The 72089-nt window shown below is 40.6% G+C and overlaps 3 protein-coding genes across 4 annotated transcripts; 2 read left to right on the top strand and 1 right to left on the bottom strand.

The window, feature by feature from the left end:
• Positions 1-9639: 9639 nt before the first annotated feature.
• Positions 9640-10973, top strand: rgs16 (regulator of G protein signaling 16). The gene is made up of 5 exons (XM_071512945.1): positions 9640-9683; positions 9977-10060; positions 10184-10245; positions 10456-10622; positions 10770-10973. Exons 1-5 carry the CDS (start codon positions 9640-9642, stop codon positions 10971-10973), a joined length of 561 nt encoding a protein of 186 aa, XP_071369046.1.
• An 18060-nt stretch (positions 10974-29033) lies between these two features.
• Positions 29034-38876, top strand: rgs5a (regulator of G protein signaling 5a). Of its 2 annotated transcripts, none has more exons than XM_071512941.1 (5): positions 29034-29161; positions 30714-30827; positions 32120-32181; positions 35207-35373; positions 36895-38876. In XM_071512941.1, exons 1-5 carry the CDS (start codon positions 29118-29120, stop codon positions 37057-37059), a joined length of 552 nt encoding a protein of 183 aa, XP_071369042.1. In that variant the 5' UTR covers positions 29034-29117; the 3' UTR covers positions 37060-38876. The 2 variants fall into 2 exon arrangements, with proteins under 2 accessions (XP_071369042.1, XP_071369043.1); XM_071512942.1 differs by having other exon boundaries at positions 35207-35385.
• Positions 38877-49590: 10714 nt separating this feature from the next.
• Positions 49591-57195, bottom strand: rgs4 (regulator of G protein signaling 4). The gene is made up of 5 exons (XM_071512946.1): positions 57067-57195; positions 56594-56698; positions 55032-55096; positions 52830-52993; positions 49591-51839 (listed from the first exon to the last, which is right to left on the bottom strand). The coding sequence occupies exons 1-5, from the start codon at positions 57108-57110 to the stop codon at positions 51597-51599; spliced, it is 621 nt and encodes a 206-aa protein (XP_071369047.1). The 5' UTR covers positions 57111-57195; the 3' UTR covers positions 49591-51596.
• Positions 57196-72089: the final 14894 nt, after the last annotated feature.

Raw genomic sequence — 72089 nt, 5'->3', positions numbered from 1 at the left:
ACTGCGGGTAATGGTTTTGTTGGAGTGAGCCTCACAAGGGGCGCAGTGATCAATGAATTGGCCTCTTAGTGAAGCTCCAGTTGTATTTTATTCGGTTTTAGCACAGTTCAATAGCCCCCCTGCCTCCCTCCTATCACAATCACTTCACACACACACACACACACACTCTCTTTAAATGCTTTGTTTTAATCCACTCAATTATATTAGAATCTCCATACTGTGGGAGTCAAACTTTAAAGAGCTTCGAGAATGCTTATACAAAAAAGCAGGCACGTGCAAGCACAGGCAGGCACGTGCGCACACGTGCAAACACATCAGTGCAACACATCGATGCACACGCAAACACGTCAACACTAATTAAGTCAGAACTGATGCAGTGACAATAGAGTGTGGCATCATTAGGTCTCCCAACATATTCTTAAATAATTAAAAATACTGAAGAGTGTATTTCAAAATCAGAAATAGTGAGAAGTGACTATTATTATGTTGCTAGTTGTGTACACACCAACATTCACACACAGGGCACATACTGTAGTAACAGAAGCAACAAAAAGGTCAGGGCCAAGGTGAGGCAGCACAGGTGAAAAATGCAACTTTGGCTGGATTGGTCAACTTTATGTAGATAGATAATATTCTATTTTGCTTAACTACTGTAGTTTCATAAAATAGTTCTATGTTTTTATACCAGCTGTGTACACTAAGCACAAAATTAGCTAAAAAAAAACGTTAATGGCTATTTTCTCAACATGACATTTTCACGCTTTTCTCACACGTGAACTAATAACATGCAACATTTTCATATAAATACATGTCTATGTTGCTGATTGATATACCGTATATCGTGATTCAACCTACAGTACTGTGCAAAAGTCTTAGGCACCGTAGATTTTTTATATAAATTTCTTAGAAGTCTTAGATGTTTATTTGTTTTCTGCATTAGTGTGTCAGTAAACTGCTGTTTATTGTAAATTTTTGATATTCAGAAACTTTTCATTTCATTAGTTTTGACAGCATCTTCGCTTTATGGATTTCTTTGACATATGCCTAAGACTTTTGCACAGTACTGTGTTTCATGAACTGTATCCAGTTCATGAAAGCTTTTACATTTGCTGTTCTAAACACCTGGTGCCTGGTAGCTCTTTCACGGGAAAATTTTCTGGATCGCACACATAGTGATGCGTTCTTTCGTTTCCGGTTTGTTCAGAATAACTAGAAGAAGAACTGCAGTAGTTCGCATGAGCTGCGATAGCCAGCATGGCTGAACTGACAAAGAGAAGAGCGGCAACTATAGAAACACTGTAGATGTTTGATTGACGCTGTTTGTCTGACAGGTGATCTCTGGGAAGCGCTGTGCTGAAACGAGCGCGCCGAGCACCAAGGATTTCACGGATTACCACTTTAAATCTCAGGACACTTTGCATATTGCGGGCTCGCCTGACCTCTGTGCGAGCGGCCCCCCGGGGGAGAGGATGTGGTACATTGTGTTGCCCAGGGGGGACACACTCCAGTGGTTATTGTTTAACAGCCACGGCGAGCAGCTGGCCGGGCCCAAGGCAGGCTGCTCCTCTCCTCCCCGGAGGACCATCAGACAGATGAGCAACCTGAGGCTCTCGCATCCACACTGCCAGACACACTCCCCCAGAGAGCAAATGGGTCCACTTGACACATGTTGAGGGGTTCATATGAAAAGAACATGACTTTTTTTTTTTTCAAGCACAAATCCCTGCACTTTGTTTGAATTATTCTTAAAGTGTGATGTTGGAATACACACACACAGAATAATCACACCAAATGAAGCGTCTTCACAGGAGCCTGTATAGTCTAACATAAGACTGATGCCATTCAGTAATCAAGGAGGATTATCAACCTGTTTGATACTTTTAGAGTAGGAAGGCAGATTATATTTAGGTATCATATTAACATATACACTACTTGATAATACCCATCAACAAACAAATAAAAACGTCACTATCAAGAGAAGCTAAATCAATCATTCGTCCCTTTTTGTTCGGTTTAATATTTGAAACATTCAAGTCTTATCTAAGCCAGATCCAATGAAAAAGAATCTCACAGTAATGTTTTCATTCATTCACTTAACCGGGCTTTCAGCTGTTCCTTCCCGCTACTGAGTCACCGCTCGGAGGGACCTTCAGAAATAAACAAACAAACAGAGGAGGAGTTGCGATGCCGGGAAACATTACAGACACTTCCTGTGGCATTGACCTGAGACTGAAATGTTTTTTTGGATTTAATTTTCTGTTTTCTTCCTCGTACACATGCACAAACAGACGGACAGATAGGCAGGCAGGCGGGCACAAACACCGGTTACAGCATTGTTTCTCAAATATGATTCATTTCACCATATCGTCATCCCATCTTTGGCTATTCACAACAAGACTGCAGGAAAGCATGTCCATATTTATCATGTAGTTGTATTTACTGCGCGATAATCGATAATCACGTTGCACACATCAAGGCCTATTCCTGACTCCGATTCTGACTCTGATTACTCTGAGCTTCCGGTCGGCTACACCGGATGCGTTTCTGTTCCGTCCGTGTGTGTAAAGAAGGGTCAGGTCAGATACGCAGACATTTACTTTAGCCTGCTGCCGGATCTGCTGCCGGAGCCGGACAGGAGCTGCAACTATAGTCATTCATCACCGTGTCAGTTAACAAAACAGAGGATACATAAACCACTGTCACTGGAATAAATGTTGGAGATGAAGTTATCTATGGATAGCCACTGAGAAGCCTCCTATTTGGCTACAGTACACCTACACTCTCAAAAAGGGACATAAGTACCCTACATGGTATATTAATGGTACAACTTGACTTGTTTATGGAAAAATAAGCAAAACTAGATAATTGTGTTACACTTACACATAGGTAAAATGTAGAAAGGTGGAACCGCAGGCGGAACAAGAACTGACCTGGTGTAGCAGCTTAACTGGGCCACAAGAAGTTTGGATACGCAAATGTTACTCATGCTGTGTAGTTTAGGCAGTAGGGTCTGCACTGTTCAACCAGTTTTCTAATGTGGCTCCACTGGAGCAGGTCACATCTTGAGTGCCTTGCTCAAGGGCGCCTTATTTGCTTGGCGGATTACTTCCCTCACACAGAGATTGGATTGTAATTGCACAAGGGTACTACATTATAATCCTGGTTCTTAAATTGCTTACTGTATCTGATTATGTGGTGCAGCTTTCCTTCACTCCTTGCCCTACTTATTATGCTAATTGAAGCTCTTGACCTAGGAGGAACTGATGGCCGAATAATAAGTTGCCAGCAGGGTCTAATTTACTATCAAATAATCCACTGTTAACACCTGCCGGTGGTGTCATTGTCCCCGGCTGCTCTCCTGTTTCCCAGTGTGGGGTGAGAGTAAAGTATCCAGGACCTGATCTCATTTGTCATTATCTCTTTGGCGACAATATGTCAAGGAGGGCGGCATAGCAGCATCCTCCGAGGAGAGGCTGAATCCGTCACCTCAGTCCCTTCATCTCTTCTTCTTTGTGAAAGTCGCACACTGAGCTGAAGATGAGCTTTCTCTCTATCAGCTGAGACGAAATGGAACTGGGCTCTGAAAGGTCTTCATGGAGCTTCATCAAAAGGACTTCCAATTTCAGGTAGCGTAAGGTAAAAGGGCTTAGTCCAACTGCAAATGATGCGGATAGTATTGTAGGTGCCTTGTGCAGGCTAAGGTAAAGCAAGGCCCAGAGACGTGGCTGTCCTAAACTGGCCTCAGCCCTGATTCTGTCCCAGAGGTGAGATATGACCTTTTATTTGAAACGCACTCGTACAGGTAAATGTCACTTCTGGTTTATCAGGATTCCTCGCCGGTGCATTTCTTCTGCTGTTGTTCAATATCCTAACATGAAACATTCAAGATAAAATTGTGTTCAGGTTTCTCAGGGACATTGGGAAGAAAGAGAGCAAACAGCAAACTGGTTAATTGATTGATTTTAAGAAAAATACGTCAAAATTCTCTGATTCCAGCTTCTTAAATGTGAATATTTTCTGGTTTCTTTACTCCTCTATGACAGTAAACTGAATATCTTTGGGTTGTGAACAAAACAAGACATTTGAGGACGTCATCTTGGACTCTGGGAAACACTGATCGACATTTTTCACCATTTTCTGACATTTTATAGACCAAACAACTAATCGATTAATCGAGAAAATAATCTACAGATTAATCGACAATGAAAATAATCGTTAGTTGCAGCCCTAATTAAATGTAATCTTTTTTTTAACAAGCCATTAATTTAACTCAAATTATTAACAAAGTAACAACTATGAAGCATTACGTTAACGCAAGTTATATTGTTCATTATGCAATAAAACACTCCCTTATCTTAAAGCTGCTACCAGTTAGAAATTTGATGGCTTAGGCAACCCCTTGAGTCCCTTAGCGGTAGTGTTTTACATCACTGTCACAAAGACGACTCGTAGCCAGCTAGCTAGCTAGTTGTAACTGAAATATTTCAACAAATATGTCAACAAATATTTCAGTTACAACAAGCTAGCAAAGCAGTTTTGCGCAACAGGTGTGGAATTTATTAAGTTTGGGCAATTACGACATAGCGCTCTCACCTGGGATCGAGTGATGCCTGCTCATGCATTGTTACAGTCTTGCAGTGGGTGTCTGGTCACGCTAATCTATGCGTGACAAAAAAATATTATACTTGCAACGTTGTACGATTAGTTTTGCATAAAAGGTGTGGAATTTATTACATTTTGGGCAATGCTAACAACATATTTTGGCTAACAGGCTACTAGCTAACCTACCGGAGCGTAGCTGTATAGTAGAGTGGATGTATTCTTCTTGACAATACATTGGTGAATGATGCGGTTATCCTGATTATTTCAGCACTGTAGTAACTTCAACTACAGCAACGGTTGATGCTGCACAGCTAGCTAGGCGCTGTGGGACTGTAAACACCCAGAAAGCAACACATAGCGTTTCAGTTTTCTACAGCCATTATGCTATGCTGTCGAAATTAATTTGAGAATGATATATCAAAGCAAATATTCTACACATAGGGGCTTTAAGATGAGCTACATAAACTACTCAGTAAGGACATGGTTCCTAGAGGGGTGAAGTACAACTGAAAAACATGCTCAACCAGTAAACCAGTTGAGAGCTTGTCACAGTTCATTCGACAGGGAGTTTATTACAAATAAGCGTTTCTTTAAAGGTCTTACAGAATACGATCCCCAGGAGACGCCGTGGGGGAAATTACGGCAGATAGGAAGTGATATGCGTGACAGTCGATTCAGAATAGCGCCGTTTGTTCGAGCAAGGCAGCAGTTGGCATCGCTTTGTGTGTGTGCGGTCTGTCTGGTCTGGGAGGGAGAGCGGATCGCACAGAGCGGGTCTCTGTGACTCAGACCTCAGATAAGGATTCAGATTCGATTCAGCCACCGTTTGTGAGACGCGTGATTTCTTGGAAGTCAAACCTGAAATCAGAATCTCACCTCTTCATCTCACTCGAGTTATAGCTCTGTGTTTTTGTAACGCTGGCCTCAAAGCGATTCTAGGAAATTCACTCATGACCCAGTCACAGCTCTCTTTTAAATACGTTCCTGTCTGGTGTGATAAATACAATTTATTTGATCATTTCTGGATCTTGAAACACTTGAGAATTGTACAAAAGCAGGAAAATATGCATATATTTCTTATTGTAAACCCATTGTCCTTTTACAGACTGCGAAGAAGAAGTGTGACAAGACCTACCTGTCAGCCATTATATAGTGCATCATTTTCATCATCAGTGGTTTCTAGTGTTTTCTGTGTGTGTGTGTGTGTGGGTGGGTGGGTGTGTGTGTGTTCTTTACATCAGCCAGCCCCAAGGACAGTGATTCCCCAGCTTCCGGAAACCTTTTGCTTTCATCGCGCGCATTATACAACGGAAGTTCAGTTCTTTTTCATTCAGTCTTTTATTCTCCGCTGCCTTTTGTCATGTGGATCGATAGACGCGTGAATGTGTGCTGACATCACAGAAATGAGTGTTTGAGCGTATTAGCAGGTGAGTGGGCGGCTGGGTTCCCCCCCCAAGGCCTCTCAGGCCGCCACAAGCCTTTTTATTTCCTGATAATAGAAGGTACAATTAAATCTCTTGAGTACTGTGATCGTGGACAGGTTAGGTAAGCCTCAGGTAGTTGTCTTTTCCCTCCGTCTGAGCCATACACTACCACGCATTAGCTGACTCAACCTAATCAGCGCTGCCAGGTCTCGGTACACAGAGTACTTGCTGAGTGTTTGTGTATCACAGATGCCGTTAGATGTCCAAGTAGACAAATTTAATATCAGTATGAGTTTATCATTAGCTACAAATGAGTAGCTGCTGTTAGTCCAAGGTTATCCCTAGGTCTGGACTGAACTGTCTCAAGGGTAATTATTTTGTCCCCTTTCCCACTGCTAGATTTACAGTATTTGATATAAATTGCTTATGATCTTATAATTATAATAGCGCTTTATTTCAAGATTACTTTAAATTAATAATCCACAACTTTTTCATATAAATAAAAGTCTGGTTTGCTACTCTATATCACCAATTGATACCATACAATGGTGATTCAACCCAAGGGAGTCACTTTGGATGGAAAAGTGCTGGGAACATAATAATAATAATAATAATAATAATAAACTTTATTTATAGCACCTTTCCAAAACAGGGCTTACAAAGTGTACACGGTAAAAGCAAACAACAGGAATCATGAGGTGTTAATCATAAAAACACTAAGAACAATAACACAATAATAAAACAATATAAGCAAAAAAACATAAAACAACAATCACAGTAATAAAACATAACAATAAAAAATAAGATAAAACAATACAATCAAAAGGTGTGGAAAAGGTAAGACGGGATCACAGGAAAGCTAGCCTAAAAGTGCGTTTTAAGTTTTAAGACTTAAATGAAAAGATAGATAGCATAAACAAAGCACAGTATAATATAAGGTAGCTGATAATTATAAGCTTAATAATTAGCAAGATGTCAAAGAGAAAAGGAGATGATATCAGATATTTAACAAGTAGAAGCGCAAAGTAAGTCATTTTAATGCCTCAGTCTGTCAGTGTTCCAGAAGTGAGCGCCTATGTCTAATAAAGACATAACATAAGAACGGCATGGTCAAAAAAACATTTCTTCAATAAATTGATGTTGTGCCATTTGTGCAACTATGGAATCGACAACCCATGAAATAAGCAGAAAAGAAAATCCTACCTAACAACAGCGGTTTGTTTGGAATAAATATAAGAAGGTAGAAGAAATATATGAAGCTGAGTGTCTTTATTATTACAGTGTGTTGGGCCAGTGCCTAAAACACCACAGCAATGGCCACAATCAAGAAAAACAAGCATCTGGGATTGTCTGTGTCATAGTGTATATAATGTGTTGCTCTGAGCTACAGCGGCCAGCGCAAGGGAGCTCAGATTGAATTATGGGATGACCCATACATGACCCCAACAGAAAGATTTCTTGACATACAGTAAAGCCGTTACAGATTTTTTTTTTCCTACAGTCTCTTACTGAGTATTATGAACAATCCATCTTTGTTCATCAAAATGACTCAAAACCTTCCTTGATCAATGTGATCACTGTGAAATCACTTAGGGGACTGACTGAATGAAACCACTGAAATTTAAAAATCAAACTTTAACATTCATGTGAGGGGAGTGTTAAGCTGTCATTAACATTGCTGATTGCTAAGTTCAGCGTAGCCCTACAGGACTGTGATAGATCCAAACTGGACCTGCATCATAGCACCTTGAAATGCTCATGGCTATATACTTATGTAACCTAATGTGTACAATACAGCGTTCCCTCTGTCATTTTTTCAAAGTAGTAGTTGGAAGACATTTCAAGCTTCAGCTCCTGCGTTGGTTCCGGTCTTCTTCGGTCCCGGTTATTATTGTAGCATCTAACCTGTTCTTGTCTGGACACACTAATTCTAAACATGGAGCTTGGTATAAAGATTTTGAATGTGGTTGTTGGTGTGGAAGATGCACTTTATGGTGGACTCACTTCTTTACTTTTTGTTACTTTACTTCAACTGAGATTTCACTTTCCGGCCAGTAAAAAAAAAAAAAAAAAGACAGTAGAAAGTATAAAGCAGTGTTATTATTCACTCATTCTTTATTTATTTACACTCATTCTTTATTCAGTTATATTTAGATTACGATAAAGATTGATGCGGAAAACGGGGGGGAAAGGAGAAAGGGAAGTTGACACACAGGGAGGGGAGTTAAGGATGTGGGTGTGTGTGTGTTTGAGTGTGGATGTATGTGTGTATATGTGTATGGGTGTGTATATGTATATATATATAGATATATATGAATGTATTTCATTTTATATTATCACTACTATTATTATATATGTATGTTTTTTTATATATATATGCATGTATGTATGTATGTATATGTGCGTATATATGTTTGTATGTGTGTGCATATATGTATATTATTATTATTACTGTTATTATTGTTATTCTAATTTATTTTTATTGGGGGTTTTTTTGGAATAATTAATGTCAATGTCAAGGTATCTGCATCCCTCACATTGGGAAAAATAAAAAAAAACTTGCAGTGTTATTATTCCAGTAATTTGCATGGTGATATATCACCTCTTCACTAGATGTTCCTGTTCTAATAAGCTAGCTTACTCCTCTCTATTTTGAAAATCGGACTTGTTTTTATGTCAAATACAGGCCACCAAGGTCGGTAAAAGTCAGAGACTACTTACAGTAATGCCCCTTTAATATGAGTGCTATGACTAACAACTCACAGACAGGCAACGGTTGCAGCAGAGCAGTTCACCTGCAGTTGGCCATATGGGAAGCAGTCACGCTCTGACTTTATTGTCTCTCGTAAGTGGCCGCGCATCCAATCTGGTTAATATAATTAAGCACAGTGGATCCCGCGCTTCCTTCCCCGAATCATTCCCCCGGAACGAATGCCTTTATCAGGCCGATAAAGAGGTGGAGAGCAATTGTGTTTACCACCTGAGAGCCGCTTTATCGCCCTGCTTATTTCCCCAATTATCTCCTCTTTGTGTGTCCAAAGCCGGATCATGAACTGTAGACAAAGGGGCCCGTCATCAAGGGGGTTTTTACAACGCAGGATGTTGTTGGTGTATTGGTTTGTTGACAGTCGTCCGGTCATACTGTGCACACACATGAGCCCAACACACACATACACACACACAGACTGGATGGAGATGTATGTTATTATGTTTTTCATGTGTGAATAATGTGTTTTATGGGAAGAGGCTGGAGCCAAAACAGCCTAAAAGATTTGTTTTGGAGTGATTTCAGGGACGCTCAGAAAGGACACACTGTAGAATATCAGCGGCTTTTATCATTTGACAGTAATTTCCCAGCCTTGTCCTTGCCCGTCCTCCCCCCTTTTTCCGACTTCATCATCTCTCTCTCACTATCTCTCTCTCTCTCTCTCTCTCTCTCTCTCCCCCTGGAGTGTGATTGGCTGAGAGGGCCGGTGATGCGTCGGAGGTAGGGCTATATAGCCTCTGTTCTGCCTCACTGCAGACACACCGCTGATCTCTCTCCAGACTGAGCTTTGCCAAACGGATATATATATATATAACCCAACCGCCCACCCACCTACCAGCTGCTGCTATGTGCAAAGGACTAGCATCTCTGCCTACCTCCTGCTTGGAAAGGTACATGAAGCTCCACGCATTTCCACCACGCATGTGTTTTGGCATGGGATTTGGATTACAATTATATGGAGGCACTGCTTTTTTTTTTTTTTATATATATCTTTGGGTATACTTTGTTTTTGAGAAACTGAAAGAGAATGTCAGTTTTAGGTTACGCTAAATTTAGACTGTGCAGACGATGCATGTTAATTCTAGCTGGCAGTAAAAGGGTTTTTTTTTTTTCACTGAGTAGCGATTCAAGGTCCTGTGCCACATTTATCTGACCTGTTGTCTGTTTTTTGTTTTTTTCCTAGGGCGAAGGAACTGAAAGCAAGGCTGGGAAGCATTTTGCAGAAACCTGATTGGAGTTTATCTTGCTGCAAAATAGGCAAAAATAGGTAAGTCTTACCAGCCTTATGCATAAATATGTATTAAATAAAGAAACGACTATGCTGTACATGTATTGACATTTTTCATTGAAATGCAAGGTTAAATCTAATGGCACTGTGTCTTTTTTCCAGAGCCACTCCAGAGGAATGCCTGCGATGGAAAGAATCCTTCGAAAAACTCCTGACAAGCAAATGTAAGAAACCATTTTTAGACTTTCCTATTTTTATCTTAACGCATAAGCAAACGCGCACGAACAAACACACACACATAAATACCGAATACAAAGACATACTGCACACACACACACACGCGGACAGACACATGCAGTCCCTGCGGGCACTTTGTTTGCCTTAATTAATCCCTCTCTCTCTCTCTCTCTCTCTCTCCCTCTCTCTCTCCTCAGACGGACTGTGCGCCTTCACAGCTTTCCTGGTGTCCGAGTTCAGCGAGGAGAACATCGCCTTCTACTTCGCCTGCGAGGACTACAGGGGCACCAAGTCCGCCGCCAAGCTGCCCGCCAAAGCCCAGAAGATCTACGACGAGTTCATCGGCAGCGAGGCGCCCCGCGAGGTAAAGGAGACGCCTGAACTTAGATCTGGAACCCCTGGAATTTGGAGAACACGCCCCGTCGAACTAGACAGCGTTGATTTCCCGCTTGATGTGCAAGAAACCTCGAGGCTAATCTGGTTTTCTCTCTCTCTTTGCCGCTCTCTCCAGGTCAACATCGACCACGAGACCCGTGACATCACCAAAGCCAACATGCAGACCCCCTCGCCCGCCTGCTTCGACCAGGCCCAGCACAAGATCTACATGCTGATGGCCAAAGACTGCTACCCCCGCTTCCTCCGCTCCCCGGCCTACAGGGATCTAGTCCGCCACGCCGGCGCCAAGCAGCCCCGGCAGGAGGAGAAGAAGGCGTGAAAAGCGGCTTCCAACGAGAAGACGGGAGGATTGTGTGGGTTTTTTTTGGGGGGGGAGGGGGGCCGATCGCCTTAAGGCGTCGAGAAGGCGCTGCGTCGCGAAAAGCCGGACGCGGTAGGGGGGGGGGGGCGCGAGGCGGAGGACCCCCTGACCCCCCCAACCCCCCCCCCCATCGAGGCGGCGGGTCGAGAGGATTGTTCGGAGGCTGTCTCCTCTGAGAGACGAGAGAAGGAGAAGCAGAGGTTTAAAGAAAGAGAGAGAGAGAGGGAGAGAGGTGCCTTAAGTGGACTGTTGCTGGCGGGGCTTTGATAGAAATGTCAAGAGAGGAAAGTCCTTTTGTGTGACCCAGGAACAGAGCGAGTGACAATCAAACAAGATGGAGGAGGAGGAGAAGAGGACGTTTCTTTGCTATGAAGCAAACTCTTGTGCTTGTGATGCGCAATGTCCCTCCATCAAAGTCTTACACTGTTGCACAGGCATGTAGGGTACTGTCTGAATATTTATGGTATTTATTTGTTCATGTCTGCACTGTATGTGTATATATATGTTGTATGTATTTTTTTACAAAACCAATGTGCAATATATGATCGTATTTATATCGCTGTTGTTCTTTTTTACGTGACTAAATAAACTAAATTATTTGAAAAACGTTTTGCCCTCACTTTATTGAACAAAAATACTTTGCTATATTCACATCCACACATCAGATGCTGAGCAAAGCCACATACTTGCATTCCAATAGCACTGCTAATCAATATCATTAATGCATTCTAAGCCACGGGGTTTTCTAAGGATTTCCTATACAGTTGGGGACTAAAAACCTCTAATTTTAAAACACACAATCAAACGACATTTGCTTACCGTGCAAACACCCAAAGTGTCTGCATGTTTGATTATTCACAATTTCCTGATAGAGAGGACGACGGGAGAGAGTGTGTTTGCTCATTAATATGAGGCGTTCGGGCAGCGGGTCTAGTGCGGCACTGTTAGTCCCGTCGCCTGGGCAACGGCTCCGCGCTGTGTCATAAAGCGGCGGTAGGTGCCGGCTCGGCGCTTTTGTCCCACACGTCGGCCGAGAACGGTTTCCTGGTGGCTGTGAATGGGACGGCGCTTTCTTGGAAACGGGAAGCAACGGGAGAGCGTCAACGTAACACGGACAGCCATAAAGCTTTGTTCTTATATCATAGCCTCATATGTGTTTGCACAAGCCATCGGCCTTGGGCAATAAATGACAATAAAGCTGACTGCAAGCCTTATGTAAAACCTCCAAAGCCTCCATTTAGATAATGCCGTAATCCATATCAACGCTGATTACCATATCTTTAAAATGTGAAGCATTGCAATTACGAGTGCGTTTCACCGGCGGGGAAAACAAAACGTGGCTGGATGTCTCGTTTGTGTATTCAAATGTCATCAGGGGAGAGTGGAGCCGGTGTGAGGCGGGAAAAGCAGCTGGTCCACAGAACCTGCTGCATATTAACATCCCATAATGCCGCGTCCCTCTCCATAGCAACCCACGGGCGCCTTTATCCGATGGATCTGGCGGGCGCGGCGGTTATGTCGGTTTTGGAAGCGAGAAAATGCTGCGAGAAATGCTGCAGGGGAGGTTCAAGGCGCAAGATTTCTAAAAATGAATATGGAAAGAAGGGGCTGCTGCTATTTCCATGATGACACAGGGGCATAGCTAGGAATTGTGGGTCCTATGCACAGGGGGTGACTCCGGGCCCCCCTCCACTTTCCTCTCAAAGACACCTCCACACCTTTGTTTACTGATCAATTTTTTGGGGGTCATAACCAAACTTTCACCAGTAGTCCACTGCTTGTTCCAGTTTGTCTCAGACTGCTGTATCATATTTGCTGTATCATATTTTTAAGAAAGTTTTATTTGTTCGCAGTTTTGTAGATTTCAACCACACCCTGTTTCAAAACACAAAACGGCATAAAATATTTATGCACTTGAGGACCACAGAAGGCATTGCAGTCCAAACACTTTAGGGGCCCTCCCTCAGCTTGGGGCCCTCGGTAGTCAGTATCCCTATTCCCCCCCCACTACAGCGCCAACGGCTGCACTGATAATATAGTTGATCTTGCTTTCATAACTAATAAAGTGTTCCGAGAGTAAAATAGGATCCAGAATTCTGTTTGAAGATAGAAAGGAGATGTTATGCCTCTTCTGACTTTTGGTTCTCTTTGTTTCAAAAGATTGTCGTCTGGATATGTAATGAGTTTTGAAATCAGTTCTAGGCATCATCAAATTAATATATTAGTCAAATTTCTTAATGAAGCTACACAGAGCCGCTTCGAAGATACAGTCTTAAATGAATGGGACCATGTAAATTTTCATCATTTGCTTAATCAATCAGTGTCTCCATTCTCCATTTTTTTTTTTTTTACGTTAGAACACAAGTGATTTTAAACACACATGAATGCTCAGGATTCACATTAAATGGTTTGACATGGCAAGGGCCAGGGGTTTGTTTCCCACTGGGGCCACCGGTGCTGAAATATATGCATACTGGTACTGTATGGTCCTGTGGGTGGAACTGTCACCATATGGCATAGGGGAGAACAGGCTAAGTTGAGCGTTCGGGTAAGATGAGCCACCCGTTGTTTCTAAGCAACCATGCACAAAATTAATCATGTGATCATCGATTTAGGAAGAGTAATTCATTTTCCTGAATCTGTGATGGCAGAGAGCACATGGAGAAAGTGGTGAGACAGCCAGGTCAAAATACATGATTTCTGCTACGTTATGTGATTTCATCATGTTAAAGGTGTCATCATTTTGTATCCAAATGGTAATAGATATGTTTGAGGCTTTATTATATATTAGTGGCTGTATAAGACATAATATGAGGTCATAAACTTTGTACCTGAGCTGCTGTGTGAAGCAGTTTTGTCAAAATGGCGTTTGTGGGGTAAAATATGTCACTAGCCCAGGGGCTTACCCCCATCTAATTACTTTTACATACTTCAAACACACGTGTGTGCTCAAGTGGTATTTCCTAAGATTGCATAGCAGATATCATTATGCCACTGGAACTGTCTGCCCCTGCATGGTGGTGAGGCCCTAGTGAAAGGACTGACAAGGACAATGTAAGTGTAAATTGTGCCAAAAGACCAACTTTTAAATGGGTTGTACTTCTAAAACTGTATTAGCTACAGAAAATGTTTGTTGGATACCAACAACCTACCTAATATAGCAATTACTGTTTGAAATAAATACAGATTTATTTTGAAAAAATGGCTATTACCCCATTCACCCCAATACTACATGCTATATAACATCAAAACCAATGCTTCTCAAAATGTAGTGTGGATGGCCAACACAATCACTGAATTGCTGGAAATGAAGTACTAAAGAATTAAAGTTTGACCTTTCTTTGGAAGTAGCCACATTGAACTACTGTATCTGGGATGGACCAGTGTTTAAGGTACAATGTTTAACACTACACTGACATCTAGTGGAGACATTTGACATAACATAACATAATAATAATTATACTGGCCCAACTTTCCCCTGGGGATGGAAGAAAGGATGGAAGTATGCAAGCGATGTCCAGGCAACCCAAATGCTCAAATGGCAGATAATTGAATTTTAAAATCTTGTACCTTTGACTTTTGACCTATTTTTGAAAAGGATTACTTGCCTTTTTACTATTTATATGTGGTAGTTGCTTGGACCAATCAAGTGTGTAGAACCACATAATGTAGAATCCAAGCCATGGAGATGTCTGCTTTACTAAATAAATGATAAATAAGTCTACTGGCATCACTCTAATGGGGATCCTCTACTCTGCACGTCTTTCTCCACCAATTTTCACTGTGGTAAACACCAAAAATTTAGACTGATTTTGTCTCAGTCAGGTGTTTTTGAGTACCCATAATCCCATAATAATAAGTGTGTTTGTGCCCATAATTCCTTTTAAATTACTTGTTAGGGCATCACATCATCTCATAGTGGAAAAAAACATTGAATCCTCCTCTTTACATCAGCATTCAAATGTTAAATTACTAACTCAAGCATGACAGCACCCAAATAGAAACAATAAAATACACAATGAACACAATTGCATTTTAGTGACAAATATCATGATTCAATTAAGAGAAATCAACAGTGCAAATTTTAATAAATAAAGTCTAGGAAACGTCTAATGTCAAAGCTGTTTGTAAAGTTTAAAGAGTATATGTATATACACTCACTGACCACTTTATTAGGTACACCTATCTACCCCTCTAGAACAGCCTGAATTCTTCGCGGCATGGATTCAGCAAGGTGCTGGAAACATTCCCTAGGGATTATGCTCCATGGTGACTCAACAGCATCACACGATTTGCGATTTTTCAGCCGCAAATTCATGCTGTGAACCTCCTGAATGTAGGTTTGTTTCAGAACACCAGGGGGCACCGAAGGCCTGTGCGTAAAACTGAACATTAGAATCCTCCCTGTTCTCTCTGTGCTGACATCTGACCTTTAAGGACAGCTCGAACACGATCATATAGGTCACATCTTAACACTATCGAGCAGAATGTTCTAAAAGAGGAAATATATGGAGCATAATTTAAACCCACCCTTTAAACCCACATTTCATTGCGAATGGCTGGACTGAACTCTGAGATGTAGACCTACAGTATTAGCCAGGTGCTGGCAACACATGCTGTACTGTATATTTCCTAAAAATAAGGCCAGATCCCCTTGGCGACCATCAACACAAGCGGACATCTACAGCAGATGACCCAATGTGCACATTCCTCTGCATCTCCCACAGGAGTGAGCATCATCTCCCCAAGCCAGACGCACCTCAGCACGGCCTGGACCTCCTCGAACTAACGGACTAATCCCCTAAGGGCGTCCTTCTCCTCCCATGGTATCTCCGTCTACCCCCCCCCCCCCGGCAAAACACTCAACAGCATTTGACATACTTTACGCTATCGTAATAGAGGAGGAAACAAGGAAGGAGAGGAGAAACGAGGGGAGGGTTCATGATGAGCGTACAATATCGGACGAGTGGGCGAGAGACGGAGACAGAGAGGGAGACAGGAGCGGGGAGAGCGAGGCAACAACATGTTACACTCCAAGCGTGGGAAATCGCCTGTAGTCGGTCCCTAGTGAAAAGGGAAAACTGTGCTATCTAATGACCCTGGGTTCCTTGGGGTTCAGATGCTCTATCCTCTCAGGATCACACTCAGGCCCGAGGCAGCAGCTTTAGATACCAAGCGCCTGTTGCGTCAGTCATTTTCCTAATCATAAGATCATATGAAGTTCAGCTATTTTACAGTGCGATATGTATTTCCAGTGTCGGACATCTGCATGAAGCGCGTAGCTATTTCAGCTGGATGTGATTGACGTAGTACTGACAGCTATATTCATGCACTTAAGGCTTTGGGTCACGTGTAATACGGAGCCCCTAAAGTCCTGAAAAGTGATATTTTTTTTATCTTGTGTGCACAAGGTGATATTTTTTAATCTTGTGCGCACAAGATAAAAAAAATATAACTTTTCGGGACTTTAGGGGCTCCGTACATGTATTTTTTTAGTGTAAGTCTTTCACTTGCAGTCAAGCAAGCAATCAATCAATCATTCAATCAAACTTCATAGGACATTTTGTACACAACGCAGCAACGCAATGTGCTTCATGGAGAGAAAGCAATTTAAAACAAATAGATTGAAAAGAAGAAAAGAACAAATAGTGCAAATATGTAAGCAATAGAAAAAAGAAAGAACAAGGAAAAAAGATCAAAGAGGGAACAGGAATGCATCTAGGTAAAAGCAAGAGTAAAAAGTTTGTTCTTGAGCTTTTGTTTAAAAATGTCAACAGATGCAGTCCACTTAATCACCATCAACTGATTGAGCTGACCCTGGATGGGAATTCAGCAAAGTGTTCCTGCATATAAATACCCCTCCACTCTCAGCACATTCAGGTTGAGATGTTTATTTCACGTTGGCTGTTGTATTTGTATGGGGTTTTTTTTCACCCTGTACGTGCTTAACACTTTTGTTCCTGCCTCCCCAGAGGACATTCTGTTCTGAAAAGGTTTTCCATGTATTTCACCAGGAATGTTACATTGAATCTATCTTTCATTATCTTTTTTTTTTTTTAACTGTTTGTCCCTTTGAACTCCTGCACGGTTTTGAAAGCACATCTGCCAGATCGAATCGCGTGCGTTTTAACACAATGGCAACGTTTACATATTTCTGTTGTAGACGCTTCAATAATTAAGACCAGATGCTTGAACAATAACAAAGCCTGTCTTCCAAAAAATCTCTGTAATATCAGATTATGTTTCAGATCAAAAGAAAACTGTTGTTACTGAGGGGTAAGGGGTTGGTCATATTTTCAATATCAGATATTTTGTATCTCATTCATCTGTTAGGTGTAGGTCAATTACATTAACCTTAGTGAGCTAAAAGAGGTCTGACACTCTTTTATGTGTGAGTTTTCAAAGCAACATGACACAACTAACATAGTTCCAAAGAGGCCAAATAATCAGTGATGAATTGCAATGATATTCATCTTTTATTAGTCACAAAAATGACAATATGCCAAACACAGACAAAGAGGAACAGTGGTTGCAAGTTGAAGCTCACTGACAGACAGACGGACACTTAACAGGATAGATGATAAACACCACAAAAATACAGACTCAAAAATGATCACAGAATTGAGTCACACCTCTGTCACACAGTCTCAACAGAAACTGTACATCATGAGCTTCACAAAGCTGCTATTTATGGCAGGGCTGCCATTGAGAAATTGCTTGTATGCAAGGCCAACACACAAAGACTCATAACCCGGTGCAAGGAGCTCAAAACCTGAAGTCTTGAGCAATGGAAGAAAGTAATCTGGTCTGATGAGTCATCTTCCAGCCTTTTTCCTCTAGATTCCCGACAGCCACATGTCTGTTGCCAACTGTTAGACATGGTGGGGTGTTGTGCTCTGATGCACCTCATCGAGAGAGGTTCCAGTACTGCTAAATTTGGCCTTCCACCATAGACCTGCCACAATAGGTTGCTGGGAGATCCATAGTTGATAGGAGACACAGCAAATATGTTTGTGTCCACTGAGGACGTCTGCCACTGCTGCTTTGCCTTGTTGGTTGTTGTTTTTGTTTTTTTCATCAATTATCTTAAATATTCATGCCTGTAAAGCATGCGATCACAACGGTTTCAGAGTGATCCCTCTGCTCTGATTTCCTATCTGTTAACAGTTGTAAGTGGTTGTTGTTTTTTTTAGTGAGTGGTTGCGGCCGTACTCGCTCTGGGCTGGTGTTTCATATAGCGACTCCCTCCTTATTGCATACTTTCCTGTAGTGTTAATTGATCACTTCTTTTCTTTTGTGTATGTGTGGTGTTTCCAACACGAGTGGTGTTAGCCAGAGTGCCATTAAATGCCCGCCAAGTCCCCCCACTGCAGTCGGCCTGCAGCCCTCCATTGGCCCAATTGGATTGTAAATTGTTTGGTAACCGTGGAAGTTATTTCAAGCATAATTGTTTTAAGAGAACTAGTATATGTAATTATGTGCTGCTACCTTTAATTGTGGTTGATGGATGAAAACAGATTCTACGTTTTATTGTAAAACACATATCTCTGTCTCAGTTCTGCAGAATTAACCTGTATGTGGAAACCCTCTATGTTTTATTGTAAAACACACATCTGTGTCTCAATTCTGCAGAATTAACCTGTATGTGGAAACCCTCTTTTGTTGGTTACAAGTTCAACCAGCTAGTTCTTTGGGTGAAAGTCCCAAGGTGGCATAGTCTATCTGGTCTATAGCTAAGATCTAGTTCAGCCGTTCACATATGTATCTACAATATTAAATTATTTTATAATGGTATTTATGAAACAGTGCAAATTTTAGAGCAATTGACCTTTTACATAGGGTGGGAAACCTGGAAGAGCAAGTCCAGCTGCTCTACACTTTGTATTTTACAGATTCACACATATCGGAAACAAATGTATCTCAGGAATCAGAGGGATATCAGTTCACATTTTAATGTATTTGGCTTGTTATCTCTACCAGAGTCTAGTCTAGGCAGCTAGCTAGTAGCTAACTAACTAATAAGCTAACTAGCTAACTTCCTGCTAAATTCAGGCAGTTGTTGTAAATGTTGCTAGTTAATCTGGTAACTGTTCGTCTATCTGAAGTCCTCACTTATGTAATGCTAGATTTATGCCAATCTTCCAGGTAGAATTTCCCAACCCGAGGGTTCAAAATGGCCACCGTGAATAAGGTCAATTCAGCTCTGTTAGCAATAACCTGCAGAAATCATTTTCTAGTCATATTTTTCAAAACAATCCAGTACAGAAGCACAGTGTAGAGATATTCTCTATCTGAGACCTGTGAAGGGCAAATAATGTTCTTTAGCCAGGGAAAATTTGCCCTTTCACTGTCTGAGACTAAATCAGTGTTTGAGTTCCCATGTTGGAGGCCATTGGCCAGCACATAATCCACACAGTATAGGCCTACACAGCAAATTAAACATCATATTACACAGAGAGCTGAGAACGTGACCAGATCAAATCTCCATTAAATGTGTTCCTTAGTGCATTAACCCCAGTTCCAAACGCTATACATGAGGTCCATAAGCAACAAGCTATTAATACTCTCCACTATGGGACTATGTTGCACAATCAGCTAAACAGCCCTCTGTCCACTGGCCACATCCAGAGTCGCACGAGCCAAGCAGTCACCTCAAACTGTTGCTATTTTCCATAGTGGCTTAGCTTCAGTGTCAAGTTTGGTTTGGCTAGCGGTTATCACATCAGTTTAGAGGCCATTTGGTCTGATTTGTCTCCAAATCTCTGAGAAACCCAAACACACTTAGACTACAGGCCGAAATTAAATGGCTTGTGATAATCATTGTTATGAAGCTGAGGTTTATCTCGTTCATCAGATATTGATGTGGAAGTTTCTTAACTGTCAAAATACACAGGCGTAGCTTTTGCGGTCGATCGCCGTGTTTCTCATAGGCTCCTATCCAGCGAATGTACTTTTCCCATGTGTTTTATGTTAAGGTAATCCCTGAAAATACTCTAAATTGCCATTGAATTTGTCAGCAACACTGATGGAATTAAAGCCATACTGTAAATTCATGAAAAAGTGAAGCACAAGTCGACCACAAGAGATGTCTGGTCTGTGTTTAATATGATAAATTACACTGTAGATTCATTTCGTTGGTATGATCTGTGTTACATAAAAAGCAAGCACTGTCCAGCAATAGATCCATTGTTAACATTTTATGCTGACCCGCTCAATGGAAAATCCATTTTCTCTCTGAATGAAGAATGCAATTTATTTCTCTAAGGCAGGAATGATAACGAATACATCATTATTTATCCTCTGATTTTCTCCCCCCCCCCCCCCCCCCCACTTCGATGTTCAGGCCACAAGTTGCATAACAGACAACGGCGTGGTAACTCAAAAGAAAACAGTTTTCGTAGCTCTGCTCTGTCCCCCCTCTAAGCACCGGGTTCACCAGGAAAGCCTCGGCAAATAAACGTCTTCACGAAAACAATTAATGGTGCTGTGGGAAAAGCATTTTTAATTTCCTCTCGCGGGCCTCCGGACTGGAGCGCTGAGAAACGGGACACCTTCTCGACCGTCCGGCCCCATGCCTGAGGTTCAGCCCAGTCAGCTTAGGGGACAAAATGAGGCTCTTTAGCGGCTCTTTTTTTTTACTTGACTCTCAGTCGGGATTCAACCGCGCACCAACAAAGTGACAAATCTCAGGGTGAGACGAAAGATGTAGACATGGGAGGTGTCCGCTCGATAGCCCCAGTGACCCCCCCCATCCCTCACCGTTGAAGCATGTCGGCTACATAAACACCTACTAGAGTTTACAGCACATACGTTATGTCACATCCTGCGCATCGGGAAAATGAACTCAAGCACTCCATGTTCTTTTTTTTTTTTTTTATCATGTATGAGAGACAAACTGTATTCATCCGCTATAATCTGCTGATATTGTTCTGCACAGCTGTGTTTAGACAGCGGGGTTCGATGGTTGTCTCTTGCGATGTGACAGCCCATTAAGACCCTGCCAGCAAGACAAAAGTGATCATGTCAACCAAGGTGAAAGCAGCGATCCCTTGATAATTTAAGTGGGGGGATGTAGATGAAGAGAAGATATCATTGCCTCCGTTCCCTTCTTTAAAGGCTCTACAAGCATTTTTGCCACATTCATTTTGAGACGTTACTGTATAATTCTAATTATCATAAACAAACAAGACCATCAGTGAGAAGATTGGCAGCCTCTACCGGCCTCTACACTGTATTTTATGTTGTGCCACCAGATCGGATTTGTCCCTGCGGTTTACCACCAACTTCTGTTTGGCTCTTGGCCTCATAACATTGAACTGTCCCCAGTAGTGGACAAAGTACTCAGATCTTTTACTTAAGTAAAAGTAGAAATACCACAGTATAAAAATACTCTGTTACAACTAAAAGTCCTGCATTCAAAATGTTACTTAAGTAAAAGTACAAAAGTATTAGCATCAAAATGTACTTAAGGCAACAAAAGTAAAAGTACTCATTATGCAGAATGGCCCATTTCAGAATAATACAGTATATATAATATTATTGAATTATAATTATTGATGCATTAATGTGTAAGCATCACTTTAATGTTGCAGCTGGAAAAGGTGGGGCTGATTTCCACTACTTTATATACTGCTGGGTAGTTTACAGTAATCTGTAATAATACATCACAATTTATTAGTTGATTATATTTTGTATTAATAATCTGAATCTGCAAAGTAACTTAAGTTATCAAATAAAGGTAGTGGAGTAAAAAGTACAATATTTCCCTCTGAAATGTAGTGGAGTAGCAGTATAAAGTAGCATAAAATGGTAATACTCAAGTAAAGTACAAGTACCTCAAAATTGTATTTAAGTACAGTATTCGAGTAAATGTACTTAGTTACTTTCCACCTCTGACTGTCCCCTACATTCGGCAATGGTTCTCTTAGTACCAGAGCAACACGCTAACCACATGTGCTCATGCCATGCACTATTGATTCACGAGGACAACGGCCAGTATATCTTGCTGACAGGAGCTGTGAGAGCGACGTTGCCTACTTAGCATGCTGCCCAGCTCTTCTAGACCGACGCATTAGGCACTATGTGTCAGGGCTGATCTGGGTTCAGCAAGATAATGGCGACATTGACATCGGAGCCCTATTCTGTATATATATCACAGGGCCCCTGCTGCTGACCTCCTGACATCACTGTGGGTTTTACTCGCTGCTTTCCTCCCAAACATACACACACACACACATGCACCCATTCTCTCTTACAGCACCCTGCGTTTTATCTCAGAGCTCCCACTGTTGACCTTTAGCCAGAGGGAAGTGAGCGAAACGTCAGCGGGAACCGTCTGAGATCTCCACAAGCCCGGGCCGAGGAGGAGTCATAACAAAGCTCAGAGATTAGCCCAGGATCGGCGGTGGCGCTCGCTGGTATTTCTGGAATAATGTCAGGCAAGAGATTACACTCGCCTTCCTGTTTGGCAAAAAGCATCTGGCGACCGAGAAGCAGTTTGCTTTATTTGCTCCCCTGAGAGAGAGAGAGAGCGATTGAGGCAAATACCACGGTTTATATTTATTTCTGACGGTAAAGCGACAGCGGCGTAATGGGAACGTAATGGCCGTGATGCCAAAACAGTAAATACTCCCATTTTTGGATGTGGAGGGATAAGCGGGCCGCTCATCGGAGTTCAAAAGGCTAGTTGATGCTTTTTAATAGTTAATGCGCTGTAAACATAAAAGCAGGTGTCGTTCTTTATCGTGCGATCGGGACAACGCGGCAAACACCGCTGATAAGACCCAGCAGCCCGACTTCACCATAAGTGTAATCAATAAAACTCACGCTGCATACCATCTGCCATGACTTCATTAGCATGCTAGAGCACTTGGAGCATTTATATGTAATCAAGTAAAGCTCTTCAATATGCACTTTCATCAGTAAAATGAGATCAAGTCCCACAGTTACAACGTTCAGATGCGGAACATACAATAGGGAGATGTCAAGAATTGCAAATCCATTTTCTAAGTCAACATCAGCTAAAGTCCACATCAACAGCCTTTACATATAAATCCATACTGTGTGTGCAGTTTAGAGACCATTGAGTTGGAGTGGCAGTGTTTTATGGTGTCGCCTGTGCTTTCAGCTGCTAATTACAGCCCCTAAACCGAGTACAGGGCACATGTCAGCGCGGTAAACAAAGCGGCCCCCGGCTGCCAACCGGCTCCAGTTTATTTGAACAGCGTCTCCAGCTGTTGCCGTTGGCCTAAGCACACACCCCGCTCAAAGGACTTTCCCTCGCTGAACTTCCAGTAAATTCTGCGATGAAAGCAAACTCCCGCGAGGCTATTGTAGGCGCGCACTCTTGCTTTTTATGAACAAATAACACAGTCATTTTTTTTTTTTTTTCCTTTCTTCCATATTGTCCAGGGTCACTTCACTGTGGACTCTGACGCAGGATCAAAAAACCTAAAAAGCAGCATCCAGAGATGTTGAGATGAAGTGGGTAAGAGTCTAAAAACCACACATCGTTGCTGTTGTATATGAAAAGCTTGCAGCTCTTTTTTTTTGTATTAGAAAATTGGTTTTGAAGCCAGTTTCGTTGCCTTTGGAGTAACGAACTTCACACGGAGGCAAATGAAAGGATGACCTAAATTTTCAAGCAAGAATAACAAAAGCGGAGTCAACTTGAAAAATGAATGGCGAATGACTATCCAAGTTGAAAGAAAAAACCTCGCTACAGAAGACATTTTCATTTTTCATCACAAGTTGCGGTGAACCTTGTTTAAAAAAAAAAATAATGAAGGCAAAAAACAAAGAAAAGAAAAAAAGATGTGCTGGTCTTTGTTATTGGCCTTGGAATAAAAACATGGCTATTGAGAAAGTCGATTTAAAGAAGTCTCTCTATTGTCTAGGCTCCAACATGGGCAGAAATCTATGTCTGTGTGTGCTTTCTAAATACATTGCCTTGCCAAAAAAAAAATCCCTATTGCATACTGGCTGCAAAACATGGCTCACTTTCTGGTAGGGAAGATGTTCTTTGGAACGAGGATGGGACTGTTTATTTACTTGTTTGTAGTCGTCGAAATTGCGTGAAATTGAAATTTTCCAGGCTTTCCAGGCTCGGTCATGTTCTGTGTTTGTTCTGGCTCATGTTGTCTGGATACTGATCTCATGGGGTTCCTCAGTAGCGGAGCTTGAGGATTGTTTACTTTCGATGTCCTGTACCCTCTTTTTGCACACTAAGCACAAATGAATCACGCTTTTATCCCGATTTGCATGATGGTCTTGAATGAGCAGTGTGTGTCAAGGTGTAGATGATCTTTTAGACGCTGCCATTTAAAGCGGTGATGCATCATGTCTGAGTGAGATGCTGTATATACTGTGTGTTTATGTACAGTATGGAGTAGAGGTGTACAGGGACGTCATTATCTGTATCTGTATCTGTTCAACCAATGAAATGATCTGTCTCTGTATCTGTATTCGGATAGAAGACCGGAAGTGGGCGTGGTTTATACCGGAAGTCACGTTAAAGCGGGCAAATGTTGCATTTTCTAACCTAATATTCATTGGCAATGCAATTTTTGTGCCTTCAAAGCATCAAATTGATTTAATATTGGCATATAATTAATTATGAAATATATTTCCACATCCTCATACTGTACTTTTCATCTCTCGCTCTCTCTTTTTTCTTTATTTTTAACTAAACTAGGACACTAAACTAAGACATTGAACAATCAGAAACTGAAAAAAATGTTTTATAAATCGAAAGATTCTGTTTTGCATTGGAAATAGAAACTATTTACAAGTAAAGATATATAGAAAAATATCCTTGTGTAGTGTGTAGTGTATATGTGTGGTTTTATGTGTATATGTGTGGTTTTATGTGTGTATATATATGTGTGGTGTTATGTGTATATGTGTGGTTTTATGTGTATATGTGTGGTTTTATGTGTATATGTGTGGTTTTATGTGTATATGTGTGGTTTTATCTTTACAAGGACAGATACGACCACAGTGGCATATTGCCAGCAACTGTTGCGTTATATCACAGTATTTCACAACTAGATTTCAACACCAGCCTTGAAGCAAGTTAGTACACATATACTGTATACTGTAATGTGGGTTAGTGGAACTTAAGGTTGCAAACCCACCACCTCCATAACCGGCTTGCCGCCCTACATATCAACACACTGACACCTTAGCGGAGTCTTTTGTCCGAAAGCAGTATTAAATTCAGAGCCGAGCCATTTTTTTAATAAATACATGCACAAAAGATTTATGGGGCGAGGGCTCGATAAAGCTAATGAAATGGCTTTGTCATACCAGAATTCAATAGATTTTCAAATGAGATACCTCAGAAGCGCCCTCTCATAATTTCTGCTCCAGATAAGAGGTTGACCACTAGAAATTTAAAAAAAAAAAACGTCACATTCTCAGACTCATAAGCATTTTTGCCGCGTTCCCACAGTTATCTTTGTTATGCGTTTACTGTGTAATCATAGTTATCGCAACGTAAGAACAGAGACGTTCTCACATGAAGAAATTTCCGTTTTGTGTTCTGCTTGTTTCACCTGACGACCTCTCACAGTCGGACATGATATGGGATGTTGCATTAACATTGGTATATTTAACAATTACAGTTTCTGGATCAGCACATTCACTGTTCATTCTGAACGGTGTACATCGGAGCCGCAGCTCTGCAGAGAGTTGGACGTGCCAAAGAAAGCGGGCCAGGGCCAGCTTGGCTCCGCGCTCGCTGTCTCCTGCAAGTATAACTTCATAAATCACAGGGAAAACATCCAACTCCGGCGTAACAAATAATCGCTCCTTGTCATCCACTTAAGGGTTTTCAGGATAACTTACAGTAGATCCCTCCCACCATGTGTCTCCTCTCTGATTGGGATCTGAATGAACGAGAAGGATCGCGGTGCCAGGTCGGCTACTGCGACCTAATAAGGAGTTCAAACCCGCCGAAAGGAAAAAGCCACCGAAAACCTTGCAGAAAAACCACTTCACTGCATGTTTTTTCCTTTTCTCTTACTTGAATTTAAAGTTTGCTTTTTTGTGTTATCTGTTATCTGTTAAAGCAGTGGTTCTCAACGTGGGGTCGGGGACCACCAGGGGTCCTTGAGGGCATTCCAGGGGGTCCCCAGCAAACTGAAGAATTGTTAAACTTAATGATTTTGTCATTTTAGAATGACTATTTTGATCATAGTTTCACTGTTATCTCTCTACCGTACAGATAGTCATGGAATTCTGGACAAAATCATATCTGACAATTAAAGTATTCTCAGATTTGGGTCCGAGAGACAAAATCTCATCAAATGGGGGTCTGTGGCTCTAATGTGGACTAAATTAGGGGTCCTTGATATGAAAAAGGTTGAGAAGCAATGTGTTAAAGAGCCAGTTTTATCATTTCAGACAAGAGTGTCTATGGGAAAATAAGCATTCTCGCTTCCTCCTTGAAACTTACTTTGAGCAGATATGTATTTTGTTTTGTTTTTTTCAATTGCAGTATGTTATGCTTATGATCTTGGACAGTTCAATCAACATTGAGCTTCAAACAGCCCTCTGCCCAATACAATCCATAGAACAAAGACTCTAATATGCCATATACTGTATTTAAGGGACGCCCTCTGAAATGTATGTATGAGTGCATTGAGATTAGAATACTTGTTTGAGTGTTCACACCCAAAAGAGCTTTACTTCCACTTCAATTTGGCTAACTAACTAATATCAACATATGCAAATGAATGACAAAAGGCCACTAAATCTGCATATCTCTTATCTTGTTGGCATGATTACTTGCTTTGGGTCATGTTACAGTATTTGAAGATTCATAATGTATTAGGAACTGTAAAGTGAAGATGTGTCAGGAAAAAATATATCTGAAAATTGTCAGTAAGTGGTCATGAAAGCTATGGTATTAGGAGATGTTGGAACATTTCAAAACCACAAAAACATCTGATAGCTGCATATTCACATGAATGGGGTTCAGGTGTTTGCAGACTGTGTGCCATTTTGCCGTCCCAGACACTTTTTTGCCATCTTGGAAAAATCTTTCCTTTTCAAAGCAGTCTCTGTTTCTGTGGGACAAGGTCAAGGACAGCCGATCCATGGAACGGCCTCAATATAGCCTACAGTATGACAGGCTGACAGTCAAGACTTTACCTCTCTCCAATTGCCCAGTCTGACATAAACTGAACGCAAAAAACATGTTTCTAATTTGTTTTAAAAGGCCATTAAACAGGGTTGTGTTAAACAGAGGGTGAATCCTGTCACCATTTTAGAATATCTCTGGCAAAACAAAACTAGAGTGGGAGGCAACACCTGGCCGGAGATGTGATCTCTTCACATTCAATTCAGGTAGAATGAAACTACTTTTGATACGATTGCAGCTGCAATAATTGTGGCCTTACGCTTAGTTGTGCGACACACCTTTTCAAAAAGTTTTAACTTAATTGTAACCTCACCCTTAAAGGACTACTTCACCCAAAAATGAAAATTTCTGAAAATCTACTCACCCATTTGTCGGTTGAAACACTGGTGAAGTTTTATGTCAATATAGCACACAGTAAGTTAGCTATAACGCAGCTCATTAGCAGCTTTATCCAAAACAACTGGAGTGAATGGAATAAAAAAAAAATATCATAAAATTATTCCAAACAGAATAATCCAAACCAAATGATTGCACTGTGGGTCCAAAAGTCCAATATTTACCTCATTATCTCCTTGATTTTTCATGGAGCTCTGATCGTCCTATAGCGCTCTGGTGGAAGAATCTTGCTGCTTTCCTGTGCTCCTCGTCAGCTTGTACTTCCGAGTTTATTAAAAACATGTTTTATTGTCATTTTTGCCTATTTTGGAACTCTAAAGAAACATCTCCGTCACTCCAGTTGTTTTGGAGAAGGCTGAAATGAAGCTGTGCCAGCTAGCTCGCCGTGTGTTATACTGACATACAAACTTTACTAGTGTTTTAACTGGCATGAGGGTGAGTAGATAAAGACCACATTTTCATTTTTGGGTGGATTATTCCTTTAACAAAAATCACTAAATACCTTTTTAAACTGTTTCCTTTGCTATTCCACTTCTTGCCAAAACTTAACATGACACTTATGAGTTGACATTTTATTTGCCTAAACTTTGCTGCCAAACTAACCGCCAACCGCTTCAACTTGCATATCGCTGTTGTCATGTTCCTGAAAATGTTGACTTTTCAGGAACTAAGAAAAACCTCTGTGTTATTAGTTTGACCATCATGCATTTTTGAGGTTATCCAACGGGTTTTGAAAGGGTTTCATAAGAACCAAGGGTCATAAACTTTATCGCTTTCATCCCTCAACTGAATTTAAAACATCAGCGTCATCAAAAATGATTCACCCAACAACAACGACATGATCTTCACTGAGTGTGTCCCAGTAGAGTTTGGATTACACTGAAATGTGGATGTCATCAGCTGAATGCACAGGCCTTCACCTAAAACAGACATTCATTATGGGCAGCAGTGTAATAGCAGGCTTCCTTCCAAAAATGCTTATAAAATGATTGGATTGGATTCCATTGAACTCGATTAGATTAGATGGAACTGGGGATGAAACAGCAATTCCAACAGTCATTAAGACATATCAATTAGAAATGTATGCATGAAAAGTACAGATTCAGTCATAAACAGGATATGCAACAGGATGTCATTAATAGCGCAAAATGCTTAGACACTGGATCTTTCTGATTTTAGAGATTAGTTGAAAAATGAACTTTAGGTAACAGAACATTATAAACCCTCCGATCCCAAATCAGTGACCTCTCCTGACCGCAATCCCACGGTCCCGACAGAGTCCATGCCGCACACTGATCCCAGATCTGCTGTTTAATTTAACCCCCCCACCCCCCACAGCCCCTTCACATATGAAGCCCCACACTTCCTAAGCCAGGCTCCTCAGCTGTGGAGATCCCGGTCTGATTGGCTTAGCTGGTTGGCCCGCAGCCCAATCCTTGTCTGTATAAAACTCCCCATGTGCTGAAAGCCACAGTCAGAAAGCAAAAGGCACTCAGAGACTCACAGTAGGTTAACTAGGAGATTGGATTCACTTTAAACACCGGGACTGCGAGCTTTGGAAAATGTGTAAAGGATTAGCCGCCTTACCCCAAACCTGCCTGGAAAGGTGAGATCTGCGTCGTCACTTGTCACTTTTACTGCTATCTCTCATTTTGATGATTCTGGAAAAAAAAAAAAAAAAAACCAGGAGGATGGATATATTCCTGTCATGTGGTATGGATCTCATCATGTTTGAAGTTTTTAAAATCGAAGAAAACTTGATTAGATTTGTATTTGCTTAAAAAAACGCTCATTTTAATGAAATTGGGTTTTTTTTGTGAGATTTCAACACCGCAGTTTATGTTTTAAGTTCTTATCAAGTAAAGTTTAGAAACATGGGAATACAATGATTATTATTTTCAGATTCAAAGTTTCTTGAACATGTATAATGTTCTGTCATAATTCATTAGAATCATCCCACTGAATTAAACCTAGACTGAATCCATGCTGCTATCATTCTCAGGTCAACTGCTTCCACCTGCAAGAACTTAAAGGCTGGATTCAAACTGCCAGTTTAAATCTCTTTATCAACTTCGTTAACTTTTTCATTTCTGAACTGAATTTCTGATTCGTGGAAATAGAGCATGGAATTAGTTTTTCTCTTTTATTTAGACTTTATAAACCAGACAGTGGTACTTCATCTATTTGATATATCACCAGCTTATTGAACAAAATAATGAAAACACAAACTAGGATTTTTTTTTTTAGCTTATGCAGTTTACAAACAGGTTTACAAACAGGTTTCTAGACCCACAGAGTTGAACAAAAACAATTTTGAACAAATCTTCAATGTTAAATACTTGTATAGCCTTAATTAGCTCCCTACTTTCTAAAGCTTAAATTGGCCAAAACATAATCAAACTTTTTAGCCATTAGTCGTGATATTAATGCAAAGCTATGATGTACAGATTTTGCTCTCACAGTGCAGACACATAAACAGATTTTGCTCTCACAGTGCAGACACATAACCGTTTAGGACGCACAAGCACCTTTACTGCCGCCACAAAACAGCCTTAACGGATGAATGAATGGCGGCGGTGTGTGTGACACTGGTTATGAGAAATTCTAGGTCTAACGCTTGGCGGTCCTACCGGATCAATAAAAGTAACACAGAGGGCACAGCTATAAACACACCTCCATCACAGTTTATTGATCATCTTGTTTTGTTTTGCTTTCCAAGGAGGAGAAAAAAAAAGATGTTTTCTTGCCTTTACTGCGACTTTTTCCCCTTTGACAACATCAAACCTTTAATTCTTTTGCATAGAATTCAGAGGGTATTTGTAGTTTTGATCGTAAATTTGGGCTTAAAATAATTCAAAATAGGTTTGTAAATGATATATAAACATCCTGTATAAATAGAATATATCAGCATTGATCAATACACAGGATATGATGTTACTATCCCTTGTATTATCCAAGGTGAGCATTCATGTAGAGGCCCGTTGAATGATATACTACCATGCAGATGAGTACCATAGGAAACATCAGGCTATACCATCATCAATCTGAGGATTATTGCTTATATGCTCCTTTACTGTAACTGATTAAATGGCACGAGGAGTCAAAACAAGGCCTGCGTCATACACAAGCCGTCATGGCCTCTGCTTTCTGTCTCCCAGGGCTAAGGAGATCAAGTCTAAATTGGGAGTTTTGCTGCAGAAGCCGGACAATGCCATCGACCTGATCATCCCCTACCCGGAAAAAACCGAGAAGAAGCCGGAGAAGCTGCAGAAGTGAGTAGAAGAGAGATGTATGTCTGTGGAGACGAGTGACGCTCGCCTACCTGATGGGAAACGTCTCCATCCCACTCAACGTTCACCGACTGGACTAAGCTATCAGTGTTTTATGGTGCAAGGCTTAGCTACTGTATTTTATTACCTTGCATTACCTTGTACCGTGGAGAGATTGGGCTGGAAATGGATTAGAAATAATGTACTTTACAGCAGTGGTTCTCAACGTAGGGTCCGGGGACCACCAGGGGTCCTTGAGGGTGTTCCAGGGGGTCCCCAGCAAATTGATCAATTGTCAAACTTCAGCATTATTTTGTTTACAAGAAGTTAACACAATTAGAGAATGCAGAATAATTACTATTTTGATCATAGTTTCACTGTTATCTCTCTAGATAGTCATGGACAATAAAAATATCATATTTGGGTTTGAGAGACAAAATCTCATCAATTGAGGGTCCATGGCCCTAATGTGGACTAAATAAGCGGTCCTTGATAAGAAAAAGGTTGAGAATCACTGCTTTACAGTACACTATACACTACTGTGTATATATAAGAGAAAGTGTGCGATCCCTATACATTTTTGTCCTGTTTTGAATTGAAACACTATCTGACCATGATATAATTTTGAATATGGACAAAGGATGTTGTAAAGAAATATCAGTATTGCAACAGAAATGATCAAATATTAAGTATTGTGGAAAAATGAAGTGAAGCCTTGGTCAGTTGGTGAAATGGCGATGGGACACTCTCCTGTGCTGCAGCCCCACTTTGGGCTTTAGGCTGATGAGACAGGTGTATTTTGACATACAAGTCTTAGCCTAGTGCAGTTTTAAGGGATGTTATGTTTTTAGCTGAGAATTGATTTAGTTGCATGGTATTCTGGTTGGGTGGTGGGTCCATTTTGGTCCATTGTGGTTAAATTTACGTGACGTGAATGTTCATTTTCTCATAAAATTGAATAGAAAGATTACATTGTAAAAACACTACTACTCTTATCCATGTACAGTGACATTTTTCTCTCTAGCTAGCTTGGCATTGTTGACTTTCCTCTACCTGCAAGCTAGCTATTAGTTTGCATCTAGCGGTAACCACTGACTTTAAGTATGCTAACTACGCCAACAAACCATTTTTAGGCTAGCTAAAGGACAAATATACAAACTTTTCCCCACAATGTGACAAGGGCACGGTAAAGAAAGATGACTGACTACAATTCAAATGTTAACTGTATCCCTTAGCTAAATGGTAAGATGCTTTTGTCCAGTGTTGCTTACTGAACTGAGGCTTTTTGTGTCCAGGCCGACTGCTGACGAGGCTTCTCAGTGGCGCGAGTCTCTGGACCGAGTCCTGACCAACAACTGTACGTCTCTCTCTCTCTCACACACACACACACACTCACACACACTCACACACACACACACACACAGAGGGAGGCAAGCACATATTATATTCCATTTCTTTCAAGACTTGTTAATTAGAGAGAAAGCTAGAGAGGTTCACGTTGAATATGGTTTTATATTATTTTCCATCATGTGAAATGAGTGATGGTAAGCAACAATATTAAAGGGATACCTTAACATTTTCACATGTTCAGTGTTATATTCTCTTCATCAAACACTTGTCATATTACACTGAAAAGCTTCTGAGCTGGCTCTTCAATTAAACATAAATGGCTTGGGAGTATTGCTAGAATTCCTCATTGTAAACAATACTAGTATAGTATAGTACTGAAAGCCGCAATGTTGGTTGTTAGCTTGTAGCTTGTTAGCACGTAACTAGCAATACTTTTTAGTTTTTAATGATGAATTCTAACCATGCAGACCAACTGTTTTTCACGTAACTGAAGAATGCTAAATTATTTCCCAACAATGAGAGAAGTCCTCCTTGAAAAAACGAAAAACAACAGAACATTTAAAAATGTATCGCTTTAACAGTGTCCACCTTTGCTGCCTCCCTCACTACCAAACACAGAGAGCCGTAACAAACAGAGTCTTATAATGTAATATTATCTAAATCATTATGTAATACCTGGCACCTGGGTTTAACTTAAACCACTCCCAAACGGAGAAGCATGCCTTCCTTGGTCTGGTGTCCGTCTACCAGACTGTTTAAACAGCTACACCTAGCTTGACGTGGTTTTATCGGCCCATATACTAGCCTATGAGGCACCAAGTTCATTAGCATAAGTTAAATCTAAATCACAGAAAAGAATGTTCTCTCTGGTATCACAGTGGTTCTCAACATGGGGTCCGGGGACCGCCAGGGGTCATTGAGGGGGTTCCAGGGGGGCCCCAGCAAATTGATGAATTGTTAAACTTCCCCATTACTTCATTTACAAGAAATTAACACAATTAGAGAATGTAGAAAAATGACGATTTTGATCATAGTTTCACTGTTCTCTCTCTAACTACAATATAGATAGTCATGGAATTCTGGACAAAATCATATCTATAGCAATATTCTCAGATTTGGGTCCGAGATGCCAAATCTCATTAAATTGGGGTCCGTGGCCCTAATGTGGACTAAATTAGGGATCCTTAATATGAAAAAGGTTGAGAATCGCTGACATAGCCTGTAGACCTATGGGTTTGGGAGAGATATAAGCATTGCCTGTAAGGAGAAACATATTTAGGAGGGAAAAAAAAAAAGTCATTATACATGCCAGAGACCAACCACTGGCTCTGCTGTTTACACCTGTGTCAGAAAGCGCACAGAAAGACCCCGAGCAAGCAAGAGCGATCATTAACTCTTCTTCGCGGTATGTGTAAACTCCCCGCTTAAAAACTCACTTAAATCGCCCGTGTGCCCATGTTTTACTGACCAGCTGATACATACAAGGGCACGGGCTCTTCTCCTTAGGCCCGACTTGTCAGTGTGCCTGCTCAGCTTCAGAGTAAAACTGGGTTTTCTGCATGGGTGGCAAAAGAAAGCGGGAAGAGATGCATGTTTCTTTAGCGTGCGCATGCCTTCTGTGTGCGTATCGGTCCACAGAGGTTCCGTGTGTGTTATGGTAACGTCTCAAGGGAGAGGTCTAAATGATTCCACCAGCGTTGATTCATTACCCGGTAGCGGCAAACTGCTGCGCCGCGATTATTTATCCACATGAGGTTTTACATTAACATTCTTCTATATGGGTTTGTCCCCCCCGTCAATTCGCGTGGGATTCCCAGTGAGTTATTGCCTCTCGAACGTGCAAATCTTTCCCCCCAAGAAGTTAACGGTTACATAATGCAGTGCAATAACATGCATGTGTGTTACGCAATAGCCTATATATTGCATATGAACGCGTATCTAGAAAAGTTCATCTCATTTTCAGGTTGATATCTGTGTGTGTGTTTATTTTTAATAATACAGCGAGTTTGACATTGTTTTATTATGTCCTAGGGCTGTACAGCTTTGTCAGTCTATGAAGGACAGTGTACTTAATTTAAATTTAGTTTCAGTTAAAAACATGAAAATCAATTCAATTGCATTTAGGTGGCAGAATGTTTTTTTTTTCTTGTTTTGCAGAATTCAGGTGCAAACACAATACAGTATATTTTCTGCTGATTGTTCTGGTTCTTTTTTTATGCTTGTTTTAAATGCTTGTTTATGAGTGTGTGTGTGTGTGTGTGTCCTTGCAGGACGTTTCGAAAAGCTGCAGCTTGATTGCTACTCAGCGCTATTTTGTACCAAACTAGCCGTTTAGATGGCAGATAAAAGCCTGAGGCAATGGCAGAGTGCTTATCATCTGCAGCACATGCTTTTTCAGACAATGGGACATTTTGCAGGCACTGTGTTGTATTACAATGGTCTTCATAATAGAGCAAATGACCGAAATGAGTGGATGTTTTATCAAGCCTTATTTCGGGGCCTAATTTTGGAATAAGCACTGCGCTTTCATACTCTTCCAAACTACAAGCTTTGTACCTACTTTCCCCCCCTTCTTGTTTCAGTCTTTCAAGTATTATACTTGTGAAGTTTTAGTACAATCTCTCAACATTGTATTCGCTTCATGTCACATCCATCCACTTTCATCCTATGTCTCTGTTGTGTCTGTAGTGTCTTGATTTGCTGCATTAAGACATTTCTCAGAAACTGTGATCATGGGAAATTTTGACTTATTCTCTTTTTCTGAAGCAAGAACAAAAAACAACCAGACATAAATTTAGGGGAATTCTACATACTTTGTTGTCTCATCACATTTTCATCAATGAAAACACCAAATCACTGTAGTATAGTCATTATTATATTATGTTAACCCTGGATGGTTTGATTAATTAATAAGCATTTTGTCAGAATGAACACTGTGTTGGTGCTTTTTTTAACAACATCCCCTTATCTTTGTATGTCTATATCTCTTCATCTCTTTCTGTCTATGTCTCTCTCTCCTCTTCACCTCTCAGATGGTCTGACTACCTTCCGCAGCTTCCTGCAGTCCGAGTTCAGCGACGAGAACATTGAGTTCTGGGTGGCCTGCGAGGACTTCAAGAAGATCAAGAACCCCGTGAAGATGGCCACCAAGGCCAAGAAGATCTATGAAGACTACATCCAGACTGAGGGGCCCAGAGAGGTCAGAGACTCTGTCACTTCCCCTTTTTATGAGCTGAAACAAGAGATAGTGGCATGAACTCCAAATGGAATAGAAGAAGCTAATATTGATTGTGTAGTTTACATGATGTGTAGCAATCAACTATGGAGAAACGCCTCACTTTCATATGAAATCCAAATCAGTGAAAGTGGTTTTCCCATTAATTTTCACTGTGTATACAAAATCTCAGACATTTAGGACCATACAATACTGCATATAGGCCACTAATCTAAGAGATACATTTTTTTCAGATATAATTTATGTGCCAAATCTTGTGTGAAGTTATTTTGTCAACCAGCTACAATGACTAGTGGATTCTGAATTTTACCAGAAAATGCCATTACTTAAAAACCCAATGATTCGTTAGCCTTTTTGTAGCCAGTGAATTTGGATAGGCTCTTCACAGGGCTGCACAGAGTGAAAAACATACAGGAGCAACTAAACACACATGCACACACACAGGTCTTTCCTGGGAAAAATCCAGCACACAGTTTATGTTTCTGGTTTGTGTGGAATAAACAGAAGAAGTGGGTAGTTAGCAAGAGCAGTGATAGCCACCATGGCTGAACAGACAAAGAAAAGAGAAACTCAAACTGCATCAACAGAGAATCCAAGGAAAAAGACAAAGTCACAGTACTGGACACTGTCTGATTGACAGCTGATCTCTGGGAAGTGCAGCGCAGAAACACCACAGCAATGAGCGCTTAGCAGCAAAATAAAAAAATCTTGGAGTGAAGTTTGTGCAACAATTTGCATTTGACCAATTTTCAGTATCACAGTAAACAATCCACTCACCTTAACTAAGACATAGCACTCTGAAACTGTTAGAGGGAAGGAGGGAGTTAGGCTAGGAGGATAGGACTGTGAGGAAGATCTGTTGACTTTCTAAATGTAATGTTGACCGACCTTTTAAAATACATTTGCTTCAGAAAAGCTGCATCTCTGAGTTTTATTTGTTTTAGATTTATTTGATAAGATGCTGGCATTGATGAGAGTGATGTTGATGATGATAATGATGAAGATGATAATGGATCCCCCTGCCTCCTCTTCTGCCTCCACATCACCATCACCATTATAACCATAATGTATTGTTCAAATCATCATCATCATCATTGTCATTTGTAGTTGTCATCATCACCATCATCATCATCATCATCATCATCATCATCACTACTATTTCTGCATCTATGTATATTTATCAATATCTATATTTAAAGAGTAACTAAACCCCAAACCCAAATCTGTGTAAAGCCTGACATCCAAAGGTTAAAAAGTAGGGTACTGAACTGGCCATCTGCTATTGGCTGATCTTTGGTGCCAAGTGATGTCACCACCTGTTGGCACCAAAGATCAGCCAATAGCAGAAGGCCGGTTCAGAACTCTACCTTTCACGATGTCAGGCTTAACACAGATTTGGGTTTGGGGTTTAGTCTACCTCCCCTTTTTTCTTCATCTTCCTCCTCCTCATTATCATCCTCCTCTCTCTTCTTCCCAACACTGCAGGTGAACATTGACCACTTCACCAAGGACGTGACCCTGAGGAACCTGGTGGATCTTTCCCCTGCAACCTTTGACCTGGCCCAAAAGAGGATCTTCGCCCTGATGGAGAAAGACTCCTTCGGTCGCTTCCTCCGATCAGAGCAATACCAGGAGCTCCTGGTCAACTAAGTCTGCCTGGGAGTCTGGGGGGTGGGGGGGGGGGTCGGATTTCAACAAGCAGTTAGTCAGATAACTAAAAAATATCAGGAAATAATTTAAAATCAAGCATAAACTTTTAATGAGAAATGTTTGCCCTTAAGGATAAATTGCCAATGTGTGTGCTCACTTAAAGACCTAGTTTAGGAATCAAAATAAAAGTTTTATTTTAGAAATGATCCAAAATATCAAGGGCAACAGAATTATATTTCAAATACAGCTAAAGAAAACTGCTTCTTGAAATACACTCTCCCACCCCCCACACACTCACACACCCATACACACAATCTACAAAAACAGAACACAAATGTCTAGACCATAGAACACAACACATACCAATGTGTTTCTTCAGTTCCACACCATGTGGATATAAATGCAAATTTGCATTCATGAAATTTTGTCTATTGAGATTAATGTGAAATTGGTGTTAAATGAGGCAGTGAGGCTTTGATTTTTCTTTTTTTTTCTAAAAGGGGTCACATTGTAAACCAAATTAAAATGCCATTCACCAAAAGTAAAAATATTTCTGTAAGAATTACTGTAAGAAAAGCATTTTGCAGTTTGTCATACAAACGGCTTGACCCCTAAAAAGAGTCACCTTGGACATTTTTGAGCATTTTTAATCTATTAATAACAGCATAATCCAAAGTTTTTGACTTTTTAATGCTTAACTTGATGAAGCATTGACAAAAAAAGCTTTCACTCTACCGTAGACATTAAAGTCTTATTCAGACAGACATCACATGACTTTTAAGTGCTTTGTGGTTTTTCCCAAGAAGAAACACAAGAGATAAGTGCCATTTGGAGTTTGTGGAGAGGGCAGTCTGACCTTCCATGGGACTTAACTTAGTGACACATCGAGGCACCATCCAAGTCTAGGGGGAGACAACCGGTGGGAAATTCATTGGAATCAGCAGATTCACACAGTCAACTGTTTTAAACAATGGATAGGGAAGTAATGGATGCCTTGAGCCTTTTCCAGTAAGGACCAAAAATGTTGTTATCTTAAGAACTGCATGCATTACACAGTGGACCTAGTATACTGTCATCAGTGCATGACTAAGGATGCTCAGAGAACTGTCTTTCTTTCTCTCTCTCACACACACACAAACACACATACACAGTAAGTTTGGATTTCCACCAAGCCCCCCCCCCCATGGTTCTGATATATCCTGCGAGAGCCATCCTTGGGAACAGTGCTGGGTAGTTGGCTCAGTGGTGAGGCTCCTTGGCTCCCACTACACTGCAAGTTGCTTAGATTGGAAAACTAAGTAGGAGGGAATCTCAGAATAAGAAGTGAGCAAAGTAGAGGTTTTTACAGAGAAAGATCTTATTTTCCCATGTGACATTACCGAAGTTGAATGTCTTTCCATGCGTACCGAGTCACTCAATAGGTCCAGACCTGGTTTTGGTGGAAATTCACCAGTGGAAGGGCAAAACTTGCAGATTTGGGGCATTAGACCAGCAGTGTTATTTAGCTGCCATCTCCAAACCATTAGATCCTATTCAAATGCTGGCTATTGAGAACAGTATATTGCTATGGGCTACAGGCCCTGTAATCTTTCCATCCTCAGTAATACATATTTGAGGAGTCACGCCATGAAGGAAGTCTAAGGAAATAAGGGTGTTATACCATTAATAATCACATTAAAATATAACAATACTCACACTGTATGAATATGAATCTGAATTTATATCTACTTTGTCACATTGTTTTCCAGGGTAACACTGCTATTCAGCTACAAGTTATTATTCACAAATACATGCTGTAACAAATCACTACTACTCACCTAATTTACAGTGAGCTGAGACAAAGATGGATTTGAGGGTGGATTCGGTGGTTGTGTGCAATGTTAAAGAATTCCAAATATATACTTACAGTTGCATGTAGCAATCGTAAAGTGTGATTATATCTACTCTTGTATGCTTTTTTTTTTTATATTTAACAAAAGCGTCTGTCATATCCATCACAAGAATATTATTATCCAGATATTCAGCATTTTTTCAAGTCCTTGTTGTTCCCCTGATTACAAATAACCCACATACTGAAATGCTACAGGCCAGGTACAGAAAATGTTGGCATAATCACAATTTTTCAACTTATTCAGTGTATCACTCAGAGGATAAAAAATTAACAGCCTATCACCTGAATGACCTACAAATTTCCCTAAAATTGGCTGAAAGAGTAGACTTTTATTTTGAAATGGCATTGATATGGGTTTTCCATGGCACAGATTGGCCAGTCTAGTGTCATAACCTGAATGTCATGCAAGTCATCAATCAACAACAGAAAAAAAAATCAAGAAGGACTCAATCAATGCTGGATACTCATTATTTGATATAGTCTTGCATGTACGTTTTGTAGTCAACCACATAAAAGACATAAATGCATACAAGTCCTGAAGATGTATTTATTTTTTATATGTAAATATCTACCATTTACAAATATGTGTGTCTAAGTTATTCTTAAATACCACACTGGCATCAGTGACTCTCTGCAGCGGAGAGCTGGCGAGGGCTATTCCCACAGAACCTGTCTTTTCACTGTTATAAAAGAGGAAACATCTGACTTTCAATTGTCACTTTGTTTTTCTTCATAGAAACCTCTCCGTACTGTGTGTGTACCACAGAACTTGAATGGATAGAACAGTCATTCCCGTTCAAATCAACGTTCCTGGTCGGGGCGGCGGCCATTTTTATGTGTATCGTTGGCTATAGCTTCTGTATAAACTGACGTAGGCCTACAGCAAGTCGCTGAGGCGAGAGGTTTTGCAGCAAGGATCGAGGAGCTTCCCTGTCTCCTTGCTGCCATGGATTGCTAACATGCTAATCTTGACTAGAAGAGCTAGAGAGAGAAGTATAGTCTTTGATAAAGCTACGTTATCCTCGTCGCTAACGTTAGCTTTCAGTTGAGTTTTGCACAGTTCCCAAGCAGGTGTGACACACCTTACGGCCTTAATGCCCAGACTTACGTTGTCACCATAACAGCTAACCCTTAAAATTCTACAATGGCATTGTATGCTGCTGTACTAGCCAAATTACCATGGCAAACAGTGGAAGGACCGTTGTATCCATTCAAGTTCTGTGGTGTGTACACGTGAAGCACACCATGACTGACTCTTTCAGACCACACAACACAAAGCAAAATGTAATCTCCCTCAAACTTTAGATGGAAAATATCTATCGGGAAACAGATTATTTGTCTACAACTGGGAAAAGAAAACACAAGTTTCTAAGGCTGGTCATCCTTTTTTCCACCTCCTCACGTAATTCCTCAGAACAAAGCACGAGATGTGAGGAGCGCACCAGCGTTGTGAGTGAAAAACAGAGCGGAAACAGATGCGGCTGTGGGAGCAGCTGCCAACACAAACACTGTCAGAGGCTAGCATGGACGCATCCGTTACTACCAAGGTTCCTAGAAATAGCTGGAAGGGGTCACATGCTTTAGGTCCCCAAAGAGGGGGAGAGTGACATCTCTAACAAATGTCTCGATGGGTTTAACTCATGGCTTTTACATATGTCTTTCCCGGTAGTTTCTCGGAAGTCAGGAAAACCGAGCTGACGGATTGCTATTAGCATCACAAGTCTCTGTGGATGTGATTTACTATATACTGAGTTCTCTAAACATATCATGAAGTACGGTTTGTATGGTTTCCAAATCAAGAAAACTAAAGAAAACAATAATTACCTATCATTAATCTCAAAAACCATACATCAGCATCACTGATAGAGGTTAGGGCAAAGAAAGCCCACAAACAAGAGATAAGAGTGTGATTATATTGAGGCATTATATTCAATATCTTTGGCAAGCTGCTGAGAGGCTGATGCAAGATCTTTTCACCTGATTTCACCTGAGACGTGACCTCCATTCCTCCAACTGTGCCAGGAGGAGGGAAATCATTTTTCATTCTTAGGGCTGACAGCATCGCTCGATAAGAGGTTTTAAGAGGCCGATTCATTTCTTCGGCTTTGGCCGGCGATCACTAATAGCCTTCTAAGAACAAGTAGACCTGCAGATGTGTTCCCAAATATGTCTCCTGGAGCACAAGCCGTGACCGGACTGGCGATAACGAACCGCGCAAGCTGTAGCCGGTGTGTCATTTTTTTGGGGAGATTTTGCAGCTCAGTTTCCAGTCTAAAGTCAAGAAATATCTCCATCGAGACTTGGACGATATGTACTCCCCAGAGCCTAAAATTAGTCTGTGTTGATGGATGGAGACCGTGAGGCTTTACAGTACTGTTTATGTTTACTCAGGCGTCATTAAAAGGCAGAGGGCATGGGTGCTCTCCAGGCTGGGTGAGCGCACAGGAAGCCGATCGCTCACTTGGCTCCGCTTTAAAGACGGGAATGTTCCGCGAGGCTTTGATACCGTTGTGACGACGGGGTTCTCATGGCTCGAGGGCTTTTTATGAGCTTTCAAGAAATACAGTCATCTATTCTCATGCGAGGGAAAATAATAGAACTCTTTGGCATGCCCTCAGCAATATCTCTACGTGCAAATCCAGAGGCGTCACGCTAATTGATGCACCCATAGGTAACGCAGGCTTGGTGAGGTGTTCAGAATGCTTCTGTGGTTCTTTGATGAAAAATCTCAGTGGGGAAAGAAACTAAAATCAGTTTAAAACTTAACTGCTAACTGCTGTGCGGGATGGGAAACTAGACAGATTCCCACCTGAGCAGTGGTGCCAATCTAAAAACTCTAAAACCTTGAATAATACAATTAATTGATCTATGGAGATATAATAATCCTAAACGAAAAGATTTTAGATTTGTTTTCATATGTACATGGTTTTTATTTTTATTTTTTGCTGGAGAAGCTTTGGCTTAGTGGAGGTTCATACTCCAATTTATTAGAATGCTAGAACATACACAGATTGTAGGATAAAATTTACCTTTGCATCTATCCTACTTTATATTAGGAATGTTGCCAGAAGGCTTAGATGATACAAATCAGATACTGGGACTCTTACTTTTGATAGCCAAGAAAATGATTATGGTCTCTCAGCCACAGCCTCAAACCTTAAATCAATGCACCCCAATTGTACTCGATCTTCCAACTGTATCTTGAAGGATAAAGAGTTTCATTTTCTCTATAAAAAATTCACCAACTCCCACACACACGTGCACACACATACATTCATGCAGCAATAACAATGTTCACCCTGCCAGCAGTCGTTACAGGTACAATCATTTAAATCCAGTCTTATATAAACAATTTTGCAGCCCCCAAACATTCATAAATGAGACATCATTTCATAATAGAAAATACATATACTCCACTCTAAGACATGCAAAGACCATCGCTTTTGGCATTTCCACAGCATATGTAGGACCCCTGACCTTGTTCCTGCAAGTCAGTCAACTGGCAGAAAAATCATAATAACATCACCCCAGGGTGCCTCCATTTTTATATACCTGATCCATTTCTTCCTCTCCTTCATCGCATCCAATAGTGATTTTGATATGGTAGAGAGATGGGATATTCAAGGAAAAAGGAAGTACAAGGGGAAGTAAGCAGTGGATATTAATTTTGAGACTTGAGTATAATTACCTTAAGAAATCAAGACCATTGCTGAGAACACTGTCCACCTCTACCGGCCTCTGCACTGCATTTTACATTATGTGACACCAGGTCGGTTTTGGCGGGAAATCTGCTGTATTGCTTTACAGCACAAAACAGGAAGAGGGCGCTGTTCTTCTGGAGCAAACGGAGCCAACGCTTTCAGTTTCTGGCAATGGAAACATCTTCTTTGTGATGGAGTCGATGGGAAATTTGGTGTTAATTTTGAGAAATGCAAGCAATACCACTGGCATGAGGTAAAGGCTACCATTTGTCTCCACCATGGTCTCATTTGTTCATAGTAATTATACCAGAGATTCTCAAACTTTTTCATATCAAGGACCCCAAATTCAGTCCACATTAGGGCCACGGACCCCCATTTGATGAGGTTTTGTCTCTCAGACCCAAATCTGAGAATATTTTTATTGTCAGATATGATTTAGTCCAGAATTTCATGACTGTCTGTATTGCAGGTAGAGAGATAACAGAGAAACTATGATCAAAACAGGATCTTCTACATTCTCTAATTGTGTTAACTTCTTGTAAATATAATAAATAATGCTGAACTTTAACAATTTGTCAATTTGCTGCGGACCCCCTGGAACCCCCTCAAGGACCCCTGGTGTTCCCTGGACCCCACGTTGAGAACCACTGAATTATACCAAGCTATCACAATTAATTTAACAATTATGTTTAAAAAGCATTTTTACATATAACACCTTAACAACTGGCCGTAAACATCTGGTGTTTTTTATTTGTTTCAACTGATCTACACGTACAGTGCATTGCATTGTTCTCGGGGACTTTTACTTTGAAACCCACTTTGCCGTGATGGATTATGGTTACATAAATGGCTTATAAATACTTAATGAAGGTATTATCAATGTTCGCTCGCAGAATGTCAAACATGCCATGAAGCTGTCACGAATCTACTGTGGAAACCTTGCACAGATGTTAACACCAGCGTGAGCATAAATACACTAACGGGACAAAAACACAGAGGCCCCACAAAGAGATGAGTCATTTTAGCCCTGCAGTGTCTCTGTCTTCCCTTCTGTGGACAATAAACCAGAGATCCAGACATCCAGCCCCCAGGGATGTATGTATTTGTGTGTGTGTGTGTGCGTGTGAGTATATGAAAGAAAGAGAGATAAAGGGTGGCTGTGTGTATGTGTGTGTGCATCTACGTGCTCACTTGCATGCGTGATCACATTAGTCCACCAGATCGCCCTGTCAGGTCTTAATGAGCAGGCCTCGCTGCCGCTTGGAGATAGAAAGGCAGGAGAGAAGAGGGGAGAACAGACGGCGATAAGCAGGTTAACCCTGAATGAAGCTTCACTCGGGCCTGAAAATTTGAGCTTGACCAGACACTGAAAGAGTTCTGCCTGAACTGAGCCCGTGTGTTAAAGCTGCACTATAGGTGAGATCTTAAGAGTCTACATCACAAAGTGGGGCTGCAGCAGAGAAGAGCGTCCCATCCCCCCTGATCGAGACACCGTAGATTCACTCTATTTGTCCAGATGAAATTCTGCTGTCGGTATGGTCACTGGTGGGAAATCTTCTCCACACAGGGAGTGAGAAATACAAACTTTAGACAGAAATCCAAAGGGTCCATACAGAGAAAGCTGGACTCACCAACGATGGCTGAACCTCTTCACCTCCTCCACCACCACCACACACTGAGAAGAAGACATTTAATTTATTGATGTCACCGAAATAAATATGGTTTTACCTAACTATTCCTGCCCTGCATGTGTGCCGACATTGCTTGCATAGTTAAAATATTTACTGGCCTATATTAAATTCAGCTGATTGCAGTAAAATGCCATAGTATATTATTCTTCAAAGGGAAATTATGAATGAGAAGTGTGTGTCTGTTTTTTGAGAAAGACAGGAAGAGAGGCTTAAGCTCCAATTGTTCAATCAACAAGCTTTATGTTTTTCTATGAATTGATGTCGTTAGGCTATATGGACGGAGTTTATGTCCTATTTTGACAGAATAAATCAATAGCACGTGTAAATAAGATACTGTTACTAGTAGAATTATTGAATCGATATACAGTATGTTGCTACACTGGCATAGATACCCACGTCACATGCTACGTAGACAGAATAGGCAAAATCAATATATATGCTACATTTAAGGAATTAATAGTTTTCACGTTACAATGTTTACTAATTAATTATATAAATCAACAACAAAAGCGCTTCCACCGGAAGTGTCTACATGATTTTATTTTGGATTTTTTGCGTGCATTTCCTGTCGAATCGCCCCCACCGTAAGTGTCTACGCGCTTTTATTTTGTATTTTTTGCGTGCATTTCCTGTCCTCACAGTGGAGCCGACTTGAGAGCGGAGCCTGCACCGGAATCGACTCCACAGTGGAGCCCTGCAAGCAGACCCCTCTCGTTCTGTAAGGGCTAATGATTTTAATTATATCCAATTGTGAGTTTTATTTTCATGCCAGAATTCATTTTGTCAGAGCAGATTAGAGGTCACATTTTTTTAAATGGAGGATATCTCATTTTGTAATGACACTCTTCAATTGTAGAGGTGTTTTTCACCAATATTATTGAATTCCAAGCTGACCCAGACCAAGCCAGTTAAGTGTGAAATTCAGTCCAGTCCGACGCTGAGATGATACATCACCTGCTCATTCAGACAAGACCAATTCTGAAATCTGAGCCCGTCTTTAGTATGTAGAAGCAACAGTTAGCAACAAATAGCCTATCAGTACCCCATCATAAAATGATCTATTATTATTCTCCTCCTAACAGTGTTTGACATGTTACAAAGCCCTGTTTAGTCCCTGATTTCGATCCTGTAAACATGATGGAAGTTTACACTGAAGTTGATGTTTCTTGAAGTTTGGAATCACTTTGGCCTACTTTCCTACCCGAATCCTTTCTCCTCCTTAGGTTGTTTACTCCAATCCTCTGCCACCTACAAGATACTTTCAGAGATCGCTACTCTATTTGTATTTGGGTCATTTAAGACCATCCAGCCTAGATTTTTCATTTTCTTTGCCTCACTTACATAATGATCCAACTGTATACCCCTCCCACACCTGTTTGCATTCACTGAAACCACAACAAAAAAGTTAATACATAACGTGTATCGGTGGTTTGTGCATTAGATTGACAGGACTGCGTGGGCTTGAGGAATAATTCAGGGACAGATGGGCAGGGTTCTTGTGGGTAATTGTACTCTGTTGACAAGCCTCTTTTATATCAGTGAGAAAAGCTGTGTGGAGTTTAACAATAGATGACAGATGATGGAGGCTTTGTGAACATGATGATATAATGAACATGGTGAATGATAATAGCTGTAGAGTTCTCAGTATTTAGCCTTAGCCTCAATATAAAGTACCAGTATATGGGGCAAATACTTACATAATGTCCAAGTTTGGTAGGTTGGATTTGTTCTGGAAATAAAATAAGTAAAACATATATATATATAAATAATTTCATGATTCCATAATGAACACCATAACACTATCCATAATGAAAAGGAACACCATTTTTTAAATAGCAACTAAACCCCAAACCCAAATCTGTGCAATTTCAGTAGCATGCTTTTTACCATTAGATGTCAGGCTTTACAATAGGAGCACACTGATTGAAGGGCATTTCACTCTCACAGTTTTCTGTCTTGAGTCTGCTTGCATTGTCACACCACCAGTGGAATTTCTTCAAATCAGTTTGAATAGCCTGTACACAAGATAAAATCACTCAATGGGTGTTTTATTTTTGTAGTACAATGGTAGCTACATGCTGGTAGTGGCAGGAGGTGGAGCGGTGATTGAGTTTACGTGCACTGCAATGACAAGCGAGGAGAAAATGAACAGCAGGCTTTAAACTGTATATGCTGTCTAAATGGAAGAGAAGCAGGTGAGCTTCAGTGGGTTTACATGCTCACGCGAGGTAATTTAACTCAAGGAAGGGAGGCCAGAGAGTAGGAGGAAAAGATACAGAGGGTATAGGTGGCCACATCCTTGCATTGCAGCATTTTGACCTCATGGTTAGAGAGACGATCCCTTAGCCAAAAGGTCATAGGTCACAGGCTCAATCCCCACATTAATCAATGGGTCCATTGACAGCCATGTGTCCTGTTGAAGTGTTATCCTTGAGCAAGACAAAGTGCAAGTCACTCTGGATAAGAAAGTCAGAAAACTGTGGAGCATTCTGGACAAATAGCATTTTTCTTTCACCCTTGGCCTCTCTCATTACACTGAGTTTGATTAATCAGTCCCTGTGCTCCAGTGTGAGGTACAACTCAGTGGGCTTGTATGAGGGAAAAGTAACACAAGTGTTACTTTGGGTTACTTATAAATGTTCCCAGTATGGTTCGACGAATATATTGGTTTGACGATATATCAGGCCGATATTGGACTTTTTAATAAAGATCGGATATCAGCCAGTCAGTGTTGCCCACCACTGATATGATGAAGGTGAGGATTTGATTTTCCTCAACAGTTTTAGGGGTGTGAGTGAAACCTGCCTCACCCGGCCTTAAGATACTGCTAACCCACCTAAAGCAGTTTCATTAGTCTGTGTTTCAGTGGAGAGTTTTAGTATCCCATGATGGTCTAAATGCTGTTTCAGAAGTTTTTCCATGGATTCAACACTGAATCTTTGTAATATTTGGACTCAGTATTGGTATTGGCCCTCAAAAAAACATATCGGTCGAATCCTAGTTGCTGGCCCCCCTTACTTAGGCCTCCCACCACAAAGCACTCTAATACATTTTGGATGAAAGATAAGACCACAATTACGCAAGCACACCAACTCCACATGGATTTATCGATTCTGTGTGGACTCCTGTGTTTTTGCTGCAGAATCTAAATATAGGCCGTTACAAAAAGAGGCTGAGTTAGAGTAGTGTATTAAACACAATGTGTGTGTCTGTGCAGCCATGAGTGTGTATGTATTGTATGCTTTATGTATTCATTCCTACTAAGTATGCATTATTCTCTAGATCAGTGGTTTCCAACGTGGGGTCCAGGGGACCACGGGGTCCTTGAGGGGGTTCCAGGGGGTCCCCAGCAAACTGATGAATTGTTAAACTTAAGCATTATTTAATTTACAAGAAGTGAACACAATTAGAGAATGTAGAAGAATGACTGTTTTGATCATAGTTTCTCTGTTATCTCTCTACCTGCAATACAGATAGTCATGTGATTCTGGACAAAATCATATCTGACAATAAAAATATGATCTGATTTGAGTCCAAGAGAAAAAATCTCATTAAATGGGGGTCCGTGGCACTAATGTGGACTAAATTAGGGGTCCTCAATATGAAAAAGGTTGAGAATCACTGCTCTAGATAATGTTTGGTATGAGCTAATCAAGTCATTGAAATGCCTCATTGGTAGAGCAAGTCTCTCCTCAAAGCCTTACACACAGGATAAATAGCAGCATCAACCCAGCATGCTTAGGATGCTTAGGATAGAAGCTAACCCATTTTAGGCCTGCATGGAAAAGCTCCTGAAGAAGTAATCCGCTTTGAAGCATTTGTGTAAGGATGGATATCGATGGGTAATTAACCCTAGGCTCCAGGCCGACTAATTCTGCCTCTAAATATCTTTCTATTCTGTTAACTTTACTAAGCAGAGAAGCACGGCGACAGTTAGTCTAAATATTTAAACATATTTGCCCTTGCTCTGCTCTATTAAAGTTCGATGTGCACAAGGTTTGATTTAAACAAGTTTATTTCCACCAAATTTCTTTGGAAGCATGAAAGCGGGTGTCACGTTCCCAAACATAATGCTGTGCCCTTAAATAGGCATGGAGATAGACGTGTGGCTGGGAATAGAACTATGGTCAATAGCCTTATCTTCGTGGAGGTAAATCCAAACAAACAAGTCCATTGGGTAAACCATTTTTTTTTCCACAGAGCCGAGGCCTGAGCAACATGAGTGTAGCACTGTATATTCTCTTTTACAATCAATTATTCGTTTTATTGACACATTGCATTGCGAAAGCACATTACATTGTGAGATTGCACAAACTGGGCTATACAAACTCGGTGTGATCCACTGACTTATTGACCACATGGCCCAATTTTAAACTTCCTGAGGGGCGGTAAGAGAAGAAATGTTAAGAGAATAAAGACAAACTTTGAATGTCACTGATCAGGTGGGTGTTTTGTGGTTGTATGTGCGTCATAGGAAGAGCAAAGACTTCAGAAAAGGGAGTGAAAAGGATTCAAAGTAATCCGTTTTGGTGTGCTGGTGATCCCTGCAGCTCCTGCGGTCCAATTAGCTGCAACTGAACAGATGTAATTAAAACAAGCAAGATGTTTAAGATTGGCCTGGGTACAGTATGAGACACTCAAGGAAGCCATTTCATTTTCAGATTCCATGAATTCATAGAAAGTAAATCATGGCATTTCACCAGTCATCAAATTACCTTTTGACATCCTATATATTCTTAAAGGTTCCATATCATGTAAAGCAAGATTCCCCTTGCCTCTGTGATTATAAAGGAGTTGGATGGTCTATCTAAACATAGTGAAAGTATCAAAATTCACAGTTGCCAACTAAATCCACACAATCCATATTAGAAAACCGAGCCTCAAAATGTTAGAAAAACAAAAATTAGCAGGTTGGTTATGGAGGGTTCAAGTTCCTGGCTTGCTGGTTAATTCCCCAGTTCTGACAGCACCCAATACTGGCAAAGTGCCCATGACACCTCACCCCCATGGGCACCAACCTGCTGTATGGTGGGTATCAAAAACTCACTTCCATCAGCTAAAAATATAGTGATAGTATATACAAAGCAATGCACTATTCTCTCCCTGCAAGTGAAAGTATTCATTAGTTCACCAATATGTTTCGGCTGCATACTTTAAAAAAGGTGTCAGAACATAATTTTTCTCTTGTCTCACCAACTAAAACTTTGGGTGTGCATTAATCCACATACAAAGTTCCAAACTTGCAACACATCATTTTATTTATGAATAGTCACAGACATGCCAGGTATCATAACATAAATATAAATAGGACTTTGACATCATGTAATAAATATCAAGATAAATAGTTTTTCAGTTTTAGTTTCAGAGTGGACGTTTTAATAATAACACATGTTCCTACATTAGCCCACCAGATGGTTAACAGAAGTGAACACATGCCGTTGTCCAAGTACCCTGCACAAATTGCAGAGATACACATCAGAACACAAACAGTTGGACACAATGGGAAACACTGAAAAGTAATCAATCAAATGTTAAGCCAAGTCATATTTTGACCTTTACGTCTCTTTGACATCCACATGGCAATCAATACAATGACACTGAAGCGTGCTCAGCATTCCCAGTAGGAAGTAAAGAAAGAAAACATTGCCCTGGTACACCATGTTGAGATAATGTCAAGGTGTTCCTGTGCTGTACTGTACATCAGGGCCAGTTGTTACCATCATGAAGCTTGAAGGAATACACCAAGTTCTTAAGAGACTGGCCTGTTGTTCAACTCAGCTGATGAGAAAACAGACACCAAAATCGTCCATATGTTCCCAGTAGATCATTCACTCTCCACACTGCTGCTCCACACTATGTTGAGTGATAGTAGGCTCCATGCTAACACTTTAGCATACACTATGTTGAGTGACAGAAGGCTCCATGCTAACACTTGAGTTGATAGTAGGCTCCATGCTAACACTTTAGCATACACTATGTTGAGTGACAGAAGGCTCCATGTTAACACTTTAGCATAGAATACATGAGTGATAGTAGACCACAAGCATTACCTCAAAAGTGAGAAAATGCTAACTTGTAGCAGCTAAATGGTAAGTAATCTTAAATGATATGGCTTACTCTGGTAGTTTTGTAGGAGATTAGTAACATTTACACAAAATATGATACAAAAATAACATACTGTTTTGAACTAGCAGGAACTAATTTCTCTGTTCCATAGGAACTTAAGGTGGTGGGCGATGGGAGACTGCACACCTAAAAATTACTGCTCACCGGATGAATATGTGGTTGCTCTCCTCACTCATTTTTTTTTTGAATGTATGAGTCTACAGGCCATGAAATAAAAACCAATAAAACTTAAAAGGTCAGTCTTATTTTGGGTAATGCTAGTATCCTACTGTCACTCAACATAGTGTACGTTAAAGTGTTAGCATGGAGCACCGGAGTGAATGATCTACTTGGAACACATGGATGATTTTGGTGTCTATGTTCTTAGTAAGCTTACCAACAGGCCGATTTCCCGAAAACTTGGCGAATTACTTTAATATTACGGATAGTCTACATTGTAATTGTTCACAAGTAATACATAGCATGCGTGCTGCTCCACTGACATAATGCAACAGTGGTGAACATTATTTAGCTCAAGCAAAGAAACTGTAACAGGCATAGAACATGATGTCTTGTCATTTGTGGTGTGTGTGTGTAAGATAGAGTGTTAGATAGAGAGAGGTAGCTCTAGATTGTTTTCTTTTTTCTGTTTTCTGTGTTGTGAGCATATCAGTATCACCTGGTCATGACGCTGATAACAAGTTACAGGTACAGTACATTTGAGCGATGCATGAGGAATGTTTAAATATTAAAGGTTAAAATATGAAATATTTCAACATTTAGTGATTTTGACACATACGTGAAGGCTGATGGTGAATGTAAAAAATAGGTAGTATTGCAAGCGTATTCAGGTATTTGTACATGTAGCCACTTAAAGCCCTTGACTGGCAACCGGAAACTTAAGGGAATGAACGCAGGCAAAACACAAGAATAATCTGACCTTCAGAGGCAACTCTTATTCACGGTTAGAGATGAATGATAAACCTGCCCCTTTTGTATCAGAGTCACATCTCATATATTTTAGTTTCCTTAATTATACACACCGGACACAAAAGAGGCAAACCTATCCTTATCAATGTCTACCTTCTTATGGGCTCATGTATTTTCAGTTTGTCGCACGTTCTGCAGTCTTCCGCGCTCGCTTCCTATCTAGGCGCCGCCGGTCAACGCCTTCCTGTTCTCTGCACAGTTATTTTTCTTCCCCTTCTTCTCCTGAGCGGCAGTGGCGTGTGTCTGAGACAGGTCCCGGATCAGTTTGGAGTTGAGGAAGCGCCTGTAGGAGTCTTTCTCCATCAAGGTGTAGATCTTGCACTGGGCCTCGTCGAAACAAGACGGGCCGCCGCGCTCCAGGTTCTGCCTCGTTTCTTCTCTGGTCGCTGAGTCTAGGTTGACCTGAAATGACATAGGAGGAGTGTCATCAGATGTTAAAGACAACATGGAATGGCATCTTGTTGCCGTAATTCAACGTATTTCCGGTTGAAACGTGGGGCAGGATGTGGTGGGGCAGGATGTCATGTAAGGAGGGACTGTTCAGAAGTGGGTAGGGCTGGACCATAGTAAACAAATAGAAAGTTCCTCAGATAAACTGGATGGTAGCCTGCATTTCTCCTCCAAAACCTCCATCACCACCGTTATTGGAACCACAGCAAACCCTCAGAGAAGGAAGAGCGTCACTTTCAAAGTTGTAAAGTTGCAGGTTTTATATGATGGGAAGACATAGCGGGAGGATTGTTTAAAAGTCCATGATGGTAAAATTTTTAGTTACACCTATGGTACGCCATGAAGAAACCACTAAAAATACATTTTCCAGGAAGGAAAAGTCATGGGATTTTTAATATAAAAATAGAAAATAGAAATTCTGTCAATTTGTTGGCATGTATTGTTAAAAAGGTGGGCGTTAGAGCATGGAAAATATGGGTAAAATGGAGAAAAATGTATTGAAGAGAAAGTAGAACAAATCCTCATAATCCCTTCTCTGTAAAAAAAATAAATAAAAATGTTTGTCTAAAGTAGATCCAAGACATTACAAACAGAGATGCGTACCAAAGTTTGGAAACTCCACTTCAGGTTCTCATGATTGTGAATAAGTGAAGTTTATATATTCCAGTGCAGAGGGATATTTTAGGCTGTATTTAGGCAGCCAAGTGAGTGGTCATCAGCATGTTAGTGTTATCCAAATGTGTATCCATAGCTTTCCAGTCACATTCAACAACTAAGCACAAAAAAAGAAGAAGGTGGGAGTATGGAAAGATGGAAATAGCAGTCGCATTACTCACTAAATATCTGAATCAAACTCCAGATGTGGGTTGGTGTAGTTTTTCTTCACAGCAGGTTAATTTTTAATGGATACATAAATCAAGTATTACCAGAAATTCTCATTACCTCATTCGGAGAGTCTGCCTCGACATATTGCTGGTAGATCAGCTTGGCTCTGGCGGCCATCTTGGAGGGCGAGGTCTTCTTGTAGTCCTGGCAGGCGACCCAGAACTCCATGTTCTCCTCGCTGAACTCTGACCTCAGGAAGCTGGTGAAGACCTTACGGCCACCTGACAGAGAGGATGAGAGGATAGAAAAAAGTTATTACCTAAGAAGATTGTCAGCCTCTGCCGGCCTCTGCACTGTATTTTACATTGAGTGTCATGGGGGTCGGTTTTGGCGGGAAATCTGCTGGATTGTTTTAGGGTACAAATGAAATCGCTTTACGGCACAAAACAGTTAGAGGGCGCTGTTCTATCAGAGCAAACAGAGCTAAAGCTTTCAGAGTTTCTGCCAATGACAGATGGTGGAAGGAGTGAAAGGCCGATGGAAAAATCACTTCCAACATGTTTATCCTCTTCAGTGAAGATAAAGACCAAACAAACACACATACAGTAGCGGCGCCAGGGAAAGGGAGGGGGAGGGGGGGGGTGACAAGTAGTAGAAACATCTTCTTTGCAGGAAGCAATGGAGTTTATGGGAAATGTGGTCTTCAGTTGGAGAAACACTACCACTGGCATGAGGCCACCGGTCATCTCTACCATGGCCTCATTTGTTTACAATAATTATACCGAGGTATCACAATTAATTTGAAACAGACATATTGTTTAAAAATGACACATGTAACACATTTAAATATGGGGGACTCAAACCTCTAACCCTGGCAGAGTTAGTGCAATACTTAACCAACTGAGCTACACAGAAAATGAAACCCCTAAATCTAGCAGTGTTCCATCATGTCCATCGACCTACACAGGACTGTATACTTTTATATACTTGGTGCACTGCTGCAGCTCCAAAACACTCCATTACTGACACAGGACAGACTGAATATACTGGTAAGGTAAACAAATGAAGAGAGGGACCAATAGATAAAGTTGGGAAGAAAGGAGGAAGACATCACAGTGTTGGGGGTCAGTGGAGGAGGCTTTGGAATGAAGCAGGTCAAGGCCCAGCTTGTTCCCAGGAGGCCATTGCTCCCCTTCTGTCACACAGCGTAATGCTCAGGGGCCTGACACACACACACACTGCACTGCATACTGCAGCAGGCCCTTAGGGGCCATCCAGTTGTGCCTCGAGACACGTAGCACACGTCTAGAGCATGAGAATGCATCTAAGTGTGTGTGTGTGTGTGTGTGTGTGCTGAGTTTTGCATATGTGTTTGAATGTGTGTGTGTTCCAGCCAAGTCTCCTTAACTTTCCATTCCGTCATGAATAAGATCCTCAATAGTGTAAAAGGCAATGATGCTTTCTAACTGGCAGAGGATCCAGGCCATTGGACCAACACATTAGCTGTAGTGAAGTAATTGTATGTACATTTTCTTTCAAGTAGTTAGAATTGAAAAGCCTGCTTACAGATAAACTGGCAACCTGGCAAAGTGGCTAGCAGAATCAAAAGACTTATCAGGATTGATCAGCATTTAACTGATATATTTTACATTTATATTTTAATTATTTAGCTGACATTTCTATCCGGTGTGACTTACACTGAGTGAAACATTAGAATAAGCTTCAATTCTTAGATCACCAACAAAATGACCAGCAACTAACAGTAAGGAATGTAAAGGTCAGGGCCTTCTTGCCCTTCTAATATTCCCATGATCATAGAACAGTGGTTCTCAACGTGTGGTCTGGGGACCACTAGGGGTCCTTGAGGGGGTTCCAGGGGGTCCCCAGCAAACTGATGAATTGTTAATCTTCACCATTATTTCATTTACAAGAAGTTAACACAATTAGAGAATGTAGAAGAATGACTGTTTTGATCATAGTTTCTCTGTTATCTCTCTACCTACAATACAGATAGTCATGGGATTCTGGACAAAATCATATGTGACAATAAAAATATTTTCAGACCTCATCAAATGGGGGTCCGTGGCTCTAATGTGGACTAAATTAGAGGTCCTTGATATGAAAAAACTTGAGAATCACTGTCATAGAACGTTATTTATTCAAACCCTGAGAGAAACCCTCTTGGAGAAGTAATAAGTCAAACATCCCCTGGCAGCTTATCATAAGCAGTATAAAAAAAAAAGACTGTTGTGCTTGGTTTGGGCTTGGACAGAAACTCAAATTATCAGGCCCGTGTCCAACTCTAATGTTAACACTCACCATCACTGTTCATCAGGTTGCTGAAGGACTCCTTCCATTTTTCCACCTCAGCTGCTGGAGCAACTCTGAAACAAGGAAAAAAAAAAGGTTTCTCAATGAGGATGCAGTGATTAAAGCGAGTAGCCAATTTGCAGAATAGGTATAATGAATGAAAACTGTTAGGACGCGTTCAACCGTTTCTATTTAAAGTATAAATTAGACTTCACAGAGCCTCTGAGATTTTGTGTTCACGGTATATTTAGTCTGGATTGGTCTCATTTCGGCGTTTCATTAACCCAGACGGCCTCTATTCCCCGGGGAATTGCGGGTGAAATAGGTTCTATTGTTGGGTAAATTTGGTTGCAGCGTAATCTAACTGTTCCAGTGTTACTTCCTCCGCTGAGTAGGTGGGAGGAACCAGCCCAAAGAATTACATCATTGGGTTTAAATGGAGAGGTTTAGCATCACATACTGTATTTAAAACATTGTTTGTGAGGCCTTTCCATTATAGCAAGACATCCACCCAGGGGGAAACTTGACTTATTCTAAAAAAAAAAAAAAAAAAAAAAACATCCAACCCTGCAATGATGCCTGCACCAATCAACTGATCAATACTGGCAGCAAATCTAATGAGACAAGCAATAATACCTCCCTTAGGCTTTCATCACCCTAGACACCATAATAATAATCTAACAATAAGAGTAATGATTAACCGTGCCCAATTCTCAATAACAGCATGATTCATATTTATACGCCACTTCAATCAAAACGCATGCCTTTGTGTTGTACAGGGGAACGAATAACATTGCTGCTAAACAATAACTCCAGGTAAAGCGAATTTGCCATTACTGATTATCTATAATCATGTGTGAATGGGCTGGGATGTTATTGGAAGGAAAAGGTCAGGCTGGATGCTGTCGATGCTAACGTGCTCACGGGGAACGATGAGAGCCGTCCCATGGGAACGCCGCCTGAGGACATTATCACTACACCACAACAATACCTTTAGCATTCAGAGAGACCCTGACACGCCCGGGACAACAATGGACTCTTAATTAGTGCGGACAAAAGGTGAAGAGGTCAACGAAAACTGGCTTCCCACTCTAAAATGCCTGTTGCTTCCTCATTTGCTCGCAGGGATTAAAGGGAAATGTGACTCAGATGCAAGGATCCATATATGTTTCATAATCAGATCAGTTTTATAATTTCTGAGTCAGAGAAATGACCCTTATCCTTAGAACCTGCTTTGTGATATTTCCCAATACATTCTCTATGGAGCACTTCCAGATGGGAATAGAATTTAGGAATTCCTTTTTGAAAGTCATAATTGATATCACGAAACCTGAATCAAATGTGTGTTTTTTTAACCATAGGCCTTGTCAACGTGTGTACATTCTCTTTAACACACACAGCAGAGGCATAAATATTGGTATATGTTGACAGTTGTAGTATCATATTACATAGTCCTAATGTTGTTGTATGTCGGGTGTGACGGCAAACTTTGTGGACCCCAGGAGGAATAGTTTGAAATCTGAATGAAAAAATGGAACAAATATTTTCAAAAAAGAAACCAATTTGCTGACCTCTTTGCGGCGGCGGCGGTCTTGTCTTTGGTCTGTTTCTGCTCCGCCGCCTGGGGTTCAGGCTTCTGGAGCAAGAAGCCGATTTTGTGCTTGATGTCTTTGGCACTGCGGGGGGGGGGGGGGAAGCAGAGTGAAATGCATTTCAGTTATTCGTCAATTTATTGATATCATTATCGTTTGCCTGAGGGCTCGCTGCGTGTTCCCTATGAAGATCTGCCTTAACCACTGGAGTGTAATTATGGTTTTAAAGCAATTTCTACAGATGCCTTTTCATATTCAGCTGTTGAATTGCAGTCATTTTCCAGTTAGACACAGCAGTGGAAAGTTAAAGCTCGCAGAATCAGCATGTATTCAATTCAGTTTCAGTTTGCAATCTATATTCAAGTGCTGTGCTTCAACACCATTGTCTATGCAGTTTCCCATTTGAGACAAACAGCTTGATCCACCTGTTGCTCGAGCCACTTTAGTCTTACCTTTTCAAGCATGTTGCAGGGAGTGTTGCAAGTCCTTTACACATGGCGGATTCGCTATAGATCCAGATCCAGTGGAAAGTAGATTCAACAACAGTGTGATGGTACGCAGCTGAGAGTTGATAGCAGTCTTCTTAGGCAGCAAGCTGTGGATGTCTCCACCCCCGACAGTGGTTTTATACCTCTAGAGTCCACGCTGACAGAGAGCTGACCAATCACGCCAGACTGTGTGTGTGTGTGTGTGTGTGAGTGAGAGAGAGAGAGCAAGAGAGAGAGAGAGAATGGGGGAAATTTACAGCAGATGAGAAAGGATAGGAGAGTGTGTAACCAAAACAAAAGGTGTTTTCCACTGCAGCAGTGCAATTCCTCAGGCATCTGAGGAATTGCGGTAGCTGTCCCAGCTCGGAAAAAAACACAAGTGAGCATCCATAAAGGAAAAATTCACCCTCTGATGCTCTTCCACTGTTATTTATCATCAGTCTGTGGTGTTCAATCAATGTTATTTTCTCATCAAGTGTTGTCATTGACATTTTTGGTGTATCTAACCTGCCTTATCTAGGTTTTCTTCATGTAGTGATTTCCTACATTTCCCACAATGCCTTTCGACAGCACCCAGAGAACAGGGGTGAACTTGCTGCATCCAGCTGTAGGTTTTTAGGTGTAAGTCTTCTACGATGGATTTCTCCCTGTATGACTGTTGAACGTCTCTTGGTGCAAAATGGCGGCTCTAGAAAGAAGCCCCTGCTCTTTGATTCTGAGGGACTGACACCAAAACCTGACGTTTACTGTTTTGGATCACTGAATATTTTCTGTTTTCCTCTCATCCTCTCTATTTTCTATCAAACTCCATTGTAGCTGCTGGAAATATCTCAGTATGATGTGTTATAGTTATCGGGAATAAGAAAAATACACAAAAAAATGGACCCAGAAATGCAAGGTACATCATCAATATCTGTTTTTTACAGCGTTAAAGTGTTTTAGGGTGGATTTTCCCTTTAAACAGTGCTTACAGTATTTAGTCAGACCTTTGAAGACCTTTGTTTCTTCTTGAATTTATCTCAAACATCAGTTGAATCAACTGATTTGGCAAAAATATCAAAGTACAATCACTGCACAAATTGGTTAATGTTATTGTGCTATTTAGTTAGTCAGTCGTTAAGTCATGTCTATTTTGTCTTATGCACACTGAACTCACTGTTCTGTCCAAAACAAAATAACCTTTAACTGACGTTCTCCCTCTGAGTCAGACCCGCCTCTGGCAGCTCACAGATGTCCTGGCATATGTGGCCTTTTGTGGATAATATTGTTAAAGCTGGCACGTGCAGAGTGAAAACAGACTGGAAATAGCCAACAGGAGATGACTGATATTATAGCAGTATAGTATACTATACTATACTACTACTAGCAAAGTCTCAAAATAGTATACTTTAAAGTTCATAAATTGAAATAAAAAAGGGTGGTGCAAAAAAATGCCCCCAAAGCCCCCTTTGCACTGACATATATTCAACCATGAATGTCACTACTGTCCCCCGTGGGCCACTGTGGGTGATCGGTAGGAGCATGTGACCAGTGGTTCTTTCCAGTGCTTTCTGGGTGTGAAAAATGTAGTGACTTCTGAGAAAAGCCGGTAGTTTTCAGAAAAGCAGTACCAAATTTTGGCACCACACGGCCAGCAGTAGAAGAAAATGTCAAGCAACACAAACCGCTGGGTCAACAAAAAATAAAACAACCGATATGGTGAAAACTCAACAATGCAGGGGAAGATGGACTGGTTGAGGACAGTGGGGAGAAAACAGCTCCATGCTCTTCTGGAAGGCTGCTGCCAGTTTACAACAGTGGGAAAGAAAGAAGTTAAAATAAATCTTACTGTTACAAATTGAGTGTTTATTTGCCAATATGCAATGCAAATGTATTATATAGTAAAGTATCATATTGTATGGTATCATATAGTTACGTATAGCACAGTACAGTGTAGTAAAGTGTATCATAGTATAGTATAGTATAGTATAGTATAGTGTAGTACAGTACAGTATAAGTACCTCCATTGTATCATATTGTATTGTATATCATTTAGTATAGAAAAGTATAATATTGTATGGTATATTGTATAGTACAGTGTAGTATAGTATAGTAATGTAACGTAGTATAGTGTAGCGTAGTATAGCATAGTATAGTATAGTACTGTATAGTGTAGCATAGCATAGCATAGTACAGTGTAGTATAGTGTAGTGTAGCGTAGTATAGTATAGTATAATATAGTATAGTATAGTACAGTAAAGTACAGTAGTGTATAGTACAGCATAATATGGCATAGTATGGTAAGTATATCGTATAGTATAGTATAGTACAGTACAGCAAAGTATCATATTGTGTCATATCATGTATAGAATAGTATAGTATAGTATGGTATAGTATAGTACAGTATCGTATAGTAGAGTATCATATCATATAGTACAGTATAGTATAGTATAGTATAGTATAGTATAGTATAGCATAGTATAGCATAGTATAGTATAGTATAGTATAGTATATCATGATGTCCTATGCTCATGGTCCACTCTGCTCTGTCAAAACAGATTCCAACATATACCAGTAATCCTGTTTCCAGAGCACAGCTGGTTCAGGATTCATCACTGAACATTTTCCTGTTGTTGGTGCATACATGAAAGACAAAGTCCATGAACTCATTGGTCTTGTCTTTGATATGTATTTTTTTTTCTTTCTCACTAAATAAAATATACCTGGGATTCTACTAAGGCCAGTACACCTCATACAGATATTGTCTCTGCATTTATATAACATCAGGAAAGAGCTTTACACACTCTGATCACAACAAACTTCATTTCTCAATCATTTATCTATGGAGCAACTCTCCTATGTAATTAATTTTATGGAGCAGTAATGAATGAAATTGAAGCTATCTAAATCTGTATTTTCATTTTTGTGTGAAGTTTTTATTTCACGTACTAAAACACAGATTGCAGTATTTGTGCCTTATTCAATTTAAAGTCATGGTGGAATCATGTGTTTGGATCACATGCGAAGTGTGTGGAAACTTTTACATTTTCATGGGCCAAACAAAATCTGCTGCTGTGTGTTGTTGGTTAATGTCCACCTCGTGGGTGGTTATAGGGCCAAGTGTGTGTTTGTCTGGAACTGCAAAGGATGAAATATGAAAAAAAAAGAGCAGAAATACCTCTTTTTTCACCTATTTTTATATTCTGAATTCCCATTTTGATCTAGTTGTGTCCACAAACCCCACATACTATATATAACTGACAGTACTTTTTTCATAGAAATATAATAATTAACCCAAAAGGACACACACACACACACACACACACATACCAGTTCTTAACTACTTTTCTTATTAAAAATGTCTAAATGCCTTATGCTGGGCAACCAGTGTTAAATGAGGTTGCGTGTCTCCCCCTGTGCGGAACAGAACATTCCCTTTTGACAGTGCTAAGTTACTGAGACCAATAGAGGCTGTCCACAGCTGAAGAGTGGCCAGATTTTGTTGGCAGACCATACTCACAACAGCAGGACTGCAGGTGCTCATGGTGGTGGAGCATTGTGTCCTAGACAGGTGAAATAACTGTAAAATAATGACATTTGGACCAGAGGTTCCCCCACATTTTTGGCAGGTGATGCCATATTGAGGTGCTGACATCCAGCCCTAACCTTTATAAACATTTAGTCAGGAATCAGTCTACTTTTGTGGACCAGTTAGAAATAACTGTGTATAGACAAGCCTAATTTAGACCAGTGGTTCTCAACGTGGGGTCCGGGGACCACTAGGGGTCCTTGAGAGGGTTCCAGGGAGTCCCCAGCAAATTGATGAATTGTTAAACTTCACCATTATTTCATTTACAAGAAGTGAACACAATTAGGGAATGTAGAAGAATGACTGTTCTGATCATAGTTTCTGTTATCTCTCTACCTACAATACAGACAGTCATGGGATTCTGGACAAAATCATATGTGACAATAAAAATATTTCAAGATCAAATCAGATGATCATAAAATTGGGGTCCGTGGCTCTAATGTGGACTAAATTAGGGGTCCTTGATATGAAAAAGGTTGAGAATCACTGATTTAGACCATACAATAAAACTGTTGAAACTAATACTAATAAAATTCCTTGAAACAGTATCTAGACCCATGTGACAAAAAAAAAACCTACTGTAACCAAAACCACAAGTGAAAGCAGCAAGATGTTTCAATGTCACAGCAACCAATTAATAAACAAGTAATATGTAATATGTAATATGTATGTATCTAATATAATATAATATATATATATATAATATAATATAACTAATTAAGCAAGTGATGTTTGATATACTGACACTGGTCCAAGTATTGCATGAATACTTCATGAAAGTTGATGAAAGGGTTGAATCAGTATGGTTCAATTATTTATTTACTATATTTTTATTGATTAATTTAATTAATTTTACTTTTATCATTCTTATTATTATTCATGAATGTGCCAAGTAGTTGTTATGAAGCTCTTACGTGATGAATGCATTATAAATCAGTGTGTTACCATGAATCATTATAAACTATCATGTCACTGTCTATAATATACAGTTGTATACTTCACAGTGAGGTTTCACTTCCCACTTTACACAGTTTACTCTAGAGCTCAATTGGAAAAAAGCCGGAAAAAAGCCAGAAAACAGCCTAAGTTAAAACTTTACTATCTATTACTAGCTTTATGCATGGCACTATAGTGAAATTGAGAATTATGTTTTAGTCAGGAAAGATCGTAATCGCAAAGGCGGAGGAGTGTGTGTTTATATAAGAGCGGATATTGGTTTTAATCAGAGAGAAGATCTAATTGATGACCAAATTGAAGCGGTGTGGCTAGATATTCTTTTACCGAAGAGCAAGCCTATTTTAGCTGGAACTTGTTACAGGCCTCCTGATCAGAGAAACTTTTATGAGCTTTTGGAAAATGTTTGTACTAAGTGTGAAGACTTGGTTAAAGCGGAAGTGATCCTGATTGGTGATTTTAATACTGACATTAGGAAGACAGATCTTTCGGGGTACAAAGCTCTAATTAATTTCTGTCGCCTGTTTGGTCTTCACCAACTGATTAATGAACCGACACGTGTTTGTTCTTCCACTCAAACTGTTATTGACCTTGTTTTAGTGTCCGACAAGGCTAGGATAGCAAAGAGTGGTGTTTTACATGATGGGTTGAGTGACCATTCCTTTGTTTTCTGTACAACGACGATTAGATCTGTAAAAAAATTATAGCAAAGAAGCACTCACCCATTGTCTGAGTAAAATGAACTGGTCCCTTGTATTGCATTGTACTGACATGGATAAAGCATGGTGTTTTTTTAAATGTTTTTAGAAGCTATAGACAAACTGGCCCCATTAAGAGAGGTAAGAATAAAACAGAGGACAGAGCCCTGGATGAATGGTGATATTCTAGAGGCTATTAAGATGAGAAATATACAATATTTTAAACACAGGAAAAACAGGGATGATCAGAGTTGGGCAGAATACAAAAAGTTAAGGAATGAAGCGAGAAGATTAACGGATAGTACCAAAAAGGCTTATTTTAATGAGATTGTTGAACATAGGAATGACTCAGGTAAGCTATGGAAATCTCTCAAGCAGCTTGGCTACAGTAAAAGGCTAAAAACAAAAACCAGTAACATCAGTTTAAATATTGAGAACAGGGTTTCAACAGATAAACCAAGGTCAATCACAGAACACGCTTCTTAGCCAGAATTTCAAAATGTTTGGACAGAAAAGCAATGGTGACCCTGGCAGGAGTTCTTGTCCAGCCTTATTTCGACTATGCCCGCTGGTCATGGTACAATGGCCTAACATCGTACCTTAAAAACAGACTTCAGACTTCTCAAAACTAGATAGTTAGGGTTATTCAGAAACTTCCCATGAGAACTCACCTTGACCCTTCTCATTTTGAGAGCCTTGGGTGGTTGAAAGTACAGGAAAGAGTCTCTCAGATCGAGTTGTGCATGGTACATAAGATTGTGCATGGTTCTGTCCCTCAATACCTAAAAAAATATTTCACCCAGGTGAGGGATATTCACAGCTATTCCACTAGGGGCAGTTCCACTGACTTTGTTCCTCCCAGGTTTAAGAGTAACCTGGGGAAGGAAACTTTTTTGTGCATGGCAGTTAATCTGTGGAATAGATTGCCAGGAAATCTTAAAATCATAAGATTTCCTGGCATGGGAGGTTTCAAGCTTAAGAATTGGCTCAGAGGTTATATATAGTAGGATATTATGTCTGATAATAGGGTTTTTTTCTATATTTTATTTTCTTTGTTTTTGATGTAGCTTATTTATTTTAATTATTAAGGACAGACCCAGACTTGAATATAATCTGCTGAGGGGGCTGCATAGTAATGTTGATATATTGATGTATTTATCTCTGATGTACAGAGTTTTTAATTTCTAATTTTTAAGTTTTATTAACAGAGTGGCAAGTAGGGCCAAGCATTGTCCAAAGAAGCACTGAGGTAGTGGTTGATGTTGTTAATACTGTGAATAACTTGCTGAGTGTATTGTAGTATTGTTTTGATTAATGTTTTTGAGTCATTCTTGCCATGTCAGATCTGACCCCTCCCCTACACACACCCTATCCCCAAAGGGACCACAATGGAAATAAGCCTCTGGGCGTTATTGTGTTATCCTGACTTTTTCCTTTTATGGATGCACTCAACGCCTTGGCAGAGCCGGTGTTTTTAAAATGAAACTGTCAAATAAAATAAATCAATCAATCAATATACACTATTCTAACCTAAAAGAAAGCTAAAGGACTAATCATTCTTTTGTCTAAGTCTATCCTCAAGCCAATGTCCCTTGTCACTTGGTCGGGGATTATCAAGCCTCCCAGAGAAAGAGGGCCGTGCAGATCGCTTTGATCAGCTCATTCATCACGACCTGAAAGGATAAACTAATTCCACATCTGCACCATCACTCCCCGATAATAAATAAATGAGATTAAGCTATATAGGCAGGCCAGTTGGAAGTTCAAAGTCTTAAGGATAATCTTCTGATTGATGCATGCAAAGAAAGGAAAAATAAGCACATCCTGTAGCCATCACCTCTCCCTCTCCCTCTCCCTCTCTCTCTCTCTCTCTCTTTCTCTCATGACCTCATATCTAAATCTATGAGCCCTGAACAGCGTCTCCTTTCATCTGATGCCCAAAAAGCAGCCAGGATTCTTTCCTCTAAGTGATCTGAAGCGGAGACACGTACCATTCCGTAGACTCGTAGCCAACATATGTAGGCATTTATGGCCTGGAGGGAGGCCAAACGCACCTTGTGAGGGAAAAAAGCACAATTCAAACGGAGCGCAGCTGACTTTTGAAAGTTGTTGTTCGACCACAGCAGAGATGAGAGGATGTTAGATGTTTGTGCGTTCTCTCTGCAAGCTTACATAAGTGAAAATATAGGTTTCTATGTACTGTATCCATGTGTTGTGTTGCGTGTGTGTGTGTGTGTGTGTGTGTAGTTGCATGGTAAGTGCATTGGCTCACCATAATGAGCCATTAAATCTATGGAGACGATGGAGACAGGCGATTCTAGACAGTTCCCAGTGTACCTTTATGTAAAGAAAATAACATATATAACCTGACAAGCTACAGGAAAGTCTATTGGAGAAAGAACATATGAGTCATATACAGAATGTAAAGCACACACACATATATATATATACACATACACACACACACACACATAGATGACCTCACAGACCCCATGCTGATTGCTGTGAAACTGATCTAGCCCCGGAACAGCAATCAAAAGGAAAACCACTGGTAGATGTGAGGCTTGTGTGCTAAATAAAGTCTTCTTCTGGTGTGTGTGTGTGTGCGCGCGCATGTACGACTATGAGTGTACATAATATATAGAATTACTCTCTGACTTCTATTAAAGTTTGTGCTTAAGTTCAGATGACAGGTTTAAATTGATCTCACTGTGGTTATATTTACATCAGACAGGCCATCGAGCTGAGAAATAATACACATTGATATTGATACTGACACAGCTATTCTAACTTTCTGAGTCAGATATGGGTTTTTTACTTTATTTTGTGTCTCGTTTCAGCGTTTATATAACCAGGGAAAGTCGTCAGAACATGCTTACTCTTTTCCAGTATCAGCGGTAGATCCAAACTCACTCTCGTTCTAGCTCATTCAACATTATTAATGTTCTAATTGAACTGGCTTGACACAGCAGTATCCCAGTCATTTGCTTGTTAACTAAATAAATACTGACTAGCGAGTGCCATTCGCTGTCCGTCTGTAGCTCGAAGGGAGCAGCCTAGCTAGACATTAACGTTAGCTTAATGCAAGAAGATTGATTTAGCAAACATAGCTAACATTAATATATGCATGACATTAGCCTACATTCAACCTGCACTCAAATAACTTTACTATCTACCAATATGCAAGATTAACGTTAGAAAATAAACTGAACATGAAAGATAGCTAACGTTAACATTACATCCACAGCCCTTGATGGCGTTACGTTAGCTTACCTGTTTATCAAGTTCAGGGTGGTGGGCCTTCAAATGCCTCTTGAGGTTTGTTGCGTTTTTCCCGCCTATTTTGTTGCCTCGTGGTTTGCTTTGTGTCTTATTTTCAGTTGGACTGTAGATGAATTTAGTCCACAAATCGGTTCTTTTTCTCCGTCCGAGAACAGCTACCGGCGGGGACATATCTAGGGATACTGAGATGTAAGCAGTTTGTTTGCGACAAGTAACACCAGCTTCTCTTCAGGGGATATTTTGGGTGCATGTGGGGCCGCAGGTCACCATTAGGTCAACCAATCACCAAGTGAGTGCATGCAGGTCATTGGATAAGAAAAAAATCTGCTAAATCATTTTTCCATTCGTCCATCTTTGACATTATCGTGTAGTTTTTATTCGTTAACGAAAATGGAAATATTTTTCGACACGTTTTGTTTGAAAATGTTTTATTGTTTTATTTTTATTTAGTTATCATTTTGTTTTGCGTCATGGAAAAAAGGTTGTTAATGAATAGATTTCGTCATAGTTTTCGTTCGACGAAATTAACACTGCCGTGGATTCAAACAGGCAAGCTTCCAGTCACAAGTCAGCTTCTCTAACCTCTAGACCAGTGGTTCTCAACGTGGGGTCCGGGGACCACCAGGGGTCCTTGAGGGGGTTCCAGGGGGTCCCCAGCAAATTGATGAAGTGTTAAACTTCACCATTACTTAATTTGCAAGAAGTTAACACAATTAAAGTATGTAGAAGAATGGCTATTTTGATCATAGTTTCACTGTTATCTCTCTACCTACAATACAGATAGTCATGGAGTTCTGGACAAAATCGTATCTAACGATACAAATATTCTCAGATTTGGGTCAGGGAGACAAAATCCTATCAAATGGGAGTCTGCGGCCCTAATGTGAACAAAATTAGGGGTCCTTGATATGAAAAAGGTTGAGAATCACTGCTCTGGACAGTGGACAGCAGTGGGTTTTAGTTTAATGGGAAAAGCCTGCACCATCTTGGATTCTGTTCACAGTCAACACGGTGCGGGGGCCGGGTGCTTTTTGGTACCTCTCAACAAAGTGTTGTTTTGACATGTAACTTCTAGATTATGATTTATGTCTCGCAGGCTCCCGTTGTTGACCGGCGCTCATGCAGAAAGACGGCTCTGAATAGAACACAATAAAGAGCCGAGCTTATACAACAGTCAGGCGCCGACAACTCACTGTGTTCCCGGCACACACTGATCCCACCTGAACAGCGAGCCCCGTCTCTCAGCAGCCTCTTTCAACCCCCGAACAGCAGCTCATCATGTGCTGCAGGCACTACTGTAGACTGACTCTGCAGGCAAACAGGTACAAGTCTGACCAGGTCTACTGAACAACAGCAACCAATGCAAACAGAAAACCAGTACAAACTGGGCTGAACCGAGATTCAGTGGCCTGTTAAATTGGAGAGATGAGAGAGAAAGAAGAAACGTTGTTGATCCCTGTAGAGAAAATGCAGCATAGAATTAAAGTCAAACAAAATTAGATATATAGTAGATAGAGACAGTAAAAAGTAGAGAGTAGGATGTAGACGGCAATACAATAAATAAATTGCTGTTATGTGAAAACCTTGTTATTCCAATTTGACCATATTTGTGTGTTTTCACCGCAATTAAAGGATGCCATGCTCCTATATGGGTTGAGAAAGTTTTATGATCCCTTGTGCACTGGAAAAATTCAAAATAACATGGTGGTCAAGCTAAAACAATGTAATTTTTCCTTACTTCCTGAAAAATGTAAAAAAAAAAAGTGGACATTTGAGGTAAGACACAGCGACGAAATGTAACACAATGAATAAAAGTGAAGAGGATAAGCAACATATTTGGCTTGCTACAAAGAACTTTATAGACGCAATGATGTTTGAATTTAATCAGTTCACACAGTACACAGTCCAGTTCAATGGCATATGTGCAGAGATAGGAGTAACATACGAGCAGAATATGACTATATTAAAAGGAGCTTGATCCATAATATGTAGATCAGAGCAGTACTGTAAGTAGGTCAGGTGCATCAACACAGATCAGATTGTATAAGCAAGGCAAACTGCGCTATGTACAGTTAATTGGCCTAATAGTCTACAGCATATGAACAGAAATATACATAAATATAATGCAATGAATGACCAGAGAAACTAGGCCGGTTATGGTGCAATTACGTATATAGTAACCAAAAAAAACATATATGGTTATTGTTGGGTTGTTATACACAAATGAATACTGTGAGAAAGAGGGTGGACCATGGGGTGGCAGAGGGACAGCACACTGCAGCAAACACAGATGGGAAACTGCACAACTCTTTCAATTAGAGCCCCCTCATTTCCATGATTATATATGGTAAAATATAAGTTGTGATATTAAAATTTGCTAATATTGCAAGAGACAGGGAGAATTATTTTTCTCCCGAACCAAATCCAACCAAATATTCAGTCAATGTCTGAATATTGATGTTGGACCCATTGGTAGCAACAGAACAAGCAGTGTCAAATTTTATTATTGACTCATTATAAAGTAAAGATTGAAAAATCATCCAAGGTGATATACAGAATTCTTGTGTCTTGAAAAAACTGAATGGAATTTGACATTTATGAACTACTGTAAAACCATAATCCTCATTTTCTCTCATTGGCAGCACAGTTTTATGAATACCATTAAAATACCATTAAAGGTCCCATATCATGTAAAATAGTATTCCCCTTGCCTCTGTGATGATAAAGGAGTTGGATTTTGAAAGTATCAAAACGCACGGTCGCCAACTAAATCCACACAATCCATATTAGAAAAGCGAGCCTCTAAACGAGCCGTTTGGACTTCTGTAACTTTGTAGCGTCACAAAGGTTCGCTCATTATCATTTTTGTAAGAAATAATAGACTAACAAAGTGTTTTTTTCAAAGCGGTTGAGCGGTTGTCATTGTTTATTACCGGAGAGTTTTCCCTACCTGTAGCTGCCGGGCCGCAGCGTCTCACGTTTCACTCTCGAAACGGTTAGCCAATTGGAACAGAGGGGTCGTTAATATTAATGAGCCTTAAAGACACAGCGACAGAAACAGCCTGTTCTTGGTAAGGCTCAGAGAGATGCTGGAAAATGAACATGTAAAAATGGATTGAGAGTGTTTTTGGTACATGACACCACACACACAGCTTTGAATGGACCTCAAGAAAATAAAACACTGGAAAGTGGAGAATATGGGACTTTTAAAACTTGGTGAAATGTAAGCCCAAGTGATGTAAGGCAGCACAATATACGTACTCTAGAATTTCCCCTCCCATTTTTTACATGCATTAGCATCTTTCCAAACTAGAATTCAACTAAACAGTCTTGTTTTGGTGCTAGATGCCGTACCACATGCTACCTGAGGACAAGCTTGACAGCTGCTCACGTGACAGTAATTACAGTGTTGATGGTGTTGTTCTAGCATCAGAATAGACATCCTTTACTTCTATTTTGGGTTGCTGGCTTAAGCGAGTTGTGTTGCCACAGCAAAACGTCACCACTGCTGTGTGTCCAGTGTTGTTATGGCCAAAACAAAAAACGAGTTGAACGGCAAGTTATTTCTGGTAATACTTCAATAGGAAGCCATTCACAAGAGAGTGTGTGGACGTGTGTATATCGAGGTTAGCGTATGAGAATATCCCAGCGGCTTCAGTGGCTTTAATTCGGCTCCAAAGGTCAAGTGGAGACAAGGCAATATAAGGGCAGATATGGGCCCCATAAACCGCGTTAGGTGGTGAGTCAACCCTCAATAAATTTTCACCAGTCACACCTCCGCTCATCCCCGCTGATCTCACAGCTCCAGAGGGATCCACCTGAGGCCCTCGGACAGGCGGGGGGGGGGGACAGTTCCTGCCGCTCTGCTGCGTCCCTCATCTGTCAGGGAGAGCCGCATCCGTCACCCGGGGGGGGGCGACGCCCGACGTGACGGGTGTCATCCGTCAAGCGGGACGTCGAGATGAGAGGAGGGAGCAGAGTGTTTACATGAGCGTCATTATCCTGTTCAAATCCAGGATCGCAGCCCCATTACAATGCGCTTGTCGCTGCTGATAGTGTAATAGCTGACAGATAATGTAATAACGCTCCATAATGAAATAAGATGTGTGGGTAAAAGTATAATAAAAGTAAATCAAATTTTCATATTGTTAAGGCAAGATGGTTGCCTTTCAACTGACGGCCAAATGTGTTGTTTTAGTAGCAGTTGTTGATGCTTACAACATTAGTGACATACAAAAATAAGTCCATGCATGCACATATTTTGACATTTTTGATGATTTTATGAGTTATTAAAATGTCAAATCTGCAGCATGGACAATATCTCCAGTGAATGGATAGCAAGCACAATGCATGCTGCTCGTGTTATTATATTATTAGCCAATATTGTTACACATTTAGAGGGACCCTGTATTATAATTTGATCAATTATTATATTACGTGGAAGTCATTGCATTATCAGCTGCTGCAAAGCTACATCATATCCCGTTTACAATAAGCTCGTGGAAATCCGAATGCGATGGCTGGCACATTGTCCCCGTTTACATTTTCATCTGCATTAGCTCAGTTTCCATAGTAACGTTTGAATATCTTGCTTATTCATGTACACAGGGATGTTTGTGCATGAGGTTATGACAATCAATATGAATAGTGTACACATATATGGGTTAGGATCCAGAATATATGGTACATGCACATGCAATCAGTTAGATGGTGAGATCCGTCCGGCCCAGTTGTCCTCCCTCATGACATCATCGTCTGTAGATCTGCCTGTACCTCAGAGAGAGAGAGAGAGAGAGTCAAAGAAAATACATGAGAAGGTGTAGAGGAGAAAGAGAAAGTGTGGGAGAGAGTGAGACGAAGAAAGAAAGAAAAAAAGAGAGAAAGAGAAAGAAAGAAAGACATAAGGCAACCAGGAGCAGCTTAGCCATTTAGTCTTGAGGAAAATATGGGAAAAAAGGAGGAGAAAAATGAAACCTGTTAGGCCTAAATAATGTCTTTAAACTACTATAGGAACATCTTGCAATTTTTGAAAATAACGTGTAAGATTAGCAAAAATATGAAATATGAAAAAATATGAAGGCAATAGGCATTTGAAAATGATCCAGTCTCCCATTGACTTCCATTATATACGTGTCTCCATGAACATGTCAATCAATTTTCACGAGGACTGGACATTAAGACATTTTCATGCACAGCTCAGTCAGTTTCACGGATATCGACAAGTGTTATAGACCGTTTTTGGTAATAGAGCACGAAGATGCCTGAGAATTGCACTTCATAATTCCCAAGTTCCTGCACCCACCCAGCACTCTTCTGGCATGAGCTGTGGAGAGAGCAGTCTGCTGCTGCTGCCAAAAATGCTGAAGATGGCCCTTGCCAGCATCCCACTGCAAACCGAGGGAGTCAAAAATCTCCCTTCCTTTCTTTCCATCTAGCCCAAACACAACTCAAAGCTGGAGGAATGTCCTCTCTATCACCGATTGCTCTAACACAATAGTGATTCAACCTATAGCCAGTTGATGAAAGCTTTTACATTGTCTGTTCTGGTGGCTCTTTCCTGGGAAAAATTCCTCAGAAAGTGATGCGATGTTTTCCAGTTTGTTTGGAATAAACACAAGAAGAAGAACTGGGTACTTATAGTCACCATGGCTGAACTGAACAAGAGTTTACACATGGCCTGGCCCCCTGGTAATGAACGGCCGCTAAGAGCTTAACGGTAAAGCCGGGCCTCAATTACAGTATGTGCCTTCAGCCGTGAGCGTTAGCGTATCGAACCAAAACAAGGAGGCAGGCCTTTCCGGCTTCGGGCCAAATGAGCCGTGGAGCAGCGCCGGGGGTGTCGGCGGACGGGAAGAGCGGAGGGGCACATGTGGCGATGCTTGTTAAGCCTGGTCAGTAAGTCGGTCGTGGCGAGCCATAATGAGCTGTGATGGGGCTACGTGAGGAACAGCATGCAGGTTCAGATGCCTATCAGAGCAGATGCTGTCGAGTGGCCGCATCGCCACTTTGATCTGACAAGGCTGACAAGGCTGACGTGTGTGTGTGTGTGTGTGTGTGTGTGTGTGTGGAAGCTTGAATCCATGTCCTATTGCGTACGCGCATGTGCAGATGCGTGTTTGTGTGTGTGTGCGTCTGCGCGTGCCGCTACTCTGACTCACTGGCAAACTACTTTTTTTTTTGTCCTTTTTCGGCCTGATTTTTAGATTAGACTTCCACAGACGAACCCAAAGGAAGCACCGGAGCACACGGAAATTGCTTTATTTCAAGATGCAGAGGCGTCATCAGAGTGATGACGTGCACGTGTCCGAACTCCGTGTGCTTCCTTTGGGTTTAATCCATGAGAATGGCCCAGAGACCTGTGTTAGTTGAATTAACTGTGTTAGACTGAGAGTACCGGTCTCTTCAAAAAGCCCATTTTAAAATAGATAGCATCCACAGAACACTTGGTAATCCCATTTGAGTTTTGTATATGTGTTATAAATAGA

The sequence above is a fragment of the Centroberyx affinis genome, unplaced genomic scaffold, assembly GCF_046629955.1.
Source record: "Centroberyx affinis isolate AG114_WGS23_722 - 3 ecotype Tasmania unplaced genomic scaffold, CSIRO-AGI_Caff_v1 ptg006652l_1, whole genome shotgun sequence".
Classification (NCBI taxonomy): Eukaryota; Metazoa; Chordata; class Actinopteri; order Beryciformes; family Berycidae; genus Centroberyx; species Centroberyx affinis.
This window is presented reverse-complemented; position numbering and strand designations above follow the sequence as displayed.

Bases quoted from the DNA above. Each gene is read 5' to 3' on its own strand.
- rgs16 (XM_071512945.1), top strand. From the start codon at position 9,640: ATGTGCAAAGGACTAGCATCTCTGCCTACCTCCTGCTTGGAAAG. The intron at 9,684-9,976 runs GTACATGAAGCT...TTTTTTTCCTAG, and splicing joins CCTACCTCCTGCTTGGAAAG to GGCGAAGGAACTGAAAGCAA. The intron at 10,061-10,183 runs GTAAGTCTTACC...TCTTTTTTCCAG, and splicing joins TGCAAAATAGGCAAAAATAG to AGCCACTCCAGAGGAATGCC.
- rgs5a (XM_071512942.1), top strand. From the start codon at position 29,118: ATGTGTAAAGGATTAGCCGCCTTACCCCAAACCTGCCTGGAAAG. The intron at 29,162-30,713 runs GTGAGATCTGCG...TCTGTCTCCCAG, and splicing joins CCCCAAACCTGCCTGGAAAG to GGCTAAGGAGATCAAGTCTA. The intron at 30,828-32,119 runs GTGAGTAGAAGA...TTTTGTGTCCAG, and splicing joins AAGCCGGAGAAGCTGCAGAA to GCCGACTGCTGACGAGGCTT.
- rgs4 (XM_071512946.1), bottom strand. From the start codon at position 57,110: ATGTGTAAAGGACTTGCAACACTCCCTGCAACATGCTTGAAAAG. The intron at 56,699-57,066 runs GTAAGACTAAAG...CCCCCCCCGCAG, and splicing joins CCTGCAACATGCTTGAAAAG to TGCCAAAGACATCAAGCACA. The intron at 52,994-55,031 runs GTGAGTGTTAAC...CCTCTCTGTCAG, and splicing joins CAACCTGATGAACAGTGATG to GTGGCCGTAAGGTCTTCACC.